The sequence below is a fragment of the Gavia stellata genome, chromosome 28, assembly GCF_030936135.1.
Source record: "Gavia stellata isolate bGavSte3 chromosome 28, bGavSte3.hap2, whole genome shotgun sequence".
Classification (NCBI taxonomy): domain Eukaryota; kingdom Metazoa; phylum Chordata; class Aves; order Gaviiformes; family Gaviidae; genus Gavia; species Gavia stellata.
The window spans coordinates 5,480,076-5,541,346 of NC_082621.1; the positions used below are offsets into that span (position 1 = coordinate 5,480,076).

Below are 61,271 nucleotides of genomic sequence, written 5' to 3' on the forward strand. Positions count from 1 at the left end.
TTTTGCAAAGGGGTTGCCCCACAAAGGGACAAGAACAAGGACACCGAGCAAAAGCCACATGTGAACAAGTTGTGCAATACACGACTACAGAGCCTACCCATTTCTTGGGTACGTCCTGCAGTACCCAACTTGTTTTAGGTTCCCCATCTGTTCCCTCCGAAAGCAAACCACTACAAGAAGTGTATTTTCAAACCTAAGATCTGGCTCTCACCCCACTTCCTGAAACAGGAACTTTGAAACCTAATCAGACCATTTCAGTAGTAATTACGACTCATTTCTTCATTTAAAGAAACGAACGATGCAAACCAGCCCCTGTGTTTAGGGCTGGTTAGGAAACCATACCTACAGTCCACAGATAAGGTAACGCAAATGGTGCCGTCAGCCACGCTGATACGTATTTTCTCTTGCGTTTCTAACACAGTTTAATAACGACTTAAGAAGCACGCATCCCCCAAAACATCCTGAAGGAACAGCATAAACGAATTACTACTGGACGTCCCGACCGTTTTCAAGATCGCACCTTAGTAGGACGTTAAGCAGAATTACACAAGCTCCACAACTATAAAAAAACCTCCCGGATCTTTAGATGAAAGGCAGGAGTTTCGGCAAAAAGCACTGTTACAACTTCGGGTTCCCGAAACAAGAATGACACAGAAGAGCTCATCAGTAGCTCCTCTCGAGCTGCGTTTACCCTCGCTCCTTTTGTGTTTCTTTCTAACCTCGAGACTCTCCCGGGCTGAAGTCAGAAAACAAAATGTCATTGTTTAGGCTTAATGAGTCAACGATCCTTTCACCGCTGTTTATTTAACCCCCCCTTTAAAACAGCAGCAGCGGCGCTAATTACGTGGAAATGCTGCTGTCTTCTCGAGGGGGGACAGGAGAAGGAAAACGCCGTTTCCACAAAGGGGGTCGCTGGCACACGCGGGGGCACCGGAGAGACGGGGATGCCTTCGCCGGGGTGCGGGGCTCGGGGGCAGCCCGCAGCCGGGGAGCGGGAGCCGCGGCGGGCAGGTGAGCCCCGCGGCGAGGCGGCGGCCCGACCCGCATCCCGCCGGGCTCCCGCCCGGCCTCCGGCCTCCCAGTCGGTAAAAACGCCCGGAACAGACACCAAAACCCACGCTGCTGCCGTGAGGGTTACTCAGCGGGGGCAGCCCCCGCCGGCCCGCTCCCCCCCGCCGCCGTTACGACACCGCCGGCCGCTGCCCCCCTCCCCGGGCCGGCCCCCTCCCGCGGGTCACCTTGACAGCCCGCCCCGGCCCCCCGCGCTCGCGCCTTTGTGTCGTTACCCGCCGCCGCGGAGCACCGGGCCCGCGCGCAAAGCCCCGGCGGGGGCGGGGGGGGGGGGGGGCGGCCCGCCCCGGCCTGAGGGGGCCGCGGCCGCCCCGGGTGGAGTGGGGGCCCGCCCGCCCCCCGCGGCGCGGCCGTTACCTGGAAGTCCCTGTCCTCGTTGAAGCGGGAGAACCTGTCCGCCATTTTGCGCCGCCGCCGCCTCGCTCAGCCCGGCCCGGCCCGGCTCGGCCCCGCGCCTCCGGCCGCCTCCCCTCAGCGCCGCCCGCGCCGCGGCAGCGCGCCCGCCCCGCCCCCGCCGCACCGGGCCGCTCTGCGCACGCGCGGCAGGGCAGGTCACGTGCGCGGCCCGGGGCCGCCCTCACGGCGGCGCCACCGGGCGGAACGGCGGGGCGCCGCGCGGGCGGAAAGGGAGCGGTTGGCTGCTAGGGGCCGGGCGAGGCGGCAGCGCGAGAGCCGGCCCCCTGACAGGCAACGGAGGGCGGCAGGCACCGCCGAGCCGCGCCGTTAAGCCTCCGGCGCGGCGGGTCGTGTTGCCCCCCCCCGGGCCCCGCTGCGGTTCGGAACGGAGCGGGCACTACGCATGCGCCATTCCCCGCCTGCGCGCGCACCCTGGCAACCAGGAGGACACCCCCCCCAGCGTCCCGTTCTGCGCATGCGTAGAGTCGTCACGCAGGGAGGACTCGACCCGGGGGACAGGGGAGGGCGGCAGCCCCACTTCAGCCTTCCCGCCCTCCTGGCCCGAACGAATGGGGCTGCCCCAGCCTCTTGAATGATAGCGATACGAACCAATAGGAGCGCGGGCTCGCCACCCCCCCCTGGCGTGCGTCGCGGGCCCCGCTGGCTGCTCAGGGGGCGCGTGCGCAGACTCTCCTCAGAGGGGCCCGGGCCGGGGGGCGCGGGGAGGGGGCCTTGGGGCAGCCCAGCACCCCTCGGGCGGTGGGGAAGGGCCCCTGGCCCCGCTAGCCTGCGACCAGCCCTGAGGCGGGGGATGGTGCCCAGCGCAAAACCTGAGGTGAAGCACAGTGCCCAGGGCCAGGCGGAGCCATGCCTGTAGCCCTGCTCCCACCCCAGGCCTTCAGCCAGGCCTTCAGCCAGGCCGCGGGGGCCTTTCTTCACCCCTGGGCAGGGAGGCGTGTGCCTGGCTTGTGCAAGCATCGCCAGGTCCCCGTATGTGGTGGCAGAGGAGCAGCGCCTTGGGCCTGCACGCACCAGGCGATGCCTGGGGTCTCCCATCTCGCAGCAGCCTGCAGGCCTTCGAGCACTGGGGCTGTGGCAGACGAGGCCCTGCTTTTCCATCCACCGCCACAGCTGTTACCAGCTGTCTCTGAGCATGGCGGCGTGTGTCGCCGTCTCTCCGCCGACCCTGACAGCAGGAAAACCGGATTCCATCTGTCTCTCCATTCATTCCTTTTCTTTCTCCCACCAGAAGCCTCGCTGCCTGGATCCTGCTTGCGTGCTGCCCTCTGCCGCCTCGTCGAGGCAGGGTGAGGAGAGAGGAGTTTGGAAACGGGCCTTTCTGAAGCGTGTTCGCCAGACAGTGCCTCCATGTGCACCACCGAACCTGTTGATGAGGTGAACGCCTGTGACGGCGAGCCCTGCGCAGTGGTGCTGTGGGTCGGATGCAGGGGAGGCCGAAGCAGTGGTTGTGCTTCGTGCTAGGCGGTGTAGCTTGTAGCAGAGCTGATTTGATCTAATACTGCAGTGTGCCAGGCTGGGCTGCGCTGCCAGAACTGCTGCGTGGAGCTCCCTCACACATCTGCCTCTAACTTGATAGGAGGGTTGCTGCTCTCCTCCTGCTGCCCACCTCAGCAGCCCTGCAGAAATCCCCCTGGGAAACCCCCCTAATCTTGGCTCTCTCCGGGGACCAGTCAGCCCTGTGTGCTCAGGAGGACCTCATGGTCAGGAACTGGGACCTCTCCATCACAGGGTGGCTGTGGGAGCTTTTGTTGGGAATGAATATGCTCAAATTTGCTCCTCGTTGCCCTAAGAAAGTCCTGTTGATGCCACGCCTCTCTGTGCTTTACTCTGCTCCCCCCAAACACCTCAGCGCTGGGGGGGGTCACCTGTCTCGTCCTGCATCAGGGCTGTGGTCTCACCCGCCTGGGCGAGGGGCGGCTGCCGGTCTGGAGCTGCCAGGCCTCTGCCTTTCCTCCACAGGTCGTGGTCTCTCTCTGCTGACATCCCCTCAGCTCCTTGTGCCCCGGGGACTGTCCTGCAGCTTAGCCCCATGGAGGGTGGATTAGCTAAGGCACAGAGGGGAGCAGCCTTTCTCCTTCCAGGAGTTACCGCTGCATTTTCGGAGGGGACTGTCCCCCCTTGTCCTCCCAAAGCACCCAGACAGGTCCGGGCTGGCGGGGTGGAGCTGGGATCCCTGCCTGGGGAGCCCGGCCATGCTGCGTGGAGCACCCCTGTGGGAGGCTCGATTGAAGGGACCCACGTGTCCTGCAGCCACCCCACCCGTGGGTCCCAGGTGGGCACCCTGGGCCCTGCTCAGTGCCGGGGCTGTGCCCACGAGAGGGAGCTCCTGCTCCACCCAGGTGGGCAGTGGGACCCCCACCCACACCGTGGGTCCCCCACCCGCTGTAGGTGGCGGAGCCAGATGTGGCCCTGCAGGGAGATGGAGCTGTTTTGAGCCGGGTGGAACAAGCCCCGGGGCAGGGACTGTGGGTGCCTGGCACCCCGCAGGGAGGGTGGCAGCTCCCCCAGCAGGACCCAGGCACGCTCATGGCTTACGCCCCTTCTCGACAGGGCCCCCCCTGCCCCGCTGGGAGCACGAAGCTGATGCTCATCATCACCGATGGGTGAGGGGCACCCAGCCCTGCCTGCTTGGACTTTGGGGCGAGGGGTATCTGGCACCCTAGGGTTGCTGAGCTGGGGAGGAGTGGTGACCTCCCCACACCCTGGGGCTGGGTGCCCTCCTCGGTGCTGCCCAAGGCCCTTCACCCCCTGCCTCAGTTTCCCTCCGTGCTACAGGGGTGAGCAGAGCCCAGCTGTGGCAGCAGGAGCTGGGGCAGGCACTGAGCCTGCTTGGGGGGGCAGCCCTGGGAGGGCTCAGGCTTCTCTGCCCAAGGTGCTTGAGGGGAACGGTGCCCCCAGGCCAGGGGACCCCAACCCCGAGTGTGTACGTGTGCGGCGTGCACCTACGGTGTGAGCGTGAGTGCGTGTGCGAGCAGGGGGAGGCCGGGAACCGGGAGTGAAGGAGGCCCCTTTCTGCGGGCCAAGGGCCGGGAGGCGGAGGCCGGCGCTGCGGCCGCCTGGGCCCCTCTTCTCATGTAAAGCAGCTTTGTGCGGGGGCTGCGGCCCCCCGGCCCCCGCCGCTTGCTGCAGAGGAGGGAGCCATGGGGGGGGGGGGCCAGAAGGAACGGCCCCCCCTCGGCTTCTCCCCACACCGAGGGCCCGTGCCTGCTGGGGACATGTGCCCAACAGGGACCTGTGGCTGCTGGGGGACAAGCCTGCTCCACTCTGCCCCCCAGTACCCCCTAGCCTGGAGGGACTGGGCATGGGGACAGCTCAGTGTCCCCACTGGGCAAAGCTCAGTGTCCCCATGGGGAATGGGGACAGCTCAGTGCCCTCGTTGGGCACAATTTCCTGCCAACGTCAGGCACAGGGACAGTTCAGTGCCACCCTTGGGCACAGGGATCAGTCTGTGCCTCTGTCGGGCATGGGGACAGCTCAATGTCCCCATCGGGCACAGCTCAGTGTCCCTGCTGGGTACAGGGACGGCTCAGTGTCCCCAGTGGACTTGGGACAGTTGGAGTGGCCATGAGACACCATGGAGGCAGGAATGGGCCTCATGGCCCTGCTGCAGCCCCCCCACCTTACAGGGGGGATTTGGGTGGTGCTGGTGGACAAGCAGGCACCCAGGGGACCCTGAGGGCCACCCTGGGCCCGTGACATGGGCTCGCCTGTGTCCCCGCACCCAGCCCTGACAAGGGCCGGGTATAAATAGCAGCCAGCTCTGTCACCTCCTGTCACATGCCTGGTGCTGGCAGGGTCCCCCGGCCATCGGCCGGGAGCACAGCTGTTCCCAGCACGGGGAGGGACGGCCGCGGGGGCACCCCATCCCCTCCCGCCAGCCCTGCAGCAGCCCCCACCCCAGACACCGGGGACAGTCCTGGGGGGTCCGGGCCGCCCGCACGGGGCATCACTGTCACCGCCTTGGGAACGCAGACCCTGACGCAGCACAGGGCCCTGGGACAGAGCCGAGATGGATGGACCCCCCCCACCCCATGGGGACCCATTGCCAGCGCCACGGGCTTGCCTCCCTGGGGACAAGCGGGACATTTCTGACCCCAAATCAGAGCCGAAGGAGAAACTCCCAGGGGGCTGGCAGGGTCGCAAAGCCTCCCGCCACCCCCACTTCACACCGCCGCTTCCGTGGGCAAAAATTGTCGCCGCTCGACCTGCCGGTCCCCGGGTGACTCTAAAAATACCGCGTCCTCCTGACAGCGACAGCTGAGGGACCGGGCGGCGGATGCCTTGGGGACCCGCCGGGGGGGCCGGGGCCGCGCAGAGCAGCGGGGCTGCCAGCTCTGGGTGCCCCGTCCCCCGCCGAGCCGGGACAGTCCCTCTTGCTTCCCGTGCTCCCTTTTGGGGAGCCCCCAGCATCCCGCCCTGCCGGGTTTGGCCCGCTGCCCCCTTCTCCCACCCGGATGCAGCAAGGCGATGGCTGGCGGCACCGTGCCTGGCCGTGCCCGCTCTTGCCCAGCGGCTGCCGGCACGGAGCCTGGCCCCGGCACGCCGCGGCGGCTGTGCCTCTCGCTGTCCCCCCGGCCCTCCCCGAAGCCCCTAATCCATCTCTCGCAGCAGGAGATGCCTAAGCTGCCTTTTCATGCCGGCTCCTCCGCGCGCGAGCTCGCCGCGCTTTCAATGCCGGGCGCTGGCAGGAGATGTGTCGGACAAGCTGAAGGGATCCCTCCCCTGCCAGGAAGGTCAAGGTGTGCTTAAGCCAGCTTCCCTCCGCGCGCCGCCCTGGCCGGCGCGGGCCAGTGTCCTGCCAGCCCGGCTCGGGGTGGGTTTTGTCCCCCACCAGCGCCGGGTGGAGGAGGTTGGGGAGACACCGTGGCATCGGGGTTTCACCACCCCTGGGGTGTCAGGCAGTCGGACCCTCATCTCGGTGGGGGCTTGTCCCCCCACACTCCTCACAGCCGCTCTCGGGGTCACCCATCAGCCCTCTGCTCCCACCCTGGGGACCCTCCAGGTGCCGGGGTTTGGCTAACACGCTGTGCCCGGGGCCTGCCAGCACCTCGTGGGCACCCGCTGCAGCCACACCGGCAGCGAGGGCTGCCCCTGGTGCTGGGGCACCCCACGGCCCACCCCACCCCACAGGTACCCCAGGGCTCGGCTCACCCCACGGCCCACCCCACAGGTACCCCAGGGCTCGGCTCACCCCACGGCCCACCCCACGGGTACCCCAGGGCTCGGCTCACCCCACGGCCCACCCCACGGGTACCCCAGGGCTCGGCTCACCCCACGGCCCACCCCACGGGTACCCCAGGGCTTGGCTCACCCCACGGCCCACCCCACCCCACAGGTACCCCAGGGCTCAGCTCACCCCACGGCCCACCCCACGGGTACCCCAGGGCTCGGCTCATCCCATGGCCCACCCCACCCCACAGGTACCCCAGGGCTCAGCTCACCCCACGGCCCACCCCACGGGTACCCCAGGGCTCGGCTCACCCCACGGCCCACCCCACGGGTACCCCAGGGCTTGGCTCAGCCCCCAGCCCACCTGGCCAGTTCGGCTCATGGACCCCTCCCACCCCACGGAGAGCCACTGCAGAGCATTAGACCAGTTTAGACCAGTACAAACCAGGCCTGAGAACAGCAGGCACTGGTTCCTGCCCTCCCCAACCCACAGGATAGCGTCCTGGCCACAGGCGTGCAGACACACACGCGCACACACGCGTGCCAGCAGACCTTTCACACAAGCACCCCCCCAACACTGGCACCCCCCAGCACCCCCTGACCCCCCAGCCCCACTCCCACGTCCCCACGCTCGCCCCTCCCGCGGGCACTGTGTGTGCACGTGCACGCGTGTGTGTGCACATGTGTGTGCACATGTGTGTGCACGCGTGTGCCCGCTCACGCACAGGGGTGCGGGGGGGCCCCGCGGTGCCCGTGCCGGGGGCCCCACGTCCCTCTCTGTTCCCTTGGTGACGGACCCCCGTCCTCCGCTGGCACCTTGAGCCTGCCGCCAGCCAGGGCTTTTGTGGCTGGTTTTAATTAGAGGCTCTTAAGTGTGAAACAAAGCCCAGGGCAGGGGCTGGGGGGGGCCCTTCCTCTGAGCTCCTGGGGGACCCCCGGGGGTCCCTGTCCTCCCTGGCATCGCCTGGCGCAGCCGCTCTGTCCCCTGATTTCTGCTTCACCCTCCTCCGTGTCCATCCCCAAGGGATGGGGGTGGTGGGAGCTGGTGCTGCCAGAGCCACCCCCCCCGCGCCCCAAATATTGCCCTCCCGAGCAGTGCTGGCCGCTAGCCCAAGAGCGGGGCAGTGTGCGGGGCTGGTGCCAGCTGCTGTGCCAGCCCCAGCAGCACCCATGGGTGGGCACCGGGGCTCCTGTCCCCGGGGAGGAGGCTCGGAGAGGGGCCAGAGCGGCCTGTGGCTGGGCTGGGGGTGCTGGGCACCCCTCGGGGTGCTGCCAGGGGTCCAAAGCAAACCTGGGGGGTTTCCAGCTGTGTCGCCCATCCCTGGCCCTCCTGGGCGCAGGGAGGACCCCACAAGCACCCTGGCACCACGCAGCGCTGGAGGAGTCCCAGGGAGAGGGGCTGCATGGGGACCATGCACTGCTCCAACGGGGACACCGGAGCCACCAGCCCCTCCGGAGGCAGTGGCACCCATGGGCCATGCCCTGGCAGGCAGCGACCTGGGGACCCCGGGGCGCTGGGGGCAGAGGACTGGCAGCACCGGGTGCCCACCAGCAACCCCCAGTGCTGTACTGGGATGAAGTGAGAACGGAGCACGGGAGGGATTGGGACTCCTGGCTTCCCCCCACCCCGAGCAGCTTCTGGGGGGCTGCGAGGGGGAGCCCTGGGGGGAGCTGGGCTTGGCCCCATACTCCCAGTAATGCCCAGACTGGCCTGCTGGCAGCACCCAGCCTCCCCCACTGGGTGCCAGGATGGGTCCCTGTCCTCACAGGGTCCCCTCTGCCCAGGACACCAATCCCAGACCCCCACAGGGAAGCTTTTTGGGAGGGGGCAGGACCCTCTCCCACCCAGCACACCCCCAGCAGTGCCTGGGGACCAGGCTGGGAGCCTGGCGACGGGGATGAAGGGGACCAAAGGGATTCCCTGGCCACCCTGCGTGTCCCTGTGAGGGGACACCCCTGAGGAGGCAGGACCCCACCAGCTGCCTCCCCGGGGTGTCCCCTGACACCCCCAGCCCACCCAGGGGTCCCTCCTGGGGCTGGCTGGCAGGCCTGCTCTGGGTTTCCCCCTCCCCAGGAGGGCTCAGCACCCGCTCCGGGTGGGACCACGTCCCTGTGTGTCCCCAGTGCCCAGAGGTCCTGGGGACCCCCTGTCCTGAGCCACCAGGACCCCACAGCACCCAGGAGGATGGGGAGCGTGGGGACAGCCGCTCTGGAAGTGACATCCCCCCCACCCCCGGAAAGAAGCCAAAATCCGAAGCTTTTAGGAAGCCAAGATCCACGTGGCTGCGCAGACACCCCCGCACCCCCTCTGTCCCCGTCCCCGGCTGGTGGGGCTGGGACGAAGGCCACCGAGGCGGGGGACACCATGGGGGGCCACACAAGCCAGACCCTGCACCCACAGGGCCGAGGGGAGTCGCGGCCTGAGGGGCCACCCCACCTCACGCCTGCAAACGGGGAGCGGGGAAAGGGCCGGGAGGCAGCCGCTCGCCAGGATCCGGCCTCGGCTCCGGCCCCCGCAGCCCGGCGCCCTGCCAGGCCCTTCGCCAGCAGCCTCCCCAGCCGGGGACTCGCTGGGCGGCCGCCAAGCGCCGGCCGTGCCGAGCCGCCCTCCCCGGCGCATGGCGGCCGTGGACTCGGCACGGTCCCCAAAGGCAGCACCCCTGGGTACCCCAACCGGGGGACGGGTGGGCGCCCAGCCCCTGGCACCCACCCCACTCCAGTTCACTCCCTGGGACCACCATCCCGGCCTCGTCCGGGGCCACGGGGACCCCTCCCTTCCATCCCCAACCCTTTTGCAAGAGCGGGGAGCCCCCAGCATCCCGCCAACCGCCGCGGTGACAACCGGCACGTCCGGGCCGGGAAAGCTGACGGGGGGCCAGGAGCGGGTGCGCATCGTGTGTCGTGTTGTCGTGTCCCCCCCCCCCCCCCCAGCTTTGATTTCTGGAGCCCCCCCTGCCCTTCCCCCTCGGCCAGGAGCCGCGCAATGGTTTCAATTACGCTCTGAAAGGCGGTGGGGCCCTCTTTTCACGGCAGCCCGGGTTTCTCCTGCTCACAACAAAAGCTTAAGTTACAGGAAAGGGAGAGAAAGGGAGGGAGGACGGCGGAGGGGAAGGAGGCAGCCAGCAAAAAGCCCCTCGCCCCCCCCCAGAAAGGAGCGGGACAGGAGCGGTGGGCTGCCCGCCGGGTGTCCCCCCCATCTGCCCCTTCCTTAGGGTGCTGCTTTGGGAAGGGCGGCCCCCCCTGCCCATCTCGCTGTCAAAATTGGGGGTGATCACCCACGGTTTCTTTCCTTGAAGAGGGTCTCCAGTGTGTCCCAGTTGCCCCCAGTGGGTCTTGGTCCCCCCCAATGTGTCCTGGGCCTCCCCCGATGTGTTCCAGGTCCCCCTGGCATGTCCCGGATCCCCCCGGTGTGTCCTGGTCCCCCCTCTGATGTGTCCCAGTCCCCCCCACCATGTCCCAGATCCCCCTGGTGTGCCCCAGTTCCCCCCCCAGTGTGTCTCGGCCCCCCCTCCCAACATCTCCCTGATGTCCCCAGTGCGTCCTGGTCTCCCCCACTATGTGTCCCAGTCCCCCCCAGTACATCCCAGTCCCCCCCCGCGATGTGTCCCAGTCCCTCCTGGTGCATCCTGCCCCCACTCCCCGATGTGTCCCAGTTCCCCCAGTATATCCCGGTCCCCCCCTGCGATGTGTCCCAGTCCCCCCTGGTGCATCCTGCCCCCACTCCCCGATGTGTCCCAGTTCCCCCCAGTATATCCCGGTCCCCCGGCTCCCTCCTGCCGCCCCAGTTTTGGGGACAGAGGTGCCCTTCACCGCGGTTGGGGTGGGAGCTGTGGGGCCGCCGTGGGGGACAGGGTGCGGGATGTCCCCTGCCACCCCCGGCTGATTTGGGGACATCGGGGACACCCCTGGCTGTGCATTGGCCCTGGGGGGCCGCAGGGTGCCAGCTCCGGCAGCACCCCAGGGTGGCCGTGGGCACCCCACAGGGCGGTGGCACCGCCTGGGTGACACGCGGGGACCGAGGGGTGTTGGGGCCGAGGGGGGGCGGCCAGGACCCGCGTGGGGGCTCATCCTGCCCCGGTGCACCCTAAAGGGGACCCGGGGACAGGGGGGGGCCGCTGCAGCGTGTCGGGGGGGGGGGGATGTGGGCCCTAGGCTGGGGAGGGGGTGGGGAGAGCAGGCGCGGGGGGGGCGCGGGGGGGGCGCGGGGGACAGGAGGTGGCGCAGGAGGCAGCAGCGGGGTGCGGGGAAGGGGGGGTGCCGGAGGGGCAGGGGACGCGGGGGGGGACCTGCCACCGTGGCCCCGTCCCGACCCCACGCCGCGGGGGGAGTTTTCACAGCGCGGAAAAACTTTGCGGCGGTGGGGAGGGGGGAGGGGGGGGGGGGGGGCGGTTCCCCCCGCTCCGCGCCCGGTGACCCCCGGGGGGCGGGGGGGGGGCGGGGCCCGGGGCGGCGGGGGGCGGGGCGGCCGCGCCGTTTGAATGTGATTGGCGGGGCGGGGAGGGCGGGGCCCGGCGGGGGGCGGGGCGTGGGGGGGGCCGCTCCGCCCGGCGGGGACGCGGCGCTGCCCCGCACAAAGGCGGCGGGAGCGTCCGGTGCGGCCGCTCCGCTCCCCCGGCACCCCCCGGTACACCCCCCCCCCCCCGGTACCCCCCTCCCCCCGGCATCCCCCCCGCCCCGGCCACCCCGCCAGCGCCACCGCCCGCCCGGGGCTCCGGGACCGGCACCGGGAGCTGCGCCGCGGAGCACCGGGTCGGGGCAGCGGGAGCACCGGGAGCGCCAAGTCCGGGCAGCGGGAGCAGCGCTGCGGAGCACCGGGAGCGTCCGGTCCGGGCAGCGGGAGCGCCACGTCCGAGCAGCGGGAGCCGTCCCGCCGCGCACAGTAGACCGGGACACCGGGAGCCGTCCAGCCAGGCACCGGGCACGCACCCTCCGGCCACCGGGAGCCGTCCAGGCGGGACCTGAGAGTATCCAGTCACCGGGAGCCATCCGGGCAGCACCGGGCACGGCAGATCCGATCACCGGGAGCCATCCGGGCAGCACCGGGCACGGCAGATCCGATCACCGGGAGCCATCCGGGCAGCACCGGGCACGGCAGATCCGATCACCGGGAGCCATCCGGGCAGCACCGGGCACGGCAGATCCGATCACCGGGAGCCATCCGGGCAGCACCGGGCACGGCAAATCCGATCACCGGGAGCCATCCGGGCAGCACCGGGCACGGCAGATCCGATCACCGGGAGCCATCCGGGCAGCACCGGGCACGGCAAATCCGATCACCGGGAGCCATCCGGGCAGCACCGGGCACGGCAGATCCGATCACCGGGAGCCATCCGGGCAGCACCGGGCACGGCAGATCCGGCCAGGAGCACCGGCTGGCCGGCTGCGCACCGGGCACGGTAAATCCGGGCGCAGCAGCTCGGAGCACCATGGGCCCCCCCGGCGCGCTGCCCGCCCTGGCCTGGCTGCTGGTGGGGCTGAGCGTGCCGGCGCCGTGCCGGAGCCAGCTGCATGGCGAGAAGGGCATCTCCATCCCTGACCATGGCTTCTGCCAACCCATCTCCATCCCGCTCTGCACCGACATCGCCTACAACCAGACCATCATGCCCAACCTGCTGGGTCACACCAACCAGGAGGACGCGGGGTTGGAGGTCCACCAGTTCTACCCCTTGGTGAAGGTCCAGTGCTCCTTGGAGCTCAAGTTCTTCCTCTGCTCCATGTACGCGCCGGTCTGCACGGTGCTGGAGCAGGCCATCCCGCCGTGCCGCTCCATCTGCGAGCGGGGCGCGCCAGGGCTGCGAAGCCCTCATGAATAAATTCGGTTTCCAATGGCCGGAGCGATTACGTTGCGAGAATTTCCCCCGGCACGGCGCCGAGCAGATCTGCGTGGGGCAGAACCATTCGGAAGACGGCGGTTCGCCGGCGTTGCTCACCAGCGCCACGCCGTTGGCCGGCCAAGGCACCCCAGGCGCCCCTCGTTACGCCACCCTCGACCACCCCTTCCACTGCCCGCGGGCGCTGAAGGTGCCCAGCTACCTCAACTACAAGTTCTTGGGCGAGAAGGACTGCGCGGGCGCCCTGCGAGCCCACCCGTCCCGACGGCCACATGTTCTTCAACGAGGACGAGATCCGTTTCGCCCGTATCTGGATCCTCATCTGGTCCGTCTTGTGTTGCGCCTCCACCTTCTTCACCGTCACCACCTACCTGGTGGACATGCAGCGTTTCCGCTACCCCGAGCGACCCATCATCTTCCTCTCGGGGTGTTACACCATGGTGTCGGTGGCGTACATCGCCGGCTTCGTGCTGGAGGAGAGGGTGGTCTGCAACGAGCGTTTCCAGGAGGATGGCTACCGCACGGTGGTACAGGGCACCAAGAAGGAAGGTTGCACCATCCTCTTCATGATGCTCTACTTCTTCAGCATGGCCAGCTCCATCTGGTGGGTCATCCTCTCCCTCACCTGGTTCCTGGCCGCCGGCATGAAGTGGGGCCACGAGGCCATCGAGGCCAACTCCCAGTACTTCCACTTGGCCGCCTGGGCCGTGCCGGCCGTCAAGACCATCACCATCCTGGCCATGGGGCAGATCGACGGGGACCTGCTGAGCGGCGTCTGCTTCGTGGGCCTCAACAACATCGACCCTCTGCGGGGCTTCGTGTTGGCCCCGCTCTTCGTCTACCTCTTCATCGGCACCTCCTTCCTCCTGGCCGGCTTCGTCTCCCTCTTCCGCATCCGCACCATCATGAAACACGGAGGGACCAAAACGGAGAAGCTGGAGCGGCTGGATGGTTCGCATCGGGGTCTTCAGCGTCCTCTACACCGTCCCGGCCACCATCGTCATCGCTTGCTATTTCTACGAGCAGGCCTTCCGCGAGCACTGGGAGCGCAGCTGGATCAGCCAGAACTGCAAGAGCTTGGCCATCCCCCTGCCCGCTCCACTTCACCCCCCGCATGACCCCCGATTTCACCGTCTACATGATCAAGTATCTCATGACTCTCATCGTGGGCATCACCTCCGGCTTTTGGATATGGTCGGGTAAAACCCTGCACTCGTGGAGGAAGTTCTACACGCGGCTCACCAACAGCAAGCAGGGCGAGACGACGGTGTGACCCCCGCTCCGAGCCCGGCCGCCGCCCTTCGGCTTGAATTTTTTTGGGGTTTTTATTATATATATTTTTATTTTTAGATTTATTAACGTCTAAGGGGTGTCTCTCTTTCTCTTTGATTTTTTTTTTTTTGTAATTAAACCTGTAAATAGCATTTGTAAATTTAATTATATATTTCTATTTAAAACATGAAAAAGAGGAAAAAAGGACAAAAGGAGAAGGAGGAAAAAGGAGAAAAGGGAGAAGGAGGAAAAAGGAGAAAAGGGAGAAGGAGAAAAAAGGAGAAAAGGGAGAAGGAGGAAAAAGGAGAAAAGGGAGAAGGAGGAAAAAGGAGAAAAGGGAGAAGGAGGAAAAAGGAGAAAAGGGAGAAGGAGGAAAAAGGAGAAAAGGAGAAGGAGAAAAGGGAGAAGGAGAAAAAAGGGGAGAAGGAGAGAGGAGAAAAAAGGGGAGAAGGAGAGAGGGAAAAAAGGAGAAAAGGGAGAAGGAGGAAAAAAAGGAGAAAAGGGAGAAGGAGAAAAAAGGAGAAAGGGGAGAAGGAGAAAAAGGAGAAAGGGGGAGAAGGAGAAAAAGGAGAAAGGGGAGAAGGAGAAAAAGGAGAGGGGAAAAAGGATAAAAAGGGGAAAAGGAAGAAAAAGGAGAAAAAAAGGAGGGGAAAAAAGAAGGGAAAGAAGGAGAAAAAGGGAAGAGCCCTGCCGGGACTGGGAGAGGGTTCTCGCCCTCCCTCCGCTACCCGGGTTGGGTCCCCCCTCCCCGCCGGGCCGCCGGGCTCTTGGCGTTGGCCGAGGGGCCCGACCGCGCTCCGGGAACGGCCCGCTCCCATCCCGCTCCCTTCCCGCTCCCATCCCGCTCCCATCCCGCTCCCATCCCGCTCCCATCCCGCTCCCTTCCCGCTCCCATCCCGCACCCTTCCCGCTCCCATCCCGCTCCCCATCCCGCTCCCTTCCCGCTCCCTTCCCGCACCCTTCCCGCACCCTTCCCGCTCCCATCCCGCTCCCATCCCGCACCCTTCCCACTCCCTTCCGCACCCACCCATCCCGCTCCCATCCCGCTCCCTTCCCGCTCCCTTCCCGCTCCCTTCCCGCTCCCTTCCCGCACCCATCCCACTCCCATCCCGCTCCCATCCCGCTCCCATCCCGCACCCTTCCCGCTCCCATCCCGCTCCCTTCCCGCTCCCATCCCGCTCCCATCCGCTCCCTGCCCGCTCCCTGCCCGCTCCCTGCCCGCTCCCTGCCCGCACCCATCCCGCTCCCATCCCGCTCCCTTCCCGCACCCATCCCGCACCCATCCCGCACCCATCCCGCTCCCTTCCCGCTCCCTTCCCGCACCCATCCCGCTCCCATCCCGCACCCATCCCGCTCCCATCCCGCTCTCCCCGAGCCCGGGCTGCTCCGCCGGCCCCTGGAAAAAAAGGGGGGCGGGGGGGGCCACACCCCCCCCCCCCCCAGTACCCCCCTTTTCCCCCTCTTCCCTTGTCGGAAGCTCCCCGGGAAAGCCGATTATTCCTTTTCCCCCCCCCCAAAGCTGCTGTGGGGGGCTGAGCCCCCCGGCACCGGGGCGGGCCCTGCCTGCCCCCCACCGCCCCCCCCCCCGGACCCCCCCCCACCCGCAGACTTTTCCTCCCAAATTACTTTTTAAACAGTCCTTTGCAAATACAAACGAGTGAAGCAAAACGCTGACTTCTTCCTGAGGGCTTCACCCCCCCCCCAAAAAAAAATAATCAAGAATTAAATGGGGGGGGGGGTCCCCATGGGTGCTGCTGGGGGGGGGGGGGCAGGAGCAGGACCCCCCCACTTCCATCGCGCCGTGGGGATGAGCCAGCGTCTCCCTCCAGCTGGAACAAAGCGCTTTTGCAGGGGAAAAAATAATTTATTTAACCCCCAAAATAAAGATTTTTTCAATTTGCGGTGGGAGGGGGGTGCCTCCCCTGTGCCCCCCCGGAGGAAATAGCTCACATTTTCTATAGGCCTTAGGGGGGTTGGCTGTGCGTGGGCCCCCATCCCGATTCTCCGAGAGAAGCGGGTCCCCGGCTCCGGTTCGGCTTGGTGGGATTCGGGCGATGCTGGTGCGGGGCTCGGGGGGGGGGGAAGGATGGATTTAATCAACTGGGCTGAACTGAACTGACAAAATGCTCTTCCCAACATGGAGAGGGAGACCCGACCGGGGAAGCGCTGACCTCAGGGGCGCCCCAAAACCCGCCCCGGGAAGCCTCAGCGCTTCTCGTCGCCATCATTTTGGGGGATTTTGGGATCCTCCGAGCGCAAAGGGGGTTTGCGGGGGGATTGGGCCGTTCCCTCTTCCCCAGCAAAGCCCTGGGACGATCCCCTTAAAAATCCCAATTCTCCGTGGAAGGGAAAAGCGGGAGCCGAAAGGGTTAAGGCAGCGCCTCTCCAGCACATTTTGAAAGGAAAAACTCTTTGGATCCGGTTTAATTTTCCAGCGATGACTTGGAAGGGGGGAGAGAAGAGGGGGGAAATGTATCCAGGGTTTTTTTTCCCCGCTCCGTGGTTGGGAGAAGCAGTTGGAGGGACGGGCTGGGCTGGCCGGGACCCCCCAGCACCCCCCGACATGGCAATTCAAACGGGGTTGATTTTACGGCTGCCGATGTCTTTGCCTCCTTCCGCGGGGAAAACCGCCCTGTGGTGACATGGGAAGGATGAGTCTTCGGCCAAGGGGATGGGGGACACCGCCCCCCCGCACCCCTCAACTCCATGCACCCAAAGGTGCCATCGCATGGGTGGGCTCACCCTTGCCATAGGGGATCCCAGGGCCGTATCCAGCCCTGGCAGTGGGTGCTTTGGCCTGGGGGTGCTGCCCATCGGCTGGTTCTCGTTATCCGCCTGGAGGGTCCCGCTCCCCAAAAGGCAGATCCCACCCAAGGCCGCTTTGTTTTCCGGAGGCGAAGCGCGGATCGCCGGGGGACGGGGAATGTAAACTCTCCACCCAGGAATGCAGGAGCTGGGAGATGATTTTTTTTTTTTAAAGGCTTCGGCGTCCGGCTTTGGAAAACAGCTGGGATGAGAGAGGCTGCGCCCAGCAGCCGGGCTTTGTGGGTGCTGAGCACCCCATGGGTGCTGCTGGGACCCACCTGGGGGTCTGTGTCCGTGTCCCCCTCCCCAGTCCCGTGGGCTCCTGCCATGGCCGGGGAGGTTTGGCGCTGGAATTGGAGGAGTTGGGCCGGATCCTGCCCCGGCAGCGGCCGCGTGGCTCAGCCCGGGGCCTTTCAGAGCTCTTTTTTTGGGGGGTTGGAGGTTTTTGGAGGTTTTTGGCTCTGGGGGCCGTTTGCAGCCTGAGCGGGGCAGGAGCTGGAGGGTGTCTGCAAGCAACGGTCAGCGTGTCCCCCCTCTGTCCCCTGTCTGTCACCCCAGGGGTGGGTCACCCTGGGTGGGCTAACCCCAGGGACAGGTCACCCCAAGGATGGGTCATCCCGGGTCCAGCTAACCTTGGTGACGGGTCCAGGTCACCCCAGGGCGTGGTCACCCTGGGGACAGATCACCCCAGGTCCAGGTTGTCCTAAGGACGGGTCACCCCATGTCCAACTAACGCTGGGGACAGGTCACCCCAGGGACAGGTCACCCCGGGGACAGATCACCCCAGGTCCAGGTTGTCCTAAGGACGGGTCACCCATGTCCAACTAACGCTGGGGACAGGTCACCCCAGGGACAGGTCACCCCCGGGGACAAGTCACCCCAGGGACAGATCCCCCCAAGTCCAACTAACCCCAGGGATGCGTCACCCCATGTCCCAGGTAACCCTGGGGACAGGTCACCCCCGGTCTGGCTAACCCAGGGAATGTGTCCCCCCAGGTCCAGCTAACCCCAGGGACAGGGGACAGGGGACAGGGACCTCCTCGCTGCACACGGCTGAGCCCCAGCCCTCCCATCCTCCTCTCCCTTTTAAGCCAAGCAAAGAGGGAGCAAACGCCGGTGGCGGGTCCCGCCGTGTCCCCCCGCCCGGCCGTGGTGGGGGTCCTTTGATGTCCCCTAATGAGCCCCGCTCTGTTTTCACAGCTGCCCAACGCGGCAGAAGTCAATTAAAGTGCACCCCGGCCCCTCCTGCCCCGGCAAACGCCCGCCCTGCCAGCCCCAGAGCACCCACAACTCATCACACCAGTGGCCGGGGAGGCTCCCAGGGCTCGTGCTGGCGGGGGTGGGGACGGGGGGGTCCCCGGGAGGAGCAGCCACGGTCAGGTCAGCCGTGGGGTGATGGCGCTGGGCTCTGTCCTGGCAGGGAGACAGCCCCGGGGGTGAAACCAGTGCAGGGAAGGGGGTGCTGGAGGAGGGGACTGGTCTCACTGGGAGAAGTACAGGTCACGGGATGTCCCCAGCATTGGCTGTCCCAGTGCTCCTGTCCCCCAGGCCACGGTCACTCCTGTCCCCTGGCCACTGGCTGTCCTGTCCCTTGGCCCATGGGCTCCCCATCCCCTGGCCACAAGCTCTGTCCCCATACCCATGGGCTCTCCTGTCCCCCGTCCCCTGGGGACCCCGTCCCCTGGGCAGTCCTGTCCCCGTGGCCCTCGGGCTCCCCTGTCCCCCGGGCTGTCCCATCCCCTGTCTCCCAGGGGCTCCCCCCCTTTGCCCCATGGGGACCTGTCCCACCAGCTCAGCCCCGGGTGACAATTCCCTCGGGGCAGTGGGGTCCCCAGCAGTGACTGGGGGGGGGGGTGGCAGAGGGCTGGGGAGGTGGTGGGGAGCAGGGAGGTGACGAGGGACAGCTCATGGTGACATGTCACGTGTCCCCACCCATCATTTCTATTAGCCCTTAATGGCGTGACAGGTCCCAGGGCCTCAGTGGGGACATCGCTGGCTGTCCCCAACTCGCAGGCAGCTGCCTGCTCACGCCTCCATGTGCCTTAACCTCCACGAGGACGAAGCCAGCAGGGACCCGAGGCCACGGGGACCAGCACCCATGGGTGACATGGGCAGAGCGGGCCCCCTGGGTGCTCCCAGCCCTGTTGTCCCCCCGTGGCCGCGGGCGCCGGAGCGGGATCTTGCCGAGGCCAGCAGAGCCCTGGCCGGACGCCAGCGAGGACAGGCGTCCGCGCCGGCTAAATTCGGCTCTTCCCAGCGCCGCTCTTAAAGGAGACGAAGCTGCGCCCCCCCCGGCAATTAGGGATGTCCCTGACGAGGGATGGGTTTCCCAAGGCAGATGGAGGAGCCCGTCTCCATCCCACCACCCCGCCCTGCTGACGTGGGACGGGTGCGTGTGGGACCCGTCTCCATCCCAGCACCCTGCCTGAGCGACGTGGGACCCCGTCTGTGCAGGGGTGACCCCAGGGGTGTGGCAGTGGGGGACACGGGGCCATCCCAGCTCCCTCCCGGAGAACTTGGGATGAGTAGATGTGATGCCTTGTGTCATTCCCAGCGTCCTTCCTTGAGACCATGGGACATGCAGGTGTGGTACCCCGTCTCCATCCCAGCATTCCTCCTGGAGAACGGGGGACAGATGGGCATGGGATGAGTGGGCATGGTACCCCACCTCCATCCCAGTATCCCTTGTGGAGAACTGGGGAAGGATGGAAGTGGGATGGGTGAGCAGAGTAGCCCTCTCCATCCTGGTGTACCTCCTGGAGAACATGGGATGGACGGACACAGGATGGGTGAGTACGGGACCCCTCTCCAGCCTGGCGTGCTGCCTGGAGAACATCCCAGCGTCCCTCCTGGATGATGGGCAATGGATGGAAGTGGGGTGGGTGGGCATGGTACCCCATCCTGGTGTACCTCCTGGAGAACACGGGATGGATGGACATGGGATGGGTGGACCTGGTACCCCATCTCCATCCCAGTATTCCTTCTGGAGAGCGTGGGATGGATGGAGGTGGGATGGGTGGACATGGTACCCCATCTCCGTCCCAGTATCCCTTCTGGAGAGCGTGGGATGGATGGAGATGGGATGGGTGGGCATGGTACCCCATCTCCGTCCCAGTATTCCTTCTGGAGAGCGTGGGATGGATGGAGATGGGATGGGTGGGCATGGTACCCCATCTCCGTCCCAGTATTCCTTCTGGAGAGCGTGGGATGGATGGAGATGGGATGGGTGGACATGGTACCCCATCTCCGTCCCAGTATTCCTTCTGGGGAGCGTGGGATGGATGGAGATGGGATGGGTGGACATGGTACCCCATCTCCATCCCAGTATCCCTTCTGGAGAGCGTGGGATGGATGGAGATGGGATGGGTGGACATGGTACCCCATCTCCGTCCCACTATTCCTTCTGGGGAGCGTGGGATGGATGGAGATGGGATGGGTGGACATGGTACCCCATCTCCGTCCCAGTATCCCTTCTGGAGAGCGTGGGATGGATGGAGATGGGATGGGTGGACATGGTACCCCATCTCCGTCCCAGTATCCCTTCTGGAGAGCGTGGGATGGATGGAGATGGGATGGGTGGGCATGGTACCCCATCTCCGTCCCAGTATCCCTTCTGGAGAGCGTGGGATGGATGGAGATGGGATGGGTGGGCATGGTACCCCATCTCCGTCCCAGTATTCCTTCTGGGGAGCGTGGGATGGATGGAGATGGGATGGGTGGACATGGTACCCCATCTCCATCCCAGTATCCCTTCTGGAGAGCGTGGGATGGATGGAGATGGGATGGGTGGACATGGTACCCCATCTCCGTCCCAGTATCCCTTCTGGAGAGTGTGGGATGGACGGACATGGGAGGGGTGACCATGGGATGCCATTCCCATCCTGGTGTACCTCCTGGAGAACACGGGATGGGTGAGGGGGGTTCCCCCCCTCCATCCCAAGACCCCTCTTGGAGCGGGGGGGGGGATGGATGGAGGTGGGATGGGACTGGGACCCCACTCCTGGAGAACGGGGAGGGGTGAGGGGGGTTCCCCACCTCCCGCCCAGCGCCCGCTGAGAGCACGGGCTGGGGGGGCACGGTTACCCCCCGCCCCCCCCCCCGCTCCCTACACCCCCGCCCCGCCCCCGCGGGGGCCCTGCTGTGGGGCTGCCCCACGGCCACGCGGTTCCGGTGCAGCTGGCCCGGGCGGGGGGGGGGGGGACCCGGGGGCCGGGGGGGGCCGGGGGGGGGACCCGGGGGGGGCGGGGGACGAAGCCGGGGCGGGCGGGGGAAGCCGGGGGGGGCGGGGGAAGGAAGCCGGGGGGGGCGGGGGGGGGAAGCCGAGGGGGGCGGGGGGGGCCGGGGTGGCCGGGGGGGGGAAGCCGGGGGGGTTGGGGGGGGGACGCTGGGGGGGCCGGGGGGGAAGCCGGGGGGGGCGGGGGGGGGGAAGCCGAGCCGGGCCGGGCGGGGGGGGCCGGGGGGGTCGGGGGGGGGAAGCCGGGGGGGCCGGGGGGGGGACGCCGGGGGGGGTGGGGGGGAAGCCGGGGGGGTCGGGGGGGGGAAGCCGGGGGGGGCCGGGGACGAAAGCCGGGGGGGGTCGGGGGGGGGAAGCCGGGCCGGGCGGGGGGGGGCCGGGGGGGGCGGCTCCGGAGGCGGTGTCGCCGCTGAATGCGGGGAATGTTTTTGCAGCTGGAGCCGATTAGGGGCGGGCGGGGCCGCGGAGCCATCCCAGCCCCGGGGGCGGGGGGGGGCAATGGGGGGGGCAAAGAGGGGGGCTGTGCAAGGGGGGGGCTGTGCAAGGGGGGTGCAAAGAGGGGTGCGGGGGGGGGGGGGCTGTGCAAGGGGGAGTGCAAGGGGGGGTGTGCAAGGGGGGTGCAAAGAGGGGTGCGGGGGGGGGGGCTGTGCAAGGGGGAGTGCAAGGGGGGGGCTGTGCAAGGGGGGGTGCAAAGAGGGGTGCAGGGGGGGCTGTGCAAGGGGGGGTGCAAGGGGGGGGCTGTGCAAGGGCGTTGCAAAGAGGGGTGCAGGGGGGGGCTGTGCAAGGGGGGGTGCAAGGGGGGGAGCAAGGAGGGGGGCTGTGCAAGGGGGGGTGCAAAGAGGGGGAGTGTGCAAGGGGGGTTGCAAAGAGGGGTGCGGGGGGGGCTGTGCAAGGGGGTGTGCAAGGGGGGGAGTATGCAAGGGGGGTGCAAAGTGGGGGGCTGCGCAAGGGGGGGTGCAAGGGGGGAGCAAGGAGGGGGGCTGTGCAAGGGGGGGTGCAAAGAGGGGGAGTGTGCAGGGGGGGTGCAAAGAGGGGTGCGGGGGGGGCTGTGCAAGGGGGTGTGCAAGGGGGGGCTGTGCAAGGGGGGTGCAAAGAGGGGTGCCAGGAAGGGGGCTGTGCAAAGGTGTGCACAAGGGGGGAGTGTAAAGTGGGGGCTGCGCAAGGGGGGTGCAAGGGGGGGAGCAAGGAGGGGGTCTGTGCAAGGGGGGGTGCAAAGAGGGGTGCAAGAGGGGGGGCTGTGCAAGGGGGTTGCAAAGAGGGGGCTGTGAAAGGGGGGGTGCAAGGGGGGGGAGAGGGGGAGTGTGCAAGGGGAGTGCTAGGGGGGGAGTGTGCCGGGGGGGTGCAAAGAGGGGGGCTGTGCAAGGGGGGGTGCAAAGAGGGGCGCCAGGACAGGGGCTGTGCAAAGGGGTGCGCAAGGGGGGAGTGCAAAGTGGGGGGCTGCACAAGGGGGGGGTGCAAGGGGGGGAGTGTGCAAGGGGGGTGCGAGGTGGGGAGCAAAGAGAGGGGCTGTGCAAGGGGGTGTGCAAGGGGGGTGCAAGGAGGGGGGCTGTGGAAGGGGGGGTGCAAAGAGGGGTGCAAGGGGGGGGCTGTGCAAGGGGGTGTGCAAGGAGGAGGAGTGTGCAAGGGGGGTGCAAAGAGCGCGGCTGTGCAAGGAGGGGGAGCAAGGGGGGAGTGTGCAAGGGGGATGCAAGGGGGGCGCAAAGTGGGGGGCTGCGCAAGGGGGGGTGTAAGGAGGGGGGCTGTGGAAGGGGGGTGCAAAGAGGGGTGCAAGGAGGGGGGCTGTGGAAGGGGGGGTGCAAAGAGGGGTGCAAGGAAGGGGGTTGTGGAAGGGGGGTGCAAAGAGGGGGGCTGTGCAAGGGGGGGAGCAAGGGGGGGTGCAAAGTGGGGGGCTGCGCAAGGGGGGGTGCAAGGAGGGGGGCTGTGGAAGGGGGGGTGCAAAGAGGGGTGCAAGGAAGGGGGCTGTGGAAGGGGGGTGCAAAGAGGGGGGCTGTGCAAGGGGGGGAGCAAGGGGGGGTGCAAAGTGGGGGGCTGTGCAAGGGGGGAGCAAGGGGGGGTGCAAGGAAGGGGGAACAAGGGGGTGTGCAAGGGGGGGAGTGTGCACAAGAGGGGTGCAGGAGTGTGTGTGTGCAAGGGGGAGAGCGAGGGGGTGGGAAGGAGTGCAAGGGGGGGGTGCACAAGGGGGGGGTGCGAGGAGGGGGGTGTTGGCACAAGGGAGTGTGAAAAGGGGGGTGGGTGCGCGTGCAAGGGGGTGCGCAAGTGGGGGGGAGTGTGTGCAAGGGGGGGATGGGGGAGGGGAAGGGGGTGTGCAGGGGTGGGGGGGGTGCGGGGGGGGCTGTGCACGAGAGGGGGTGTGGAAGGGGGAAAGTGTTTGTGCAAAGGGGGGGTGTGCAAGGAGGGTGCGTGCCCAGGGGAGCGTGTCTGGGTGCGGGGGGGGTGAGCGGGTGTGTGCCCACGGGAGGCGTGCAAAGGGGAGTGTGGGTGCAGGGGGGGTGCAAGGGGGGTGCGTGCTCGGGGGGGTGCAAGGGGGAGAGCGTCTGTGCAAGGAGGGTGTGCAAGAGGAGTAGGTGGACGTGCGCAGGGTGGGTGTGCGAGGGGGGGGGGTGTGCAAGGGGGTGTGCAACAGGAGTGTGCGTGCAAGGGGGGGCACTTGAGTGTGCAAGGGGGGGTGAATGAAAGGGCGAGTGTGTGCAAGGGGAGTGCAAAGGGCAGTGTGTGTGCAAGGGGGACCACGGGTGTGTAAGGGGAGCTGCACGTGACGAAGAGCGTGTGTGCGAAAGGGGAACACGTCAGTGCGCGTGTGAGCACACGTGTGAGCGTGCAGCGGGGCGGGTGTGCAGGGGGGGTGTGCGTAGGCGTGCGAGGGGAACCTATGCACTTGAGAAACACGCAGGGGTGTGCACACGTGTGTAAGGAGGGGACGCACACGCCATGGACATGGGCTTGTGGGTGGGTGTGCAAATGGGTGCGTGCAGCACGAAAGACCCCGGGCGTGGGGGGGGGCTGAGCACGTACAACATGGGCTGCACGTGGGATGGCCACGTGTGTGCAGGGCCACGCGTGTGCTCAGGGTGCCTGGAACTCACCGTGCCCCCTAAGCTCCCCTGCAGGGACCCACACATGTTTGCACACGCGTGTGTCGGTCAGTGTCACCGCCTGCCAGCCCCCGGGCAGTGTAACGAGCTGGCCCGTCCTCAGCCCCCTCCCCGGGTGGCAGCACCCCCGCGGCCCCCAGCTCTGACGCGGCCCAGCTGCCGCCGGCCGTGCCGCACGGCGCTGCCGAACCATTTATAGCAAATGCGGGGCCGCTGCCGAGCCAGGGGAGGGCCGGGGGGGGCCCAAGCCGCGTGCCGGGGCAGCGGTGGCATGGTGTGCCCCAGCCATGGGGCCAGGGGACACCTGACAAGCAGGGGCCTGGTGTGGGGGGGAGCGAACAGAGTACGGGTGTGCACACGCGTGTGCACACAGGGGTGTGCACACGGACATGCGTGTGGGCACTATGCTGCGTGCACACACCTGTGTGTCTGTGCACCCGCCCGCGTGAGCACATCAGGACGCACAGTGACAGGCGCACGCACGGGCACGTGCATGCACAAGCATGGACAGACGCATGTATGCACGTATGCACATGTGAGCACGCACATGCGCACACACTGGAGGTTTCCCCCATGATGAAGGTTTCCCCCATGATGGAGGATCCCCCGTGATGGAGGTTCCCCCAAAGTGAAGGTATCCCCTGTGATGGAGGATCCCCCATGACAAAGGTTTCCCCATGATGGAGGTTCCCCAAAATGAAGGTATCCCCCGTGATGGAGGATCCCCCCATGACAAAGGTTTCCCCATGATGGAGGTTCCCCCAAAGTGAAGGTATCCCCCGTGATGGAGGATCCCCCCATGACAAAGGTTTCCCCATGATGGAGGTTCCCCCAAAATGAAGGTATCCCCCATGATGGAGGATCCCCCCATGATGGACGTTCCCCCAAAGTGAAGTTATCCCCCATGATGGAAGATCCCCCCATGATGAAGTTTCCCCCATGATGGAGGTTCCCCCAAGATGAAGGTATCCCCCGTGATGGAGGATCCCCCCATGACAAAGGTTCCCCCATGATGGAGGTTCCCCCAAAGTGAAGGTATCCCCCGTGATGGAGGATCCCCCCATGACAAAGGTTTCCCCATGATGGAGGTTCCCCCAAAATGAAGGTATCCCCCATGATGGAGGATCCCCCCATGATGGACGTTCCCCCAAAGTGAAGTTATCCCCCATGATGGAAGATCCCCCCATGATGAAGTTTCCCCCATGATGGAGGTTCCCCCAGAGTGAAGGTATCCCCCGTGATGGAGGATCTCCCCATGACAAAGGTTCCCCCACGATGGAGGTTCCCCCACGATGGAGGGTCCCCACGATGGAGGGTCCCCATGATGGAGGGTTTCCCCCCCGATAGACCATTTCCCCATGATGGAGCTTCCCTCGAAATTAAGGTCTCCCCTTGATGGAGGTTTCCCCCGTGACGAATTCCCGCCACAACGGAGGTTTCCCTGATGGTGGTTCCCCACAACGAAGCTCTCCCCCGTGAGGGAGGTTCCTTCGTGACGGAGGTCCCCCCAAAATGAAGGCATCCCCTACGACAGAGGTTCCCCCATGATGGAAGTTTCCCCGACGGTGGAGCTTCCCCCCCTCCCGATGTTCCCCCCAGCAGAGGTGCACCCTACGGGGCTTTTCCCCGTGATGGGGATCTGCCGCCCGCGCGGGTTCCTCCCGACGGAGGTTCCCTGATGACGGAGCCCCTCCAAGGTGAAGAGGCTCCCCCCGGCACCAGCCCCCCCGGGCCCTCGCGATGGGGGTCCAAGCCCTCCCCTGGAGCCAGCCAGCTGCGGCAGGGGACGCGAGGCCATGCACACGCCATGCACACGCCATGCACATGCTATGCATAGACCGTGAACACCCCATGAACAGATCATGCACACATCATGCAGATGCCATGCACACGCCATGCACAGACCATGCACACGCCATGCACACACCATGCACATGCCTTGCACATGCTATGCACAGACCATGCACACACCATGCACATGCCATGCACATGCTATGCACACGCCATGCACACACTATGCACAGACCATGCACATGCCATGCACAGACCATGCACACTCCATGCACAGACCATGCACACCCCAGGAACAGACCATGCACATGCCATGCACATGCTATGCACATGCCATGCACATGCCATGCACACACCATGCACACACCATGCACATGCTATGCACAGACCATGCACACGCCATGCACACCCCAGGAACAGACCATGCACACCCCATGCACACCCCATGCACATGCCATGCATACACCATGCACAGACCATGCACACGCCATGCACATGCTATGCACACGCCATGCACACACCATACACAGACCATGAACACCCCGTGCACATGCTGTGCACATGCCATGCACACCCCATGCACATGCCATGCACACACCATGCACATGCTGTGCACATGCCATGCACACCCCATGCACATGCCATGCACAGACCATGCACACCCCAGGAACAGACCATGCATACACCGTGCACATGCCATGCACATGCCATGCACACACCATGCACAGACTGTGCACACGCCATGCACGTACCATGCACACCCTGTGCACAGACCATGCACACGCCATGCACACGCCATGCACACCCTGTGCACAGACCATGCACACGCCATGCACATACCATGCACACCCTGTGCACAGACCATGCGCATGCCATGCACACACCATGCACACACCATGCACACCCCAGGAACAGACTATGCACACACCCTCCACACGCCATGCACGCACCATGCACACGCCATGCACCCAGGTACACCCACACCAGCACCCCATGGCACACCCCACCTCCCCGCCCGCAGCGCCCACCCAGTGCTGCTCCTCTGGAGGCCAAATCCGTCTGCGGGCCGGGCTGCGCCCTTCCCTGCCCCACTGCTCGCAGTGGGGCCCTGCCCCGGCCCACGGCCCTGGGGGGTCGGGGACACGCTCGCCCCAGGCCTGCGCCCGTGGGGTGCCAGGGTGGGACCCCTCTCCCTGTGCTGCCGTGGGTGCTGGGGGCTCCTGCTCCACCCGAGCAGCTTTTTGGGTGCTCTCTGGGTGCGTGTGAGGCCACTGGGTGCTGCCCGACCTCCTGCGCTGGTGGGTGACTCTGCACCCCCACGGGCACCCGCAGCCCCACCAGCACCCCTGCATGGTGCAGCTGTAGTGTGCGACTGTGCTGCGCCAGGGTGCTGCAGAGCCACGGTGCACCCCTGCACTGCACCCTCACACTGCACCACAGAATCACAGAATCACAGAATCAGTACGGTTGGAAAAGACCTGTAAGATCATCGAGTCCAACCTGGGGAAAAAAAAAAAAAAAAAAAAAAAACACACACACCCACGCCACACAACAACAATAACAAGCCACAACCCACCCAACACCACACAGCACCATGTCCATCAAGCTACATCCCACAATGCCACATCCACACGCTCCTTGAATACCTCCAGGGAGGGTGACTCCACCACCTCCCTGGGCAGCCTATTCCAGTGTTTCACCACTCTCTCAGTGAAGAACTTTTTCCTAATATCCAGCCTGAACCTCCCCTGGCGCAACTTGAGGCCATTTCCTCCTGTCCTATCACTAGTCACTTGGGAGAAGAGACCAACACCCACCTCCCCACAACCCCCTTTCAGGTAGTTGTAGAGAGCGATGAGGTCTCCCCTCAGCCTCCTCTTCTCCAGACTGAACAACCCCAGCTCCCTCAGCCGCTCCTCATCAGACTTGTGCTCCAGACCCCTCACCAGCTCCGTCGCCCTTCTCTGGACACGCTCCAGCACCTCAATGTCCTTCTTGTAGTGAGGGGCCCAAAACTGAACACAGCATTCGAGGTGCGGCCTCACCAGCGCCGAGTACAGAGGCATGATCACCTCCCTGCTCCTGCTGGCCACACCATTTCTGATACAGGCCAGGATGCCGTTGGCCTTCTTGGCCACCTGGGCACACTGCTGGCTCATATCCAGCCGGGTGTCGATCAACACCCCCAGGTCCTTTTCTGTGGGGGAGCTTTCCAGCCACTCATCCCCAAGCCTGTAGCGTTGCCTGGGGTTGTTGTGGCCGAAGTGTAGAACCCGGCACTTGGCCTTATTGAACTTCATCCGGTTGGCCTCAGCCCATCGATCCAGCCTGTCCAGATCCCTCTGCAGAGCCTTCCTACCCTCAAGCAGATCAACACTCCCTCCCAACTTGGTGTCGTCTGCAAACTTGCTGAGGGAGCACTCTATCCCCTCATCCAGATCATCAATGAAGACATTAAACAAGACCGGTCCCAAAACTGAGCCCTGGGGGACTCCGCTTGTGACCGGCCGCCAACTGGATTTCACCCCATTCACCACAACTCTCTGGGCTCGGCCATCCAGCCAGTTTTTTACCCAGCGAAGAGTGTACCTGTCTAAGCCACGAGTCGCCAGCTTCTCTAGGAGAATACTGTGGGGAACAGTGTCAAAGGCTTTGCTGAAGTCCAGGCAGACAACATCAACAGCCTTTCCCTCATCCACTAGGCGGGTCACCTGGTCATAGAAGGAGATCAGGTTGGTCAAGCAGGACCTGCCTTTCATGAACCCGTGCTGGCTGGGCCTGATCCCTTGGGTAACCTGCACGTGTCCCGTGAGCGCCCTCAAGATGAGCCTCTCCATAACCTTCCCCGGTACCGAGGTCAGGCTGACAGGCCTGTAGTTCCCCGGATCCTCCTTCCGACCCTTCTTGTAGATGGGCGTCACGTTGGCAAGCCTCCAGTCATCCGGGACCTCCCCCGTTGACCAGGACTGTTGATAAATGATGGAGAGCGGCTTGGCAAGCTCCTCCGCCAGCTCCCTCAGCACCCTTGGGTGGATGCCATCAGGCCCCATAGACTTATGAGTGTCCAGGTGGCATAGCAGGTCGTTAACTGCTTCCTCCTGGATCATGGGGAGCCTATTTTGCCCTCCATCCCTGTCATCCAGCTCAGGGGGACGGATACCCTGAGGATACCCGGTGTGGCTGTTAAAGACTGAGGCAAAGAAGGCATTAAGTACCTCAGCCTTTTCCTCATCCTTCGCGACAAGGTTCCCCGCCGCATCCAGTAGAGGATGGAGATCCTCCTTGGCCCTCTTTTTGCTGTTAATGTATTTATAGAAGCTTTTTTTGTTGTCCCTCACGACCGTGGCCAGGTTGAGCTCTAGCTGGGCTTTCGCCTTCCTAATTCCCTCCCTGCATGACCGAACGAGGTCCTTGTACTCTTCTTCACTTGCCTGCCCCTTTTTCCAGAGGTGGTAAGTTCTCTTTTTTTCCCCAAGCCTCAGCATAAGCTCCTTGTTGAGCCAGGCCGGCCATCTTCCCCGCCGGCTCTTCTTACAGCACATGGGGACTGTCTGCTCCTGCGCCTTCAAGATTTCCTTCTTGAAGAACATCCATCCTTCCTGGGCCCCTTTGCCCTTCAGGACCGTCTCCCAAGGGACCCTCCCGACCAGTGTCCTGAACAGGGCAAAGTCTGCCCTCCGGAAGTCCATGGTAACGGTATTGCTCACCCGCCTCCTTACTTGGCTAAATAATGAAAACTCTATCATATCATGGTCGCTACGCCCAAGACGGCCTCCGACCTTCACTTCACCCACCAGACCCTCTCTGTTCGTAAACAGCAGGTCAAGCAGGGCACCTTCCCTTGTAGGCTCGCTTACCAGCTGCGTCAGGAAGTTATCTTCGACACACTCGAGGAACCTCCGGGACTGTTTCCCCTACAATGCAGCGTGCACACTCACACTGCACCCTCACACTGCACCCACACTGCACCCTCAGACTGTACCGTCAGACTGCACCCCTGCACTGCACCCCTGCACTGCACCCACACACTGCACCCTCAGACTGCACCCCTGCACTGCACCCCTACACTGCACCCACACACTGCACCCACACTGCACCCTCAGACTGTACTCCTGCACTGCACCCTCCCACTGCACCCCTACAATGCACTGTGCACACTCACACTGCACCCTCATACTGCACCCCTGCACTGCACCCCTGCACTGCACCCGCACACTGCACCATTCACACTCGCACTGCACCCTCACGCTGCACCTGCACTGCACCCTCAGACGGCACCCCTGCACTGCACCCCTGCACTGCACCCCTACAATGCATCATGCACCCCCACACTGCACCCGCACCGCACCCTCACACTGCACCACTGTACCCTCACACTGCACTCCTACAATGCACCGTGCACGCTCACACTGCACCCCTACACTGCACCTGCACCGCACCCTTACACTGCACCACTGCACTGCACACACTCACACTGCGCCCCCACACTGCACCCCTGCACCGCGCAGCCATGCTGCACCCCTGTATCATGCACCCACACTGCACACACTTACCCTGCACCCGCACACTGCACCCCCACTGCACCCCCACCTGCACCCGCACTGCACCGCTACAATGCACCCTGCACACTCACACTGCACACTCACACTGCACCCACATTGCACACTCACACTGCACCCCTGCACTGCTCCTGCACACTGCACCCCTACGATGCACTGTGCACACTCACACTGCACCCCCACACTGCACCCGCACCGCACCCTCACACTGCACCACTGTACCCTCACACTGCACTCCTACAATGCACCGTGCACACTCACACTGCACCCCCACGCTGCACCTGCACCGCACCCTTACACTGCACCACTGCACTGCACACACTCACACTGCACCGCCACACTGCACCCCTGCACCGCGCAGCCATGCTGCACCCCTGTATCATGCACCCACACTGCACACACTTACCCTGCACCCCCACCCTGCACCCTCACTGCACCCGCACCTGCACCCGCACTGCACCGCTGCAATGCACCCCTGCAATGCACCATGCACACTCACACTGCACCCGCACCACACCCTTACACTGCACCACTGCACTGCACACACTCACACTGCACCCCCACACTGCACCCCTGCACCGCGCAGCCGTGCTGCACCCCTGTATCATGCACCCACACTGCACACACTTACCCTGCACCCCCACCCTGCACCCTCACTGCACCCGCACCTGCACCCGCACTGCACCGCTGCAATGCACCCCTGCAATGCACCATGCACACTCACACTGCACCCTCACACTGCACCCCTGCACTGCGCCCCTGCACTGCACCCCTGCAATGCACCATGCACCCTCACACTGCACCCTCACACTGCACCCGCACCACACCCTTACACTGCACCACTGCACTGCACACACTCACACTGCACCCCCACACTGCACCCCTGCACCGCGCAGCCGTGCTGCACCCCTGTATCATGCACCCACACTGCACACACTTACCCTGCACCCCCACCCTGCCCCCCTGCACTGCACCCACACTGCACCCTCACCTGCACCCGCACTGCACCGCTGCAATGCACCCTGCACACTCACGCTGCACCCCTGCACCGCACCCCTGCGCCGCACACCCACGCTGCGCCCTGTATCATGCACCCGTGCTGCACACGCTCACGCTGCACCCCTGCACTGCACGGCTGCCTGCAGCCCTGCGCTGTGCACACACGCTCCCCTGCGCACCCACTCCCACGTGCACCCACTCCCACCCATGCCCACGTGCACCCACCCCCACGCGCACCCACTCCCACGCTGGCTGCCCCCACGCGTGCGCACACACGCAGACATGCACACGCACATGCAAATGCACACCCATGTGCATGCACATGCGATGCACACGCACATGCACACGGGCAGGCACGCGTGTGCGCACACACGCGTGTGCTCTGGCTGTGGGTGCCCCCAGGCGCCGTGGGGGTCCCTCCCTCCACCCTGGGGGTCCTCCTGGGGCGGGGGGGGGGGGGGAGAGGGAGGGAGGAAGAGCTGGAGGAAGGAGGGATGGAGGAGGAAGGAGGGAGAGCGGGAGGAGGGAGCAGGGAGGGAGGGATGGAGGAGGGAGGGAGGGATGGAAGGAGGGATGGAGGAAGGAAGGGATGGATGGAAGGAGAGAGAGATGAAAGGAGGGAGGGATGGAGGAGGGAGGAATGGATGGAAGGAGGGATGGATGAAAGGAGGGATTGAAGGAGGGAGGGATGGATGGAAGGAGGGAAGGATGGAAGGAGGGAGGGATGGAGAAAGGGAGGGATGGAGGAGGGAGGGATGTATGGAAGGAAGGAGGGAGGGATGGAAGGAGGGAGGGAAGGAAGGAGGGAGGGAGGGATGGAGGGAGGGAGGGATGGAGGAGGGAGGGATGTATGGAAGGAAGGAGCGATGGAGGGAGGGAGGGAGGGATGGAGGAGGGAGGGCGGGATGGAGAAAGGGAGGGACGGAGGAGGGAGGGATGTATGGAAGGAAGGAGGGATGGAGGGAGGGGTGGAAGGAGGGAGGGATGGAGGAGGGAGGGGTGGAAGGAGGGAGGGATGGAGGAGGGAGGGATGTATGGAAGGAAGGAGGGATGGAGGGAGGGATAGAGGAGGGAGGGATGGAAGGAGGGAGGGAGGGATGGAGGAAGGAGAATTGTATGGAAGGAAGGAGAGATGGAGGAAGGGAAGGAGGAAGGGATGGAGGAGGGAGGGATGGAAGGAGGGTGGGATGGAGGAGGGAGGGACTGAAGGAGGGAGGGGTGGAAGGAGGGAGGGATTGAGGGAGGGAGGGAGGAAGGGAGGGATGGAGGAGGGAGGGATGTATGGAAGGAAGGAGGGATGGAGGGAGGGGTGGAAGGAGGGAGGAATGGAGGAGGGAGGGATGGATAGAGGGAGGGATGGAGGAAGGAGGGATGGAAGGAGGGTGGGATGGAGGAGGGAGGGATGCAGGAGGGAGGGGTGGAAGGAGGGAGGGATGGAGGGAGGGATGGATGGAAGGCGGGAGAAGGGAGGGACGCAGGAGGGATGGCGGATGAAGGTCAGTCAGGTTGCCCAGAGGAAGGACGGACGTTGGTAGCTGAGCCCCGTGCTGTCTCTGGGACACTCTCCCCCACTCCCAGCCACCGTGCCGGGGTGGGGACATGGGCCATCCCTGCTGGTGGGGTCCCCAGGCCAGCCCCGGCGTCATCCCCGCTCCGGAGTGCTGGCCCTTATGTTCACTCTGGTCCCTACTGAAGTGCAGGCAGAATGTTCTTGGTAAGCAAAGCCACACTTGGGGCAGGGCGGGGGTTTAAAGGCCATCAGGGCTGTCCCTGCCCTGTCTGGGGACCAGAGGAGCCACCACGGAGGGGACCCCCGGAGTCACCCCTCCTCGCTGCCCAGCCCGGCCCCCCGAATCTGGCTCCACTTACCCAGCCCGAGCCCAAGGAAACCTGGGGCCAGGGCAGCAGGGGGGACAGCACCCTCGGGAAGGAGAATTGGGAGTGACTCCCCCTCTTGTGGCACCGTGTCCCCCCATCCCCAGGGCCACCCATCAGAGGGCACCCCAAAACCCAGCGTTTAACCCCTGCACTGCCAGGGCCGCCAGCTCACCGGCGCGACCTGAATTTCCCTTGATTTCCACCACTTTTACCCCAAAACCAGCTGATTCTGATCGAACAAAATATTCCTATGGCCCAAACCACCACCACCACCACCTCTTCTTCTTCTTCTTCTTCTTCTTCTTCTTCTTCTTTCTTCTTCTTCTTCTTTCTGCTTCTTCTTCTTCTTTCTTCTTCTTCTTCTTCTTCTTCTTCTTCTTCTTCTTCTTCTTCTTCTTCTTCTTTCTTCTTCTTCTTCTTCTTCTTTCTTCTTCTTCTTCTTCTTCTTCTTCTTCTTCTTCTTCTTCTTCTTTCTTCTTCTTCTTCTTCTTCTTTCTTCTTCTTCTTCTTCTTCTTCTTCTTCTTCTTCTTCTTCTCCTCCTTCTCCTCCTTCTCCTCCTTCTCCTTCTCCTTCTTCTTCTTCTTCTCCTCCTTCTCCTCCTTCTCCTTCTCCTTCTTCTCCTTCTTCTCCTTCTTCTCCTTATTATTTATTATTATTATTATTATTATTATTATTATTATTATTATTATTATTATTGCGGCAGGGAAAGAAATCACCCTCCAGTGCAGCAAAGCACCTCGCTTGCCTTTGCCTGCCTCCTCCGGGGGTGCAGGCGGATGCACCCCCCTTGTCCCATGGGAGCCTGGGCAAGGGATGGACGGACGGACGGACGGACCACACCACCCTCTGCCGCGGGCCGCCACATCTGCCCACGCCCGCTGGGGTTCGGGGGTGAATGTGGGGTGGGTTTTTTTTGCAAACCGTGGTTTAAAACCCATTTAACTCTGGGGGGTTTTTTTTGGGGTGGATTAATTAAATCCGGGGACGGGTTGAAGAGCCGGGGCGGGTGCGCTCGCTGGCTGGTTGGGGTGCTGCCCGGCTCACCTGGGGCTCCCCGGCCACGGACCCCGATGCTTCGCCCACGGCACCCCGAGCCGGCGGCTCCACCGCAGCCCCCGGCCTTTCATCCTCCAAAAATCCCTGCTCTGTTCCCCCTTTGAAGCCGCCGGGGCTTTTATCCCCCAAATGCGTCATCCCTCCGTTTTGGAGGGGTTTTTTAAGCGGTGGTTGTGGGGACGCAGGGCTGGAGCCGTCGCAGTGCTGCGGGATCTGGCTGCCATCGGTGTGATGAGCTGTGCAGTGGGTCAGGTCTCAGTGCCAGGCCCATGGTTGCAGTCCCCGCCGTCTGCTTGCCGGGCTTTCCCCACCGCTGGGAGACGGGACCGAGGGTTGACGGACACCCACCAACCCCCCGAGGGGGGAACACGGGGCCAAGTGACCCCTCAGCACAGCCTGGAACCAGAGGTCACTCCGGCCATGTCCCCTACCAAAAACCCAGACCCGTTTCCATCAACTTCATCCCTCTCCTTTTCCCGGCTCATATTTTCACAGGAAAAAAAATAATCGCCACCTCCGCTCCCCACCGACCGGCCCTGGACACCTCAACCCACCGGTCCCCGGTGCCTCCTGATGTCCCCGTCCCCCCCGACAGCCGTCCGGCGGGCACGATGCCGGGGCAAAGCTCAGCTCCTAAGGCGGGGGGATAAGTCACCGCTTCCAGTGCCACCTCCCCGTGCCAAACCACAGCCTGTCCCCAAGGCTGTCACCTCCCGGGTGGCTCTGCCGTGCTGGGATTTCCCGGGAGCAATGGCACGCCGGGGGCTGGAGCCCCCCCGCCGGCCTGGGGGCTGTTTTATTCCCCGTTTGATATCAAATCGAACCTTCGAAGCATTAAATTTGCTTTTCCAGTGGCGGAAAGGCGGCTGGTCCGCTCGTCCCGCCTCGTTTGGGACCAAGGTGGGGACAGAAGCGGGGACGGGGTCGGCCGTGGGTGGGTTTTGGGGCGCTCAGCAGTGATTTGGGGGGGCTGCCTGCCGCCGAATTGAGGGTGCGAGTGCGGGTGGCCCCCCCAGCCCACCCCGGCTGCGGGCAGCACCCCCGGGGCGGGGAAGGGGAGGTGTGAAGACGGGGAGGACACGCCGGAGAGGGCCTGTCCCGCCGTGGGTCGCCCACGAGGACCGGGTCCGGCGGCGGGATGGGGACAGCCCCCTCCGTGGGCCGGGGGGTGCTGAGGTGCCCCCGCCGAGGTGCTCCTCCGCTCCCGAGGCCGGCTGGGGCACGGGGGGGGCCGTGGGGAGGGGGATCCCCTGGGAACTGCCGGGGGGACGTGGCCGTCGATGGGGTCACGCCGGGGGGACGAGGCTCCCGCCCCGCTCCAGCGCTGCCCGGGGGGGTTTGGATCCACGCGTGTGGGGGTGTCCCGGGTGGGGCAGCACCCCCCCGGCCCAGCGGGACCCCCGCGTGCCCCACGGCGGCCCCCGGGGCCCAGGACCCCGCGAAGGGCCGCAGGAGGCCCCACGGCCCGGCCGCCCCCCCCCCGCGACGGGGCCCCCCGTGTGCCCCACGCTCGCCACGTGCTCCCCCCCCCGCCCCCTTCCCAGACCACGCCCCTTTCCCGGGCAACGCCCCCTGCAGCAGACCACGCCCTCCCTCCCCCAGCCCCGCCCCGCGCCCTCCGCGCCGGGACTACGACTCCCATCATGCCGCGGGGCCGGAAAGGGGCGTGGCATCAGCGGGCCGCTTCCGGGCTGGCGGTGAGGAGGGAGTGAGGGAGCGGTAAGATGGCGGCGGCGGCGGTGCTGGAGTTCCAGCGCGCGCAGTCCCTGCTCTCCACCGACCGCGAGGCCTCCATCGGCATCCTGCACTCCATAGGTGAGGCGCCGCCGACCGCCCCCGCCCCGCCGACCGTCCCCGGCCGCCCGCCGCCGTCTCCCGCCCGCCACCGCCGCCGGCTGCTGACTCACCGTGCGAGCCGGACGGGAGCGAGGCCTGGGCCCGCTCCGCCGGCCCCGGCCCGGCCCGCTCCACCGACGCGGGTCCTCCACCCCCACCGCCGGCCGGCGGGCCGGGGCCGGACCGCTGCCCGCCGCCGGTGAGGGCCCCGTGGGCCCGAGCTGCAGGGAGCTGCCGGGGTGAAGCGGGCGGCCGCGGCGGAGCCCCGCTCGGGGAGCCTGGCAGCGGAGCCCCGCGGCTCGGGCCGGCTTCTCCTCCCCGTTCAACGCGGTGTTCGCCCGGGTGCGGGCAGAGGCAGCGGCGTGGGAACTTGCCTGCCTGGAAGCCCGGGCAGCGGCGTGTGGAGGGGCCGTGGCGGGCAGCGGGGCGGGCAGGCCGGCGGGAGTCTGCCTGTACCGGCTCTTTGCTTCTGGGGTTTTTCGGTTGTGCTGTTACAGCGTCTGGGTGCTGCGCTGGTAGCGGTGGCGTGCAGTGGCTACTCGGCCTGCTGAAGGGTGAGAAAACTCTGCTGGAAGCGGTATTTCCTCTTACAACGCTAAAATACACCTCCTGTTTAAATTACCTTCTCAGCGCTACACAGAAAGTTTTGAGGAGTTTTTGTGTGTGCTGTGTCTGGAGTTTTAACTTCTGCTTGTGTCGAGACAGGCGCTGTTTGCAGCAGTTTCCTTGTCGGGCTGTCCCGGACGTTTAGCAGTGCCAAGGAGATGTTGGTACTATAAAGCGGTTTGTAGGCATAACGTGGACATCCCCCTTTATTTGGGGATCGTGGCGTACAGGGTAGGGAGAGGAGGTGCCTTCAAAACTGGTGTATAAAAGAGTAATTCTCAATTCTCATAACGTACGGTGCTTTCTGAAAAGATGCTGTGACCTGCTGTCACCCCACTGTGTCAGGCAAATAAATGTTTCCTGGTGTCCGTATTAGACCTTGAAACTGGAACTGCTGTACGGTCTTTAAAAGTTGGTCGCCTCTCTCGGTGTTTCGCTGGTTAATTAGTGGTTGGTGTTCTCAAGCCTGTCAACACACCTACAACTTTCTGTTGGGTCGGGCTCAGTCAGGAGTAACAGCTTGTGTTGCCGGTTGGTGTAGCTGGAGCAATCCGGAGAGTATTGCTGTGATACTTTCCTGCTTGAGAGCAAAGTTACTTTGCTTTTGACACCGCATATGTTAAATTACGGGGACTGAAAGCCACAGTCTGTGCGCAGGGGCAGTGTGGAGGATTTCGGTTCCCTCTGTAGAGCTGGGCAGCGGATTTTGGCTTTGTTTGTGTAGAAGTTGGATGAACTCAGTTGTGCAGGGGATGCTGAAGATGAATACTTACACGGTAGCAGGTGGCAGGGAAGATAGTGTATTGTTTTGTGGATAACTTATATGAAATTGATGGTGTGTAAACATGGGTTTGGTGCTGTTGTATGTCATATCTGCATACTTCAGAGCCAGTTACTCACCTTGGTACACAGAGTGACAATTAGATTGTCAGAGTTCAGCGTGGAAAGGAGCACTGGCTGCTGCAGCAGTTGTAACACCTGATCCGCTCCGGAGCGAAGAGGGCAGACGTACCTAGCTCACCCAGCCGATGTTGGTTTTGTGCTGCGTTTTGACCGTGGGATTGCAACTTAATATACAAAGCGGCAACATCAGAAATCCCAATACCAGAATAGCCAACCCTGGAAATCCCATTAAATTTCCTTTTTTTTTTTTTTTGTGGCTTCAGCGGGAGAGGGTCTGTGGGGGATGGTGGTGCTTTTTAAATAAAACTTGAACAGCTGGGCAAGCTAATGAGACTACTTCAAAACTTAAATTATAGTCAAGTTGGAGCACGCGCTTGTATCTATCAGCTGGATTAAAGCCTTCATGAAGTATAGACGAAGCGCTCTCCATAAGCTATACATTTAAACTTCCCACATAATCTGCTTTCCAGATCTCGCAGGCCAGGCTGAATTCATTATTGCCTGTTACAACATTTACTTTTTTTGGTGCCTTTCCAGGAGCTGACTAGTAATGATTATCTTCTAACTGAAATAGCATTAAAGGTAACTTTTCCACTCTTTTCTAGTGAAACGCGATGTCCAGGAAAACGATGAAGAAGCGGTGCAAGTCAAAGAGCAGAGCATCCTGGAACTGGGGTCGCTTCTGGCCAAGACTGGGCAGGCAGAAGGTGAGCCTGAAATAAGTAACTGAGGTGTCGGGTGAGGTACGTTCAAATGAGTCTAGCCTTCTTGTTTAATGGAATAGGAGTAAAAGCAGGTATTGGCAGGAAATGTTCTCTCAGAGACAGGACAGAAACTAAAAAACTAGATAAAGAACATAAAATACTGATCTCGTGGTACTTAGTCCAATATTCCAAAAGATTGCTGATGCATTGGGCGGTTTAGTTTATGACCCTTTGACCTGTGGCCATTTTAGTACAAGTGACTAAAGTTTTGTTAAGTTGTCATGTTTGAGATGAGAAAGAAGTTTCTCTTGTTTTGTTTTTAATAATCTCAGAGCCTTGTTTCAAATTGAAGGTTGGTCCCAAGAAGTCATTTCTCATCAGCAGCTTCTTTCTCAATTAATTGACTTATCTGCTGAAACGTTACATCAGAAAGTCCTTGCCCAGTTCCTCGCAAGAGCAAGGCTTGACAGTCCTTCTATTGTGAATGTGTGAAAGGACAGAAAAGGAGTAAAGTTCTCTATTCAACAATTTTTGAGTCGACTCTGTTCACGTCTTCCGTTCCCTGGAAAGCTCAAGGCAGTGTGTTTGTTAGTTTGTACTCAGCAGTTTAGTTTGTTTCTTTTGCTGAAGAATGCTTTTGCCTTTTCTGGAGCACCTTTCACCTCAAGCATTTTAGGAGCTGATACGCCATGTCTGGACAAAGAGCTTTCTGTCTGTGGCAGATAGTTGGCCATGGTATAGCCCTCATGTTTTCTAACTGCACAACAATAATTCAGAATGTGAAGTGAAGCGTGTGTGCTTTTAACAGTCCGAAACTGGTTAGGGAAAACAGGCCAGCAGAAGGTTTAACCAAACTGACATTTGACTGGGACGCCAGACATGGTGTTAGAGGAGTTCATGGAAAGCTGTATCAGGTCTCGGGTAGCGGCTGATCAAGATCATGGTTTTATATTTATTCTAAACGTACACTTGGTGTCCTACTGTCCGGTCTTCGTAAACATCCACTTTGACTCGGCCCATGTCTAAATGTGTTTGAGCATTCTGGACACTGATCCCACTGTGATTTGCAATTGAACAGAGCTTGTGACAAAGTGGATTACTTGCACTTAGAGCAGTGCTGGAAACAAAGGTGCTATTAATTTCACCTAGCTATAGATGTCCATGTCTGATTTCCTAGTGTGGACTGCTTTTATAGTTAGTGGAGAAAAATAAGCCCTTCCGGCGCACGATTCATCTCTTCCTACAGTAAAAATTTGGAGCAGGACAAACACAGCATGCTGTACAAATGGTTATTTCTCTAATTGAATATTAAAGGACCTCAAGTCAATTAAGTCAGGTATAGGTGTCTGTGCTGTACGGGTGCCCTTTGCACTCTGATGTTTGTTTCTGTAGAGATAACTAAGCATGGCTTTGCTCCTGCACCAAGGGAGGTGCGTGTGTTTGGGCTAAAAAGGGGGAAATCATCAGGAGAGTCTCTTCAGGCAGATGTGTGGATGTGCTGCTGGTATGCAGAAGCCTGAGAGAAGAGCTGTCGGTTGCATGATAGCCTCCTTACTGCTGCAGAACTTGGAGTAGTTTTGAGTTTAAGCTGAAGTCTTACACGAGTAAAAGAACTTCATTGTATTCTCAGAGGGTGGCTAGCTGAGTTTTTTTAGAGGGAAGGCTAAGTAATTGGAAATGACAATGTTAACTCGTCAAAACCAGGTTTATGAAGGAGCAAATGTGGAATGTATTTGAAATGTGTTAAAGGGAACACTAAACTGCAGAGCAACTGTATTCTGAATAGAAGGAAATTATTTTGGCAACATTAAGAAGGCAGTTGTGTACGTGTAGATCAGTGTGGGATCAGCAGGTTGTGCTTTCTGGAGATCTGTGGTGAAGCGGGGGAATGAAGAAAGGGGATACTGCGGCTTAGAGATGTGCTAATCCTGTGGGAAAGGCACTGTCACCTTCCCTTTCTGTCTGCTTTCTAGGGTGAAGTAGACTAGTAGGAGTGACAAGCAGGCAGGGTCAGCAGCACCTTCACAAAGGTGCTAGCACCAGGCAGACCCACGGACCTTCGTATCCAAGGGGAGTGAGTCCCGTGCTGCGTAACCTAACGAGGAAATTACTGAGGTTGTGCGTTTTCTGGTCCGAATGGAGTGGATCTCATCATTGTAGCTCTCGCTGCACGCATTTTAGTTCTAGCTAGCGGAATTTCTTTGACAGGTTCTAGGTGTTGTGGTGGCTCGTTGGCTACTTTGAAGCGGTAACTTCCCTGAGATGAAAGGGTCTGTGAGCTGCAGCCTTGGGAAAAAATCAGCTGCAATTTGGTGGGGTTTGAAAGTTACGACTGCTGAGCCGCTGACTGGCTGAGAGTGTAGAATGAATCTGTAGTTTTCAGAGGACTAACCTCTACTGAACTACAGCCTTTGTTTAAAAAAATAACAATAATACAAATGACTCTCTTTATCTGCTTGATAGAGATTAAGGATTGAACTGGGAGATTAATTACTTTTTAGGACAGTTCTAGATTTTTATAGCATTGCTTAAAACTACAGGATTGGAATAACTCGGATCAGGAATTCAGGTACATGGCATGTTAGCTTGTGGAAGCACTTTCTCTGAGGATGAGCAGCAGACTTCATTTTCCAGAACAGCTGCTCATCACTTCTCCAGAGACGTCAATCATACCATTACCAAGCATTGCATTTACTTGAAAAAAATCCTAAAAATAGTTGACAGTTACATTGGTAGGAAAGAGAAATTTCTATGGGAACTTTCAGCTTGCATGTCTAAATGTATAGCTTGCAAAATGTAGGGATATTCTAGCTGTTGACTTCGAATCTGCTTTCTAGTGAATTCTGGGGCAGCTCTTGAGCAAGTCAGTGGAAAGATAAGCACTGCAGTATATTTCATGGGATTTTTTCTCTCTTTTCTTCTAAAGTTCCTTTCCTGTGTGGAAGAGTATGTTGTGCACTAAAACCATGATTCAGGTGGTCCTGAGAAGCAGCAATGCACAGTATGAAGTAGTACTTAAGAGCTGATGGATCTTGGAGAGAGTCTCGCTGCCTTGATAAGACAGACAAATTCTTAGTTACAGAGCTCAAGGCTAAGGGTACAGTGCTGTGACCTGATGAGAAGGAGGCTTGTTCCCTGTGTTAAGTGCGGTGTTTTGAAGTGCTTGTGTTAGTTGCATCAGGGAGGAGCACAAGAACCAGCTTGTGGGCAACCCCAGCTTTAGTGCCGCTTCTCTTCCAAGCCCAGCAAGGTGATCTGGAGCCCGCCTTTCTCAGCTTGCATCGAGAGGAGGAGTGCTTGAGAGCAGCCCTGCACAAAACTGATGTGTTGGAAGCCGCTGTCCGCTGCTGTCGTGGTAGTTTGTTTGCCCTGTATGAAACCAAAGTGTTTGACTTTTGATTAAAATGATTGGGATTTGCATCCGTGAGTGGTACTGGAGACCGAGTGGTCCTCGGAACGAAGGCGGCGTGGGTCAAGTCATCGTCTGCCACAGGGCAGTAGGTAACAGTTCCTTGTTGAATAAAAGCTGAGCGCTGATTGAAACTGTCCGTCAGCAGGGTTCGATCTTGGATATTAAAGTAGCTGTACCTCAATTCTCGAAAAACCTGCCCATTTATTCTCAGGCAGAGAGAAGGTAAAACTTCTATGAAATGTGAGGCACGGCAGTCATAGCGTCTCGTTTTGTTCCCTGTGCAAAGTCCAAGTGGCTCATTGTAGAAAGAGTCACAATTTGTTGCACCGTTGTTTGGCGCAACAGGGTTTAGGGCGCACTTGAGAAGTTTCATTTGTTCTAAAACTGTGCTTTGAGATGTATAAAAATGTCAGTACATCACCATGAGCAACTGGATTGGAACACACTGTGAGTCCCACTTCTTAACAGTGTAAGAAATGAGTGGTATCAGGCTTGATTAAACTTTGACAATAAATAAGTTGAAAAAGTAAAAGAAAATTAAGGAGTAATTTTTACATATTATTAAGATGTTCTTATAACAATTGTTTTGCATTACTGCTAAATGAAATATGAAAGAAACCTTGGTTTCAACTGTTCTTATTGGAATCCTCCCAAACTGAAATCCTGCTGATGCTCCTCCATATACTAATTGAAATAAAATTAGATGAGTCTCTTAGTTTTGATTTCAATACCAGTTTGGTATAGAGTATATTGAAGATTTCTGAAATACTCATTACAGGGGTGTTTTGGGGTTTTTTTTGCTATCCAATCTTGTAAGCATGGTAGCGTGAGATCTGACTGATGTTGGGGTGAGACTTAAAATTCTGGGGCAAATAAACTGTGATTTCAGTGTACGACCCCACTACTTCATGAGTCAGCACCGAACCCTGCACTGGCGTGGTGCTAGTTTGCTGGAAGTATCATCTTCCCCGACTGTAAACAGACATCACTGCAACCTGGCCCGACAGCCGCGTGTCGTTTATCGCAGGAGAAGACTTTTAACTTGTGCTGTGCAATTCCAGCACGTAACTCCCTTCTGCTGCCGCGAACGCCAAGTCCTGAAACTGCTGTGACGTTGACCGCTGCATTCCTGCGCTCTGTAGGAATGACGTTTTTAGTGTATGTCTTCATAAAGAAAGACGTTTCCTTTGTGAGCTTGAGACTAGCTTTGTAACTGTGAACTAGGAAGGAGACTAGAAGAAACAGAAATCTAGTTAAGTGAGATAAGATCTAATTAGGTAATATGGGTAGGTGAAGTGTTCAGAAATGTCACTTTTTCAGCAGTGGAGCGCGGGGTGTATCTGACTTCCTAGGGCTGGCTAGGTATGGCAGATTAAAATGTCAAACTGTGAGTTAATAAAAACATACTTAAACTATAAACTCCATTGCCCATTTTATAGAAAAATCTCAAAGCATTTAGCAGATGCTTACATTTTTAAAACGTGCCTGAGGCAAGCATAGTTGCAAATGGTCTTATAATTGGGCAAACTGAAGTAACGGGAAACGTATGCTGTGCGGGTAAAACTGGAGCCCAACAGTCACCTCTGCCAGTCCCCGTGTTTACTGCAAGGCATTCCTTCAGGTGACGTTTATCGCTCTTTTCCTGTAAATGATGTTGAGAGACTGCTTATAAAATGCTTGGTATAATAAATACTGCTGTGTATAGACGTGTCAGGTGCTCCAGCTGCGGTGTAACTCTTGGCTGTGTGGTTGTGTTTCATGATTTGGTTTTTCTTGCGTACAGAGCTGGGAGGACTTCTGAAGTACGTTCGACCCTTCTTGAACTCCATCAGTAAAGCAAAGGCAGCCCGCTTAGTTCGATCTCTGCTCGATCTGTTCCTTGATATGGAGGCAGCAACAGGACAGGAGGTGAGATTTACATTTCAGCACTAGTGCGTTCCTCAAAAGCCTGTAACACCATTATCTGACCTACTTTGCTTCACACTGAAGAATTATTCATGTCAGGAAACATTCATTTAATGCATTTGGATATATTCTATTAATAAAACATTAGATAATTTAATTCAGTCATAACCATGCTTTTCTGCAAGCCTCATCCTGCCACAGGTTAGGAGTAACTCTCACCCCGGGCATTTTTCTTAGATTTGTGTTGCTTGCTGTTAGATGTGCAGCATTAGCAGTATTTTGCAGCGCGATTAGCGTTCGGGGTACGAGAGGTGAGCGGAGCTGTAGCTGTTCCAGGGAGCTTGGTCTAGCGGAAAGGTGGGTGCAGTGTGTGATGGCACAGAGCTAGAGGAGGGAGTGTTCAAGGTCTGTTCAGGAGTTGGTGGGATTCGGTGGTGAGTATTACTTAGCATCTTTCACCTGGAGTCATGAAAGTGCATTGCATGGGGACACGGTGGGTGTCTTACTCTACAGAGGGCTTCTGAGGCATGAAAGTTACTCCTGAAGTGGGAGCAGAAAAAATTTTGCAGCTACCAAGAGTAAACTACTTCCAGTGGATGAACTTCTCCACTAGAAAAGTTAGATGGAAAGGGGAGCCACGGAGGGTCTGAGCAACACGTTAAGGACAAAGCCCGCACTACACTACACACAGCGACTGGCGAATTACAGCCTAGAAGAGGTTCTGCCCTGTTGAGAGGCAGGTGGCATTCTCGTTAGCCAAACCAGTGCAGAAGTATCATTCTGTAGTTCAGGTAACCTTGTGAATGTTCTCCGTTTGCTGTTCAGTTCTTGTGGCTTGCATGTCATGTTACCGTACACGGTGACAGAATCTTTTGCCCCTCTTCTTTAAGAGAAGAGATTAAGGGAAGCAGGGTGGGATGTGCAGGTGAGAAGGGAACCCCTAAGGGGCTCAGGAGAAAATGAGTGGCTTCAGACTTTTTCTAAAGGTAACTTGATGTAAACGACAATATTTGGATGCAGTCCCAAAAGGTGGCATTTTATGGCAGGGGAAGAACTTGGAGTAACAGCAATGGAAATATGGCCCAGTTAGTCAAAACATTCACTTCCAAGCATCTTCAGAAGCCAAACCCAAAACCTTAAGGAATTATGACACCTAACCTGTGAGGTTCTTGATGCAGTAATCCTGAATACTTTCAGCGCCTCAGAAATGTTCAGAGGGACACTTGCTTCCTCAGTGTAACATATATTAAGAAGACTCCCAGGAGTCCAGTAAAGCAATGAAATTAGAGATCTCTACAGCTCCTAATGCTCCAGCTATCACTGTGCAATAAATTGCGACTTCATAATGGCTTTTCGTAAAATGTCCCCGTTTAATAAGCAGCGACGAAGAGCTGACAAGTCCTGCAGTGTAGTACAGCTGCAGAGCTGCTTCAGAAAGAGCTGCGATCCAGAGGTTTTGGGAAAAGGCATTCCTGAGCCTAGCACCTCAGGATGACTTACTGTATATTATTGGCCAGTAAGAAATCGACACCCACTTCTAATTGGGGTGGAACACGACTGCTTTATTCGTCAAGGGAATCTCAGCAGTCTTAAAAATATGAGGAGCCATTGGGTTTCCTTATTCCGCCTTGAAGCGATAGATAAAACAGCCAGTGTCACTTACTGACTGGCTCCTGGCACCTGACTCGGTTGTAAACAGTGGAGCCTGGCACCTGTGTTGCTCTCCACTGCTGAAGGACACACATGGTCTGACATATTTAGGGCCTAAAACATGTGCATTTCATTTTCCTTTCTTTCTAGAGCAATTGAAAATACAGTTCTCTCTATGGCTAAATGAAATGGTGCAAAACACGCTGGAAGGGACCTCGAAGTCTTTTAGTCCATCCCTTGCCCTAAGGCAGAATCAGTTCTCATGTACCCAGATGTTTTTATTTCAAACAAAAACACAGCTGTTTAAGAAATGCTATTAGGATTTCAGCAGTCATTTTTACTGGTGAAACTTTGAGAGCCAAATCTTTATTTTCATATTCCAGTGTGGGAGGATTGTCCCTGGCAGTCAGAAAAAGTTACTGGAAGCCAAATGCATTAGAAAAGCCATCGAAGAAGGTGGTCTGTTGGGGTTTTTTTTGGTGACGGCTAAAGCTTAAACTAAACCATAGTTTGCCTTCCAAACTTTACTTTCTCTTGCAGTATGTATTATAAGTAGTATAATACTGTGAACGTTGTTACAAAGTGCAGGAGGTTAATCTAGCAAATAGAATATGAAAACACGTAGCACAATTGAGGTGTTCTATATCATTTTGTGCAACGTTTCTGTGAGTGTAAACACTGCTGTCAACACGATGCAGCCTGAGGCTCAGGTGTATCGTGTGTGGTTACCCGCGAGTCCTTGTTGAAGAGAAGTCGTTTAACCTTCCGCTGTTGAGCTGCGGTTCTCATCGATGGTGAACTACACTTTACCCTGGTAATGTTAAAGGTGTGGTTCCGAGACATTTGGGGTCGGCACTAATGATGAAGGCTAATCTCCAGGCTCATTTTCAAGTAAAGCTAATTCGGTGTTTAGCAATGCTGCTGTTCAGACAGGAATGACTTGTTTTCTTAAACTACGCTGTGGAGATTCAGGCTTTGTTGTATTTTTGTTGCTTTATAGGAAATGATTGAACCATACTGCTGTTTTAAAGAGGGGCAGCAGAAGGCTTTACAAATTTCTTTCTGCTCCCTTTAAGGTTGACCTGTGTTTAGAGTGTATTGAATGGGCCAAATCAGAGAAGAGGACTTTCCTCCGCCAGGCTCTGGAGGTATGTTACATTGCGGATCCCAAGCCTGTGTAATAGTGTCTTCCCTTGTCAGACTTAATACCTATAAAAGTAGAGAACTTGTAGTGTGTTGTCCAGATCTTTGTACGTGGGACGGGCGGTAACAATTACACTAAAGTTAGTGACTCTCCTTGAATAGGCAGCAATCTTCCAAATGGTAGATCTTGCAGAATTGGACCGTGTGATGTCATGAACGCAAACTAATTTAGTGAAGTGTGTGCAGATAGGAATACAAAGTTTCATTTTACAAAATAAATCTGTACTACCTTTCTCTGGCTTTCCTCACAGCAGTTCCTTTTCTGTTCTTCAGGCGAGGCTGGTCTCTTTGTACTTCGATACCAAGAGGTACCAAGAAGCACTGCAGCTAGGTAAGTCTCCCACTAGGTGGTGGTAGTAGTTCTTTGCTGTGAAATTAGTCTTGAGGCTGACAAGGGAAACGATCGACTACGTCATGTTCTTTGATAAGTTTTGTAGGACTTGGGCATTAATTTTTCAGTGCTCTACCAGATCTGCCATCTTTTGCTATAGCTTGGTGCTAAAAGCTTTTAGAGATCTCTTTGTTCTCACCGTTTGTTCATTTCAAATAATTTTGGGAGCAAAGAGGAGCTGTATCCAGTTGAAGGCCATCAGGTTTGGCTCCTGCTGGAACATATGTAGTATACTGCTGTGGTCAGAAAGGTTGAAGGGAAAAAACAGCTTTCTTCAGTTTGCTCAAATACGGCCTCGATAAAAGCAGTTGTAATGCCAGGAAATGGCAAACCTCTAAGGATGTAATTAGACAAGCTTTTGTGAAGTAGAGTAAAGGCTTTAAGAACTTGCTTCTACACCACCTGAGATATGGTAATTAACCACGTGAACTCTCCTGCTCTGCTACAAAGCAGAGTAAAGCAGGTCATCTTCCACGGCCCAACTCCCTTTGGTGCTTTATAAATGCTCATTTTGCAAATGACTGCAGTAACGTAAGGTGAGGTTTAAGCTGGCTAAAGGGTATTTGTACAGACCGCTCTGCCAGCTCAGCGTGTGGGTATGAGCAGGGCTGAGGGATGACTGCACTCACCTGGGCAGGGGTGATGCCTCACCAGGGACCTGTAACTTCTTGAACAGCGTGGTGGCAAGAGTGTGTGTCATGTCCAGAGTCACCTGGGTGACTTGTATCTGATCAGAATGTCAAGTTACGTTAAGTGCTCTGATACATGGAATTCAATATCAAGTTAGAATTAGTTTGCATACATATACGCAATGAACTCAGGTTTAAACTGATCAGAGTCCACACTCCAAAGCTATGCTTAATTAAGTTAGTTAATGATGGTGGTACAGCTTAGGGAGTTGTGAAGGCCTGTATCTATAGGACAGCCTCTCTGAAAGCTCTATCGAGATGTCAGCATTGTGCACCAGCTTTTCTGTGCGGCTGGCCAAGACATGGTTATGTCTGTGGCCATGGGGAGTAGGTGCAAGCAGAGTCTCTATGGGATGTTTCTAGGGACAATCCATTCTCTTCCACCTAGTTAATGCAGTTTCAGCTGTGGTTTTCAGCTTCTAAGCACAGCAAGCGAGGATGAGGTTCTCATCTCTGCTTGCCCTAAGTTAGCTCTTTAGTTCATAGCGGGGGAAAGAAGGGGAAAAGTTTCCTCTGAGGCTGTCTTTCTGTCCTCACAAGGCTTTAATGTGACAGTTTACCTAGGCATTTCTTAGGCTGTCCATTCCTACCTCCTAAATTTGATCTGTAGATGTCTTGTGCTTAAAACATTCCTTCCTCATCCCATATTCTTAGGAGTTGCTTGAAAATCCTCAGGTCTCACCCTAGGGGAATGATGCAGGAACGGGCAGTACTTCAGGTTTGCTTGGAGCTCTGAATGTGAGTGGTAAATCATGCTGTCATCTGGGGAAGGGGTACCAGAGTGACCATCTGAACTGCACAACCCATCCTTGACTTTCTGCTGAGTGTCTGCTGCCCATGATGAGGTGGCAGAGACATGCTGTCCGCATACCCAAGTATTCTCACTGCCCTCTTCCACCTCTAACACAAAACTGGTTCATTCTCCTACTGTGGACTCACACACTGTTGTTTCCTCTCCTTTGTTTCTTCTTGGAAGAACAGGTTGTGTAAGCCTAGCATCTCTTCCTCAAAGCCAGTACTGCTGTGGGGGAAGAAGGGTGTCATCTGGGAAGACTTGCTTTGTGTAGTTGTTGATAGCAGATGCAGAGCAGCTTACAAAGGTTCTTGTTCTTCCCTGCTGCTAGGCTCCCAGCTTCTTCGGGAATTGAAAAAGATGGACGACAAGGCATTGCTGGTGGAAGTGCAGCTGTTAGAAAGTAAGACTTACCATGCCCTGAGCAATCTGCCAAAAGCAAGAGCAGCCTTAACCTCTGCACGGACTACAGCCAACGCAATCTACTGTCCACCTAAGCTGCAAGCAGCGTTAGACATGCAGTCAGGTAAAGCCCTTCAGGAGAAGGGGGAAGTCTAGGACTCGTCATGATGCATCAGTTGACTGATATTTGTTCTTTCCTGAGTGAACTGTGGAAAATGATGCTAGGTGGGACCTCAAGATACCCACAAGTCTGTCCAGCTGCTTCAAGGCAGGATCAGCTATAATTGCATTGTTCCTGACACATGTTTTTTTCAGCCCGTTTTTGAAAACCTCCAGTGGTGGAGAGTCCATAACCTCCCGAGGCACTACAGCGTTACACCATGTTAGTGTAACTGTAATGGTGTTCCTGACCTAATTTGCACCTGAAGTGCCCGGAACTTGTCTTTCTTAACACGTCCTCTTAAGAGAGGGCATGGATGTTCTGATAGAGATAAGGTAAAGGGAGGCGCAGAAGGAAAGGATTCCCTTTACTGAAGTACCAGATAAAGCACTGGGCAACCAAATCGTTCTGTCCTCTTCCAGTCACATTCAGAATTAACTCTGATGCCTGCCTGTTTGTTCCTCTCAACAGGTATCATCCATGCAGCAGAAGAGAAGGACTGGAAAACAGCCTATTCATATTTTTACGAGGCGTTTGAGGGATATGATTCAATTGACAACCCAAAAGCCATCACTGCGCTGAAATACATGTTGCTGTGCAAAATCATGCTGAACATGTACGTGGCAAATGGTTCTGTGAAGAACACTTCCTATGTTTAAATGGGGAAGGTTTTTTGTTTATAAGACTCTAAACTAATGAAAGAACTCAAGCAGACAAACTTTGCTGTTTGTCTTTATTTATGACCTAATCAATGCTTCTGATACAAAGTTATTTGAATTATAATTTGCTATCAGTTGGGAATTTTTGAGACACACTTGAATTTAAGCTGATCCTGTTGTTGAATAAATGCTCTCTTCCCTTCCCTCCCCTCTCTAGCCCAGAAGATGTGCAAGCGTTAGTGAGTGGAAAGCTTGCTCTGCGGTATGCAGGAAGACAGGTATAGAAACGTAATCTTTTCTATCTTCCTGTTATCTCTGAGAATATTGTGTTTATTCTTTTTGTCAAATATTTTGGTCTTTTCATACCGAAATACCCTTCGCTTCTGAGTGTCCTGAACGAGATCCAGAACTGATTAAATTACCATAAGTCAGTTGCCTTCAAAGAGAATACAGTGATTTTCACAATCTGAGAATCTGGCCTACTCGCTTCCTTTTCTGGTTTTTCTCCTTCCTGCTTTCTTCATGAGCTACTAAATGCCTAATGCCGTAAGGTACTCATGTCTCAACCCTCACCAACTGCTCTGCAGCCGTGGATCTGATGTATTTAAATCCAAGTTATTCGTTGTTTTTACTTCTGCTGTAGCAAGTCCTGAAAATCCGTTCATAGCAGTGTGGCTGAGCAGCTTGAGACCTAGATGACTGTAAGGTGGAAGCCAAGCAGCTGGGGAGTTGTTAAATCAGCTGTTTATTCTAACATGTTAACTTGCCAGTCTGTGAATGCCACCCCCGTATTAAGTCCAGGGATGCTTACATAAAGTACAGGGCCGAAAGCCAAGCGTGCCAGGGTCTGAGCCAGGCTTACCCGCTGATGCCCTCGGTGGCTTTGGTCAGCCAGCTATTTACTTTGACACGGGAGCTAATACTCACCTACCCCCCAGAGGACTGGGGAAACTATTTAGTAGAGGAGGTCAGTAAGCATATGTGTGTAGAAAAGAGTCTGAGGTGGGAATATCCCTGTATAATCCCTGCTGGATCATGAAGGGCAGCCCTGGTCCAGCTTCATCCCCTTCCCCGGAGCGGCAGCTGGGTTGGAGGCTCCTTTTCAGAGCAGGAGGGCAGTCTACCATGGAGGAAATCTCAGCTGTTCCCTGCACTGTTCTCCTGAGGCAGCGGTGATCGCAAGTTCCTGCAGCAGCTGTGGAAACTGAGCTTAGGGAGAAGGTGGGCAGCCTTGGGGACAGCTCGGTGGGAGAGACGGTAGCAGAAGCCTGGGCCTTGTGCGCCATAGCCACCGGGCTGTCCTGCTGGCCTCGTGCACTTGTGCCTCTCACCACTTGGAAACTCTTCTTCTAGTGGTGTCACTATTCTGTTTAGTATAAAACTGGTAGTTTGGTCGTGGCTGAGTCTTCTGCTTTGTTTCAGCAACTGTGGGATAGACAAGAAACGTTTTCTGATGCTGCCCCTGATAGGGTATCTGTGGGACTTCTGCCATGCTTCTGTCGCGCAGCAGAGGCAGCGTGGCATGCTGAAGGGGAGAAGCGCAGCTTTAGGGGCTGAAAATGGCCATGTTCATGAAGCAAGTGACAAAATGTGCACTTCCTTTAAAAATTGTATCAAACTTGCTCCCAACCTGCAACCTGATAGGAGCTGCAGCTGGTATTCTCAAACCTTGCAAAACTTGAGTTCTTTGTTTCTGTGAAGCTGATTTCATGCTGTGTCCAGCAGCTGTTCTGCGTGTTCTCCTTATTAGCAGCTGTTCTGTGTGGAAGTAACACTGACATGGCTTTGCAGCAAAAGAACATTCCCGCTTTGCTGCTTAAGCACGTTTTCAGTATACTGCACGTTTGGCATAATAGCACTGAGAGGAGAATGCAGAAAAATAACCTACTCTCGTTTTCTTTCTCTGCAGACAGAAGCACTAAAATGTGTGGCACAGGCCAGTAAGAATCGATCGCTGGCAGATTTTGAAAAGGTGAGTTGGGAGACAGATAAAAAATGGGGCCTGGCTGGACAAAACATTTTGTTTTGGGAGGTTGTAGGAGCTGCTACATCCCACAGCAGGAAACCATAAAAACTTTCACAGAAAGCAAGAGTGCATCAAGCAAATACCCCACAATAATCAACCGGTTTGGTTTTTGCAGTATGGGGAGTAATAGCTTGCTGGAAACTAGTTTTTTCTTTTTTCTTTTTTTTTTTTTTTTTGAGAGTGAACTCAGAAGCAGTTTCCTGTGCTTTTGGTGCGGTTCACCGGGATGTATAGCTTACTAAAATTTTTTCTGGCTTCAGCAAGAACACCACAGAGATAATGGAGAGAATTCCCATGTCAGGGAACAGTCCTGTCATCCCGTCCCCTGAGTGTAAACCAGAGATTCTGGCTTGCTAAGCTCCAGCAGCATAAAGATGAAAGATGCTTGCTGCACGGTGCTTGAAAGGCTTGCTAGGCTGTCATGACCTCCTGGCCTTGTAGCTAAGTTATGGGATTGGATTAACCACTGATGATTACATACTTAGAGGGCCTTGAGGACAGGAGACCTGTTGCTACCTGAATTATTTGCTCCCACTGTGTCTTCCGCAGGCTCTGACAGACTACAAGGTAGAGCTCAGGGACGACCCCATCATAAACACTCACTTGGCTAAGCTCTATGATAACTTATTGGAACAGAATCTGATCAGAGTCATCGAACCCTTCTCCAGAGTACAGGTAAATGTTTCCAACAAGCACACCGAAATGCTGGTACCTCTGTTCCCTGCTGTTGGTGGGTGAGGGGCTTGTTCCCATACAGAGTACTCCTCCTCGGAGCTGCTTAGCAATTCCAGAGCTCGGGGTTCATCGTGTTCAGCTGATAAATGATAAGGAGGGGGCTGAGGGGAACTTTGGAAAACCATGTTCCAGAGTCATTGCCCTTTCCACTTGTTTCGCTTACGCACACTGAAAGGTAGACATGCTTTTAACGCTGAAGGTAACAGTGTTTGGCTTTTAAGGGCTCTGACAGGGTGTGGGTAAAGCTGCAGTAATCTTGGAGAAGAAATGTTACTTCACCTTTCAGAGTGAAATGGCTTTAGGTGTCTAGTCCATCTTCAGTTAAAATTGGATATGAAATCTGAAGGACATGAAGCTGCAAAGCGGAGAAAGGCATTGGAGATTTTTTAGGCCAGAGCGTTTACAGGCCCTTGAGCTATTCTGTGGAAGAGCTCCCTACCTCCATGTTGTGTGTCAAAAGTGCAGCTGAAGGTTTACTTAACTCTGTTGGTCTCTCTTATAGATTGAACACATATCCAGCCTCATCAAGCTCTCAAAGGTAAGAACATCACTAGAAATCAGGGGCACATCTTAAGAGGGCAAAAGAATTGAGGTCAAATGGCATTTGCCACTGGGAAATAAGTGTAGGCTATTAAATCTGGCAGATCAGCTCCACAGCATTTACAGGCAAATACCGCTCTTGGGAACTTAACTTTAACACAGACAGTTCCCAGGAGGCATTGAGCTGGCTTCCTCTGCGCCAGACTTCGCTGTAACATCACCTTCCTTCACGTGGGTTTTACTCCCAGTGTTAGCACTTGCTTTTTATTGGAGACAGATTTTCCTCTGCTGTAGTAACAGCTCATGTCGTGACCAGCTCAGTCTTCCCCGTTGACCTGCATTTAATCCTTGTGAGCGTGCTTCCCCGAGGAATCTTTCTTAGACCCTTAAGATACAGGATCCAGCTAATCACTTTGAAGTTTCATTAGGGATGCGTATGTCACATTGACTGTTGCAATAACTGCTTTACAGATAATCCCAACCAGATTAAGCTTTAGGAGAATCTGCTGTAGTCCCAGACGGTTGCATCTTGACATGCTTTTCTCCTGTATTGCCATTAAGGCTGGAGGTTTGGAAGTGTCCTGAGCTCGGCCTTTATGGTCATTACATCATCTATCCTCCTCTTCTGTTTGTGCAGGCTTCTCCTAGACTAGCTCCTGGTGTTTAACACATACTTAATAGTTTGAGTAAAAGCTGGACTGCAGTTGTTTCTTAACTGCAGCTGTGTGTCCTGTGGCCAAAGAGCAGAAGAGGAGCCGACTCCTGTGGGGCCTTGCCTGGCCCTGGGCAGGAGGTCAGCTCGGTGCCCGCTGGCTTAAATGAAGCTTGGCCAACGCTTGACTAAATATTTGCTGAACCAGGCCGGAGTGCTCCGGATCCCCTAATGAGTAATGCCTGTATGAAATGACAGATACACCGTCTTCTGTGGAACAAGAGGGCGAGACATCCTGGTGCTCTTGTCGTTAAAAGCTACTTCTTAATTTCCTGTATCGTCTAAAGCATATGGTAGTACTAAAGCAGTGTGCAAGGAGAGATCTGTCCTGACATCATGTTCAGAGATAAAATAGCTGCTTTTTAAGCAGTGCTTATATCCCGCCAGGGCTGTTGAGTGTGGAGTAGTAAAATTTGCATTTCTTTATATAGTTCCGGGAGACTTTTAATTTTTCTGCTTCAATTTCAGGCTGAGGTAGAAAGGAAACTGTCACAGATGATCTTGGACAAGAAATTTCATGGTGAGTCTTTGCATCCTTCAGTCTTGACTGCCTTGCCGCCCAAGGCGAGGTCATGTACGAGCGAGCTGTGGATAGACTCCTCTTTATCACTGCGCCTTCGAGCCTCGAGTGTCGTCCTTAGACGGCTCTGCTCTGCTTCAGACGGCATTATTTGTTACTCTGTTGTCATGAAGGCTGTTCCTATTGCTCCTTCCATCTGCCTTCATTAAGCTCGAGGCTTAATTTCTCACAAATCAGAAACCACATTTAAGCCCTTGCTTGCTGCGGCTGCATCCCAGGACAGTTGCGAGACCCACTGGTGGGCTATCTAGCGAAGATGCGCTCTTCTGCCTTGGGGCTTACTGGAGTATGTGGTCGCCCTCCCGAATAACTTATGTCGAGAGCGTTTTGTGCGTTGGTGGGGGGCACCCACGCAGCACAGTTGGTTGGTTTGAGTTTGTCTGGGACCACAGGAGGCTGCTTCTCCAATAAGCCCTGAAGGAAACAGCTCTGTTCTTGTTTACGTTGTCCCTCGTGTCGATTTAGAAAGCCCTCTTGATCTCGCTGAGCAAGATGAATGGGAACTGGCTAAAAGAAGCATGTTGGTTAGAGAATAGCTCAAAATTACAGAACCCAGCTGCAGTGCCCATCTGGCACCTGGAAATAGTTTAATTGTAAAATGGCTTTATTTTTTTGCCTTGCTCCAGTGTTGTGCTGAGCCATCCTGCTGGGCACCGGGGTCTCGAGGAGGAAGGTGGCTGTTAGGGGGTGTGCAGGCCTAAGCATCTCCTCGATGTCTTCTCGGGCCCCTCTCCGGGATGATTTTTTTTTCCTGGGTAAGCTGCTGCTAATGCAGTCCCAGACAAAAATCAGTCAGCCAGGCCAGTACAACACAGGAGCCCCTTCCAAACCCAACAGAGCTGACCGGCCGTTGGCTGGGTAGATCCCTAAATTCCTGCTGTCCGGAAGATGTGATCGGTCGAGCGTTACACCGGTAACCGTGGCTTTGTGTCCGCAGGCATCCTTGACCAAGGCGAGGGAGTCCTGATCATCTTCGACGAACCCCCCGTAGACAAAACTTACGAAGCTGCCCTCGAGACTATTCAGAATATGAGTAAAGTAGTGGATTCGCTCTACAACAAAGCCAAGAAGCTAACATAGGTGAGTGGAGGCGGGAGCCGGAGGACACAGCTGCTCCAGACCTATCGCTCCTCCCTGGCCAAGGTGCGGTTTGTGTCCTTGAGGCTTGTTTTCTCTCCTCTCGATTGACGTGGCTCTGTTTTCTTTTTGCAGAGTTGAATTTGCTAGCTGTCATTTGGAGAGTGTGTGTGACAGGAGAGTGAAACCTTTGGGAAAATGTTAGGAGACTTTTTTTTTCTTTGTTCTACTTTTCGCTCGGAAAGTTTTTAAACTTCCTCATCCAGTGCATCTTGTATTCCATACGATGCGTGTTCCAGTTTCCATGTAATCTTTACTGGCCGAACTTTGTATCTGGGGGGGGAATATTGTTTAAACAAAGAGGGTATTCTAAATAAAAGGAAAAAGGCTTACACTACCTAAACATGTGCTTTCCACTTCCTGAGGGATGGCAGAGAGTTAAGCAGGGACAAAGTTTTGTTACCGATAGGTGCCCAAAACAAGTTTGTTTCATCTCTCCCTCTGCTCTGAAATCTGAGACTTACTGACGGTGTATAAGCAGCCAAGTTTATTCCATTTGTACTGAACCAAAAAAACCCAAAATGTACAGACTGCTGGATTATTTTTAAATCTTAAAGGCCTCAGATCCCCTCGAAAGCAGCTCCGCCTGATTTTCCTGAAGGCTTTCGCACCTGAGGAGCCTGCTTCAGGATCGTCATTGCGCTGCGCTAGCCCAGACCCGCCCTGCGCAGCCAAAAGCCTCAAGGCGGCTGCAGCCACTGTCTAGACCATTAGGCCAGTTTCTAATAAAGGGAACAGCGCAGGTTTCCCCTGGAGGCCTGTATTGCATGCTATTGTTTTAAAATAGACTAGATTTTAAATGTTTTATCCCTCCTCCCACCTGCATTGGTAGGAAGAACAGGTGAACAGGCGTTCCCCGAGTCCTCGCCTCCCTGCGGGGGCTGAGCCTCGTCCGGCGGGGAGGCGAGCCGCTGCCCCGGGCGCTGATCGGACTGTCGTTATTTACCTCTGCTGCGTTAGTGTTTCTTTTTTTCCAACACCCCGTGTGAGACAGCTTGGCCCTTCAGGAACAGCCTGGTGCAGCACTCGCTGGGAGCTTTCTTGTTACTGTTCCGAAGTCATGTATGTGGGGGGTTGGAGCACGGTGTATTCCAGCATGTTTCATTTTACGGTGAGGTTACTAGCTAGGTTTTGATGCCATTTGGGCAGTGTAAGCTTCTGCATCTCTGTCCTGCTCGTCTTTATTTTTCCTTTCCCCTCTGTTTCTCTTTCTCTCTCCCTCTCCACGTTTTTCTTACAAAATTTATATTTTGTAAAAGGATTCTGTTTTATCAGGAAATACTTTGCCTTCACACTGAATCTTAGACTGGCTGATTTTTCTGCTTTCTGTTCACATTTTAACCTCTCCGACATTTTGTTTTTATTTTTATTTTGAATTTCCATCTCATCCAGTCAGTCACTGTTTGGGTTTTTGGCACCATCAATATCAAATGTACAAACGGTTCTTGCTAACCAACACCAGGTATATCTGATGTTCAGATGAGTTCCAATAAAATAATTTTTTTTTCAAAAATCTGTCTCCTGTCGTCAGCTGCCGAGGCAGGTAACGGGCACGTTTGGTGCAGTTTCTCTCTTCGCTTAGGGAAGGGTGGATTGCAACGCAAGCTGAGCACCTGGCCAGAGCTCACGACAGCATCGTCAGTGATGATGTTTCTGAGATGCGGAGTGTGAGGGACTGTGTTTTCCGCAGCATTGCTGAAGATTTACAGATTGTGACGGGTTCCTGGCACAGCAAGCTTGATTTCTACCAAATGAAGTTACGTTATTACCATTATCATCAGTATTATGGTGAAAAATTAATTACGTCTGACCTCTAGCCTTTCTTGAAAGTGTTCTGATGCTGTACTGGAGAGTCTCACATCGTGTACACCACCGTGCATAGATTCTTCTTAAGGCTAGAGAGGGTTTTCAGGATGTAATTGAACTGATACAACATCTTTAACTTCCGTGTCTGAAACTCGTGCATCTCGGACACCACCTGGTCGAGGTGGGGCAGGTCTCGGAAATAAACCTGGCCTCGTAGGCAGAAAAACGTGAAGGACTTAACTCCTGCCCTTACGCATGGCTTGGATTGCAGTGGTGGTGCCTTTCTAGTTTTCTTAACAGGTTTTTTGCTCTAGAAATAGCCGGTAAGGTATTCCCCACAAGCAGCTCTGGCCACTTCCCCGCAACATCACGTACGTGGCATTTTCCCCGGGGGTGCTGAGCTGTGGACGTGATTTGTGGATGCAGGTTGCTAATCGTAGGTGAGTGAGGGGAAATTCGTTCACGGAAGCGGAGCTGAAGCCCACGTGTGCAGCGGTGATGGTCACACGCGAGGTGCTGAGGTGGAGAAAGGCGGAGGTGGCCGTGAAGCCCCGCGTGTCCTCGATGAGAATGGTGCCCAGCCCCGGCTGTCGTCCCTCAACGGGGAGAGAATTGGTCCTGACCCAGCAGGTGCTGACGGGGGGGAGCAGACAAATCCCTGCGCCGGAGCCTGAGGAGACGCTACCGGGAGCGATGCAGCAGGTCTGCGGTGACACTGGTTCAGAGGTGGCTCGGCTGCCTTGCGCGGGGTCGGGGAGGTTTAATTGCCCGTTGGTCCCTCAAATGGCCTGTGGAAAGCTGGGATTTTCCGAGGTGTCGAGCGCCTGCCTTCCCCCTCTGAGCGTGTTAAAATTAGGGCCAAAAAAGCTCAAAGGGTCGGGCTTGTTGGTAAACGCTTTTAGCTTAAACATCAAAAGGCTTAACTTAAAAAGCAGGCTTTCGCACAAAGGCGAGTTTCATGCTGCTTGAGTCCCTGTGATGTTTTTAATGGACAGAGGGATTTCTCGGTAACAGCGGTGCCGCTCGGGCTGGACTTGCACAGTCCCTTTTGCACCATCCGCAGAAAAGCCTCTAAAGCTGTTTGTGAAGAGGAGAGACGAAGGGGAGACCAGTTCAGCATCCCTTCGACACGGGCTTGGATGCGCTTCTGAGGAGGTGCGGGTTTTTGGGTGCTTTGGGCCAGGTCTGTCCTCGCAGCGTTGGTACCGCGGGTCGGTCCTGAGCTGCCCTTGAACCAGCACCGGGACACGTGGCGACAGGCGCATTTTCCAGCCCCACTCCTTATTTCGGACTGCTGCTGAGCGTCGGCTTCGTGGCCCTCAGCGGGGCCGAGGTGCTGAGAAAACCGCTGCCCTGGCTTGGGAGGGGGCGAGAAGGTGGATCAGCGCATCAGCCCCGCGTTTTGCTGAGCCCGGGTGGCACCAACCCCCTTTGGGAGCTGCTCCGCACCTTCCTGTGGCTCTCCGCCCCGGCTCGGGACAGCACTTTTGGGGGGGCCCTTTCCCGTGTCCCCCCTCTTCCCGGGCCTTGGTTCCCCAGGTTGCCGCTGGATGAAACGGGAGATTTTGGGGGGTTTTGAAGGCTTCGGCGTGGCAGCGCTGGCTCTCGCGTGGAGGAGCGCGACCGTCCCCCGCCGTACCGCCGGCAGCGTGTCCCGGGGCCGGAGGTGACACCGGGGCCGCCGCCACGCGTGTCCGGCCCCGCTCGGGGCTGTGCCGCGGCGGAGCCGCCTTCGGGCGTCGCTGCAGGTTGTGCAACGCGCGGGGGGGAGCGGCGGCTGCGGTCCCCCGGCCCCGCGGGAGGGGGGGGACCCCCGCGCCGCCATGGCGGAGGGCCGAGCCGGGGGGCGGCGGCGGCTTCACCCGGGAGCGCGGTCCCCGCGGGGCCGGGGCCTCCCGTGGGCGCGCGGGGCGCGGCGGCGTTTTGCCTTACACCCCCCGTAACCCGTCAAACGCGGCACCGGGCACTCCGCCCCCCGCCGCCCTCGGCCCGGGGCGGGAGGGGGCACCCGCGGGGCGGCGGTGGGGCGGGCGGAGGCGGCTTCTGAGGTCGAAGTTTTGGGGGTTTTGCCGGTTTCCTCCGGTTTCCCCTGGCCGAGGGCTCTCCGCGCTCACCCCGCGCCGCGCCCGAACCGGCGGCTCCTCCCGCCCGGGGACCGGGCCGCGGGGCGGGGCCTCCCGCCCGGGGACCGCCCTCGGGGCGGGGCCAGCGGGGCGGGGGCGGGGCCAGGGGCGGGCCAGCCACGGGCCGGGGAGCGCGGAGGGGCGTGGCCTGGGCGCGCAGGGGCGTGGCTCGGGCGTTCGGGGCGGGGCCGGGGGCGCGTCCTGGGCGGCGGGGGGCGGCCCCGCCCCGCCCCTTTCCCGCCGGCGCGGCGGGCGCACGTGGCGGCGCGGGGCGGGGCGGCGTCGGGGGCGCGCACTGCGCCGCCGGGAGCGCGCGCGGCGGCGGGGCGGGGCGAGGCGCGGCGCTGAGCGGCGGCGGCGGCGGAGCGGGCAGCGAGCGCGGGGCCGCGCCGGGGCCGGGGCCGGGGCCGGGGCCGGGGCGGGCGGCGGGGCCCGCCGGGCGGCCGGCGCCATGGGCACGGTGCTGTCGCTGTCGCCGAGCTACCGGAAGGCCCCGCTGTTCGAGGAGGGGGCGGCCACGGTGGGGCACTACACGGCGGTGCAGAACAGCAAGAACGCGAAGGAGAAGGGCCTGAAGCGGCACTCGCTGATCTCGGTGCTGCCCTGGAAGCGCATCGCCGCCGTCTCCGCCAAGAAGAAGAGCTCCAAGAAGGTGCAGCCCAACGGCGGCTACCAGAGCAACGTCACCCACCTCAACAACGAGAACCTGAAGAAGTCGCTCTCCTGCGCCAACCTCGCCACCTTCGCCCCCCCGCCGCCCCCCGCCGCCGCCGCCGCCGCCCTCGCCTCGGCGCAGAAGGCGCCGCCGGCCGCGCCCGCCGCCGCCGCCGCTACCCCGCGCCGGGTCGTGGTGCAGGCGTCCACCAGCGAGCTGCTGCGCTGCCTGGGCGAGTTCCTCTGCCGCCGCTGCTACCGCCTGAAGCACCTCTCGCCCACCGACCCCGTGCTCTGGCTGCGCTCGGTGGACCGCTCGCTGCTGCTGCAGGGCTGGCAGGACCAGGGCTTCATCACGCCGGCCAACGTGGTCTTCCTCTACATGCTCTGCCGGGACGTCATCTCGGCCGAGGTGGCCAGCGACCACGAACTGCAGGCAGTGCTGCTCACCTGCCTGTACCTCTCCTACTCCTACATGGGCAACGAGATCTCCTACCCGCTCAAGCCCTTCCTGGTGGAGAGCTGTAAGGAGGCCTTCTGGGACCGCTGCCTCTCCATCATCGACCTCATGAGCCCCAAGATGCTGCAGGTCAACGCCGACCCGCACTACTTCACCCAGGTCTTCGCCGACCTCAAGAAGGAGAGCGGCGCCGAGGAGAAGGGGCGGCTGCTCATCGGCCTCGACCGGTGAGCGCCCGCCGCGCCCCGCGGCACCTCCCGGCCCCCGCCCCGGCCCCGCCCGGACACACGCTGCGCTCGCCCCGGCCCGGCCCGGCGCCGCCGCCCGGGGGCTTCTCCAGGCGGGGAACGGCGGGAGCTGCCGCCGCGCCCCCCGCCCCCCCCCGGCCCCGGGCCCGGTCCTGGTTGGAGGGGGGTGGGGGGGGAACGGGTCGTCCGCCGCCGGACCGGAGCGCACCCGCCCGTTGCGCCCCCCCCCCTCCCCGCCCCGCGGGCCCGGGGATGCTGCGGCCCCGCCGAACCGTGGAGCGGGGCGGGGGGGGGGGGAGGACAGGACACCCCCTCCACCGCAACCGCCCCCCCCCCCCCCCCCCGGCCCCGCGGTGGGGGCGCGGAGCGGAGCGGGGCTCCGCGGGCCGGCGGCGGGTGCGGGGCCGGTCACCGCATCACCGAGACAAAGCCCGGGCGGGGGGAAAGGGGGGGGGCAAAACAACAACAAAATCGCTCGAAAGGCGTCACCGGCGGCGGCCGAGCGGGACTGACCGGCCGGTAACGGGACAGAGACGCCCCCCCCCCCCCTCCCCGCCCCCCCCCTTTATTTATTTTCTTCGATAAGAGACTCGAATTTCCCGAGCGGGTCCGGGTGAGGGGAACGGGCGCTGCTGCATCCCCGGGAACGGCCCGTCCGCCCGCGCGGAGAAGGACCGCGGGAGCGGGAGGAGCGGACGGAGCCGCCGCTGCCTCAGTGCCGCTGGAACGGGGCGGCCCCGAACCACCAACGGCGGGGGGGGG

At 58.9% G+C, this 61,271-nt stretch overlaps 3 protein-coding genes across 3 annotated transcripts; all 3 read left to right on the plus strand.

The window, feature by feature from the left end:
- The first annotated feature begins 12,083 nt into the window (after window positions 1-12,083).
- FZD2 (frizzled class receptor 2) lies at window positions 12,084-13,846 on the plus strand. Its single transcript, XM_009819210.2, is given in 5 exon segments — window positions 12,084-12,437; window positions 12,439-12,726; window positions 12,728-13,435; window positions 13,437-13,574; window positions 13,576-13,846. Coding segments are annotated over 5 exon segments (1,674 nt in total). The 3' UTR covers window positions 13,762-13,846.
- Window positions 13,847-35,899: 22,053 nt separating this feature from the next.
- Window positions 35,900-55,555, plus strand: PSMD11 (proteasome 26S subunit, non-ATPase 11). Its single transcript, XM_059830397.1, has 14 exons — window positions 35,900-35,990; window positions 38,126-38,227; window positions 43,420-43,544; window positions 46,268-46,339; window positions 46,668-46,725; window positions 48,599-48,793; window positions 49,301-49,445; window positions 49,706-49,766; window positions 51,398-51,460; window positions 52,064-52,189; window positions 52,752-52,787; window positions 53,970-54,021; window positions 55,019-55,161; window positions 55,294-55,555. The coding sequence occupies exons 1-13, from the start codon at window positions 35,900-35,902 to the stop codon at window positions 55,159-55,161; spliced, it is 1,269 nt and encodes a 422-aa protein (XP_059686380.1). The 3' UTR covers window positions 55,294-55,555.
- A 4,043-nt stretch (window positions 55,556-59,598) lies between these two features.
- Window positions 59,599-60,492, plus strand: CDK5R1 (cyclin dependent kinase 5 regulatory subunit 1). Its single transcript, XM_059830579.1, has one exon. It carries the CDS (start codon window positions 59,599-59,601, stop codon window positions 60,490-60,492), a length of 894 nt encoding a protein of 297 aa, XP_059686562.1.
- The last annotated feature ends 779 nt before the right edge of the window (window positions 60,493-61,271 follow it).

What these genes read in the sequence shown, in the direction of transcription:
- PSMD11 (XM_059830397.1), top strand. Translation starts at nt 35,900, where the DNA reads ATGGCGGCGGCGGCGGTGCTGGAGTTCCAGCGCGCGCAGTCCCTGCTC. An exon ending in CGGCATCCTGCACTCCATAG is followed by an intron (nt 35,991 to 38,125) that starts GTGAGGCGCCGC and finishes ACTCTTTTCTAG; the next exon opens with TGAAACGCGATGTCCAGGAA. An exon ending in CTTGGACAAGAAATTTCATG is followed by an intron (nt 54,022 to 55,018) that starts GTGAGTCTTTGC and finishes TTGTGTCCGCAG; the next exon opens with GCATCCTTGACCAAGGCGAG.
- CDK5R1 (XM_059830579.1), top strand. Translation starts at nt 59,599, where the DNA reads ATGGGCACGGTGCTGTCGCTGTCGCCGAGCTACCGGAAGGCCCCGCTG.